This window comes from Silurus meridionalis, chromosome 1 (genome assembly GCF_014805685.1).
Source record: "Silurus meridionalis isolate SWU-2019-XX chromosome 1, ASM1480568v1, whole genome shotgun sequence".
Lineage (NCBI taxonomy): Eukaryota > Metazoa > Chordata > Actinopteri > Siluriformes > Siluridae > Silurus > Silurus meridionalis.
Window position 1 is genome coordinate 8,838,796 of NC_060884.1, and position 68,605 is coordinate 8,907,400.

Consider the following 68,605-nt stretch of genomic DNA (forward strand, 5'->3'; position numbering starts at 1 on the left):
TGGTGGGAAAATATAATATTGGGGGTCAAGGTTATTTTTGGAAGTATCTGCAGATTAGACACTGTGTCAAGAGCAAATCTAATACGAGTGATAACCCTGTTTATACCTATCTTCAGTTGCCGCATGTAGTTCAGACTGCCTCTATGTGTTACAAATCAATGCTCAATGTAAATGCTGATACCTGTGAGAACCTGAGGACTATTTGGCAAAAGGACTTGGGGATAGATATCCATGAAAACGATTGGCTGTACATCATATCTAATGTGGGTAAGAACATAAGGGAAGCTAGAGGGAGGTTCATTCATTACAAGGTAGTACATAGATATTATTATACACCATCTAGGCTTTACAGAATGGGTATAGCGGAAAATAATCTGTGCTGGAAATGTAAGGAAGAAGAGGGTACTTATTTGCATATGATTTGGGAATGTTCCTTTGTTCACCCATTTTGGTGTAAAATTCTGGGCATAATGCAAGAGTGGATGGGATCTAACATACCTGTGGAACCACGACTATGACTTCTGGGAGATAAATCGGTGGTAAGATAAGATCAGATAAACCTTTATTCATCCCACCGTGGGGAAATTTCTTTGTTACAGCAGTATGAAGAAAAATAAAAAATAAAAAATAAATGCAAATATATAAAGAATAGACAAATAAGACATACTATATTATTACAAGTATATACACAACACAATATATAAATACAGATGAGGGAAAGTATGTATTGCAGGTTGTATTGCACACAGGTGGTATTGCACGTATTGCAGGTAATATTGCACGTATTTCAGGTGATATTGCACATATTGCAGGTAATATTGCACGTATTGCAGGTAATATTGCACACAGTAGTATTATTAAATAGTAAAACAGTAAAAACAGTAACTATTACACCACTGAACAGTAATAGCAGTGAGTATTTTGGTTAATGGTTCACTGGGAGCAGCTTTTATTGTACAGTCTAATAGCAGCAGGGAGAAAAGACCTTCTGTATCGCTCCTTCAGACACTTAGGATGTAACAGTCTGTCACTGAAGGAGCTGCTCAACGAGGTAACAGTTTCATACAGGGAGTAGGAGGCGTTCTGCAGTAAGGATGATAGTTTTGCTACCATCCTCCTTTCTCCCACCTCCTGTACAGTGTCCAGGGGAATCCCCAGGACTGAGCTGGCCTTCCTGATCAGCTTGTCTAGTCTCTTCCTGTCTGCAGTAGAGATGCTGCTGCCCCAGCAGACCACTCCATAGAATATGGCTGATGCCACAACAGAGTCAAAAAAGGTCTTCAGTAGCTCTCCCTGCACTCCAAAAGACCTTAGTCTCCTCAGCAGAAAGAGTCTGCTCTGCCCTTTCTTGTAGATTGCCTCAGTGCTGTCTGTCCAGTCCAGTTTGTTGTTTAGGTGAACACCCAGGTATTTGTAAGAGTCCACTCTCACAATGTCATTTCCCTGAATGTTTACCAATGGAAGTGATGAAGTGTGTTTGTGCCTACGGAAATCCACCACCAGTTCTTTGGTTTTCCCCGCGTTTATCTGGAGGCAGCTCCGTTGGCACCAGTCCACAAAGTTCTGTATAAGTCCTCTGTACTCTCTGTCATCATCATTCGTGATCAGACCGACAATGGCAGAGTCATCAGAGAACTTCTGTAGGTGACAGGTTGCTAAACTAAACATGAAGTCTGCAGTGTAGATGGTGAAGAGAAACGGGGCAAGAACCGTTCCCTGCGGGGCTCTAGTGTTGCAGACAATCATGTCAGACTCACAGTCACGAGTCCTCACATACTGTGGTCGGTCTGTAAGGTAGTCCAGTATCCAGGCTGGCAGATGATGGTCCACTCCCATGTACACCATCTTATCCCTCAGGAGCACAGGTTGGATGGTGTTAAAAGCACTAGAGAAGTCAAAAAACATGACTCTTACAGTGCTCCCAGCCTTTTCCAGGTGTTAAGTAGCCCGATTTAGGAGAAAGATGACTGCGTCTTCCACTCCAATGCCAGGTTGGTAGGCAAACTGACGTGGATCCATTGATGGGATCACCAGATGAGTGAGCACCAACCTTTCCAATGTCTTTATCAGATGGGAGGTCAGTGCTACTGGTCGGTAGTCCCCAAAGTCTTTTGGGCACGACGTCTTTGGAACAGGCACCACGCAGGATGTTTTCCATAGCTGTGGCACCTTCCCTAGCTTCAGGCTCAGGTCAAACATGTACAGCAATATGCCGCACAGCTGGTCTGCACAGGTCTTTAGTAGCCTGGAACTGATGCCATCTGGGCCCATAGCCTTCCTCGCTTTGATCTTCCTGAGCTTCATTCTCACCTGGGCTTTTGTAAGGGGCAGTGTGTATTGGATGGAGTGTTGGCTAGAGGGAATCGGCAGGGGGGGAAGTTAGGTGTGTTGTGAGATGACTGTGAGCTGATAGCTGTGAAGAGAGAGGTGGGGCTGGAGCTGCTTGCTGTGGAAGCAGAGAAAAGGGATTGCAGCAGGGGGGACTGGATGGGGGCAGGGGAGGGTAGCTGATCAAATCTGTTAAAGTATAGATTAAGATCATTCACCCACTGCTGGTCACCCTCAGCCTGAGAGCTGGACTCCTTATGACCAGTGATGGTTTTGAGCCCCTTCCACACACCGCTGACGTTGTTCTGCTGCAGCTGATCCTCCATCTTCCTCCTGTAGCATGCTTTTCCTTTCCTGATCTTCTTTCTAAGTTCTCTCTGGGCAGTTTTCAGCTCTTCCTTGTTTCCCGATTTAAAAACCCTCTTCTTCTCTTTAAGGAGAGTCTTTATATCAGGGTTAATCCACGGTTTGTTGTTGGGAAAACACCGTACAGTCCTGGTGGGTACAGTATTCTCCACACAGAAATTAATGTAGTCCGTAATACAGTCTGTTAAACTGTCAATATTCTCCCCATGTGGACTACACAATTCCTCCCACATAGTTGTTTCAAAACAGTCTTTCAGAGCCTCATCGGTCTCATCAGACCATGTCGTCACTGTGCGGGAGGTAGCTGGTTGCCTGCATACAAGGGGTTTGTACACAGGTAGGAGATGAACCAGGTTGGGATCTGAGCTTCCCAAGGGGGGGAGGGCTGCTGATGTATAAGCCTCCTTTGAGTTTGCATAAAATAAATCCATTGTTTTATTGTCTCTGGTGTGGCATGAAACATACTGAGTGAATGTGGGCAGAGTGGAGGATGGAGGGGCATGATTAAAATCTCCAGAGATAATGAGAAGGGCATTTGGACTCTGTGTTAACAGAGTCCAAATCTTACAATCTTACAATCTAACAATCTTACATTTCCCATAACGATGGACGGGAGAGTTGGTCTGTAGCGTCTCTTTTTATTCCGACACATAGCTCCAGCACGGTTCCCCCGTCTTCTCCTTCTTAGCTCGCGGGGAATATCCGGTTTTTCTTCTAGTAGCATCGGCTTGTTGCGGAATGCTAACAGCTGATCCCTGGTGTAAACAATAGGACCGTGGCTGTGAACAGAGTTTCCAGATGCGACTGTGAACAAAGTCGAAAAAAGCAGAAAAAGTAGAGCAAACTCGGTGGCTTTGTTTATGTCCATTGTGCGGCTTCCAAGTTTACACGCATACACTTGAAAATAAAAAACACAAAGTGCCGGAACACTATAAAAGAAATAAAAAAAGCACAAACTTAACGGGAGCTGCTGCAACAGGCTGCCACTTGGGCGGGGGCCTAAGTTACCCACCTATGTGGTACCCAACATAGCAATGAATGTGTTTACTCTAGTTAAGATTGGTTGTATTACAGTTGCCAGGATGATTCTACGCAATTGGAAATGCCCAAAAACCCAAGACTTGAAAGATTGGATTGATGGGATGATTGAAATTGCTTCGTACGAGAGCATGTTGGGGAGATTGCATAGTGAGGGAGGCATGAAGAAAACGTGGGATCATTTCTGGCAACATATAAAAATGGTTTGAATAAGTGGGACTGATCAACAGCTGTTTAATTTCCATGTGCTTATAATTCTAATTGTAATTAACTACAATTGTATTCCACTGATAGTGACTAGTGGCTGAATGTGTAATAGCAAGGAGGATTATTGAATGGCGTGTTGATGTGAAGTTTGGACTGTTGAACAATAAAAAAGTTGAATTATGAAAAAAAAAAATAAATGTATGTATGTATGTATATATATATATATATATATATATATATATATATATATATATATATATATATATATATATTAGATGGGGCTATAACTGGTGACAAAATTGAGTATACCCTAAGGCAGGGGTGTCAAAATCTGGCCTAATTAATTATATTTGGCCCGTGAGATCATATCAAATGTGTATTAGAGCTGCCCGCCAGTATATAGCGCATACACCGAAAATACTACAAATCCCAGAATGCTTTCTTACCGCTGAAAAACTCAGCGTACTCAGCGCTGAATTTACTCCACGATTTACCGACTTTAAAGACCAGAAATGCAAATTTGATCTGCTCAATAATCTGTTTGCGGTTGACGTGGAAAGCGCACCAACCAACCTCTAAATGGAGCCGAATGAACTCCAGTGTAGAGACACGCTCAAGTTAAAGTACGACTCTGTGTGTGCTGCACAGTTTCCATGTTTCTTCCACGACACACTGCACCAACTCCGTGCCCAAGCTGCTCAAACACTCTCTATGATCGGCAGCACATTTCTATGTGATCAACTGTTCTTTTTCATGAAGATGAACAAAACACTACTCAGGAGTCTCACTGATGAACACCTTCACTCAATCCTCAGCTCAGAGCCTAAACCCAGACATTGATGCACGTGCATATAAGAAGAGATGCAGGTATCTGACTTCAACCAATGTGCAAATCAGAAAATCAGTAAATCAGAGTGTAGTAAACTGATCTTGAATGAATGTTGTGTTAATGCACTTTTTCTACTCCAAGGCATGAACTGTTAATGGTTGAAAGATTGTTTATTATTATTATTATTATTATTTTTGGTTTTGTTGTCGGCCTGTGAAAAAAGATTTACATTAAAAAGTAATTTGAAAGGCTATAGATAGAGACATAATAATAAAAGAATACCACTGATGTGTGTTTTATTTCAAATTTAATTTCTCATGTGCTTATAATATTAAACATTGGTTGTTCCAGATTCAATGTTTATGCAAAACTAAAGTTTGAAATAAGAAATGGTTCAAAATTACACATATGGAGAGATGGAAAACATGCATTAAAGCAGTAAATTGTTCAATAAATATTGAGTTTGGCCTGTGACTTCGTCCCAGATTTTGGCCCACTGTGAATTAGAGTTTGACACCCCTGCCCTAAGGGAACATGTCAAAACTTGGTCCAAAGAGTCAATATTTTGTGTGAGCACTATTGTTCTCTAGCACTCCCTAAATCCTCCTGGGCATGGAATTCAGCAGAGTCAAGTCAAGTTTATTTCTATAGCGCTTTTCACAACAGACATTGTGTCAAAGCAGCTTTACAGAATTTAACACTTAAGGCGAACGATGTGTTATTATCGCTGACTGTGGCAAGAAAAAAAATCTCAATTAGATGTTATGAGAAAGAAACCTTGAGAGGAACCAGACTCAAAAGGGGAACAGATCCTCAATTGGATGATATCAGGAGTGTGATTATAAATATTTAAACAATACAGAACACTGGAGAGTGAGAGCTAATTTCATGAGCACTGGAATGTGTGATTATCCTTCCTACAGTCTTATACAGTCATTTGAGATTATGGAACCAGGTGCTACTGAGCAACTCATAAAATATCTTAACATTTGTGATCATCATAAATTCAACACCAGCTTCTCCATGCCAGAGCCTTTAAACACTCAAAGAGGTCCAATGTCTAAACTCCACATGAAGTGGGATCCAAATGGCACTGGTAATTTGTCAGATGGTTTGCTCTGCTTTATACCACAACAAACTTTATACCACACCGCACATGGTCACTTTAAGTACAATTACATCAACCAGCTTATGTGACTAGTGTTTACTGTACATACCTTGTATCCATAAGCATACCTTGTATATACACTTATCCTTATATATATATATATTTATATATTTTAGATTTTACATAGTTTATACTCTTTATTTATCTGCCTTCTTTTTCTTTGTTTTATTTTTCTCCCCATCCTATTCCCTCATGCCAGACAGTCGTATAAAGCATTTCACTGCATGTCGTACTCTGTATATATGTGTATGTGACAAATAAAATTTGATTTGATTTGAGATGGTTCAGGATGTTTGCGGGGTCAGCATCTACTTCTTTAAATGTCCACAATCTTCATGAGGTGGGACGTGACTGGAGCTGGAGCAACCTCAGGATGCCTCAGGATGGGTAAAGAAAGAGAAGCAGACCCCAGGGCCCTACTGTGATTTTCTTCAAGAGTTTTTGCTCGTTGTCTTTCAAACCTCTTGATCAATTTTGATAAAGTGCTGCTTGTAGGAGATTTTAATATTCATGTAGATGATGCAAACGACGCCCGAGGACTATCATTTGTGGACTCTTTCTGGGTTAAACAAAACATCACCAGACCAATTTATCATTTTAAGCACACACTAGACTTAATATCCCATAAAGCAGCTGTCAATGATATAGATATTTTACCTCAGAGTGATGACATCACAGACCATTACCTCATATTGTACACACTACCGGTAGAGCAGATTAGCCGTGTTTCACCACTTCACTTGACTTAGTAGGACAAATTTTCCGACCACTAAGGACAGATTCAGAAATAACCTGCCTGATTTATCTCAATTTCTCACTAAACCCATAAATGCTAACAACCTTGATGAAATGGCTAACAACATAGACCTTATCCTCACTAGCACATTAGACACTGTTTCCCAATTGGGTTAAAAATGGTAAAAGAAACCTGCACTATGGTATAATAGTCATACACATGCCCTCAAGAGAACAGCCTGTAATCTGGAAAGAAATGGAGGAAAACTAAATTGGAGTTGTTTGGAATTAAAGACTCTAAATGCTGCTAGAGCTGAGCACCTGAGCAAACTCATAGAAAACAACAAAAACAATCCCAGTTTCCTTTTCAGTACAGTGGCTAAATTAACAACAAATCAGGTATCTGAAAAATGTATTCCATCAAAGTTTAGTAGTGAGGACTTCATGAATTTCTTCACTGAGAAAATTGATAGAAGAAAACCAGTTGTGGATGTCCAACCTCTGACAGCATCTCCTGATTCAATCTCACCTAAAACTCCACAACTACACTGCTTTACATGTATAGGACAGAAAGAGCTGTATGATGTTATTACTAAAGCTAAATCAACAACATGTCAATGAAGTGTTACATACAGCTGGTGAGCCTCTTCTGATCATTATTAACTCCTGTTACAACCCGCAGTATTTTGAGGGTTATATTGTATTTGTATGCGGTGTGTAGTTGTGTGCAGGTGCTATTCCAGTGAACTAAAGCCACACCCTCTTCCTTTTTTGATGACATCAGCAGGAGGCGACCTATAAATTCGAGGGGAAGCTGGGATTCAGGAGCTCGCTTTGCTAACGCTCGCTTCAGCGTGTTATTCTGTCCCAAGTTTTTGTGATATCCTGTTACTGACCTATGCCCGTTCTGACTCTTCTGACCTCACTGTATTATACCTGTAAAATATATGTACAATTTTGTTGTTTTGTTCACCGGTAGTAGGGGTGTGGCTGCCATTTATTTTGGGTGTGAGTTTGTTCCGTGTTTTTGGGAGTTATGGAAGTGTTTGGTCTTTCTTTTGGGTTTTATTTGTAGGTAGTTAGTGTTTGTTAGAAGTGCATTTTGTCTTATTATTTTGGCCTTAGTCCATCCTGAAGTCTGTCCCGGTGCTGTATTGTACATACTTCAATATACCTTCCGTTTTACGATACCCCGGTGTTTGTGTTTCTATTCCCCATCACACTTTTATCAAATACACTTCCATCCACCTATATATACCCCGTGCCTTTAATCACGCTGTGGATGTAACACAATTGGGGGCTCGCCTGGGATATTGCTCGTATTTGGTATTCTTTTTTTTTTATCTCTTGTGCAGTGAGCCTATTGTGTTTCAGTCTGTTTTGAGGATGGCAGCATTTGATTTAACTTTGTTTACGCTTTGTCCTACATTAGAGGAATTCGACAAGTGCAGGAAGGACGGTTTGCTGTTAATAGTGGATTTCTTTGATTATTCTGTTTCACGCTCGCTCCGATCCAGTCCTCCCCGGTAAGCCAGCCTGCTTTTATGTGAGCTGAAATGTAACGCTTGTGCCCGTGTTTAGAGAGGATGAAGTAGACGCATATTTCTTAGTTTTTGAAAGAATCGCCACTACCTTGCACTGGCCTTAGAGTTTGTGGACACTGTTGTTACAGTGTAGACTGTCTGGGAAAGCACAGGAGGCATGTTCAGCTCGCACATTAAAACATTAGATTATGAGACTGTTAAAGCTGCTGTTCTAAGTGCATATGAGCGCGTGCTCAAGGCGTACCGGGAGAGTTTCAGAAATTCCGTTAAAAATGAAAGTGTGACATATGTAGAGTTTGCATGTGAGATTGCTACGTTATTTGAGAAGTGGTTCTCGGTGAGTGGTGTGCAGAGTTTTGAGCAACTTAAGGAACTCATTGTGGTTAAGAATGAACCGTTTGAGCGTATTATTGTTGATTGTGTTGGCCCTCTGCCTAAGACCAGTTCCGGCAATTGTTATTTGTTAACCCTCATGTGTGCCGCTACCCAGTTTCCAGAAGCTATTCCATTGCTCACCCTAAAGTCCGGGACTGTTGTCAAAGCACTTGTAAAATGTACTACGTTTGGTATGTCTAACTGTATACAAACTGATCGTGGGTCCAACTTTATGTCCCAGTTATTTTCTCGTAGTTAATGAGTTGCAAATTAATCATCAGGTTTCCAGCAACTATCACCCACAGTTTATTTCCATTTAATTTTTATTTGTATAGCGCTTTTAACAATGAACATTATCTCAAAGGTGCCAAGGTCTCAAGGTGCTCTTGAACGTTTCCACCAGACGTTTAAAAATATGCTGTGTTTGTATTGCATGGAAACTGGGAAAGACTGGGATGATGGCATTCCGCTGTTGTTGTTTGCTGTGTGTGATGCTGTGCAGGAGTCACTCGGTTTTACCCCTCTGAACTGGTGTTTGGTCACATAGTACAGGGCCCATGGAAGGTCCTACAGGAACAGTGGTTGTCCACTGTACCCACCCTGCAAAATAAAACTAACCTAAAGTATGTTCATACCCTTCGGGATCACTTAAAGCTGGCCAGGGAAACTGCTCTTAAAGCTTTAAATTTCTCTCAGGCCAATATGAAGAAGCGATATGACCGTAAGGCAGTTTCCCGCTCATTCTGTGTTGCCACTGCCAGGATCCTCACTCCGGACACAATTGGTTGGGCCATATGAGGTTAAACAGAAACTTAGCCCCACAGACTATGTAGTGAGCACTCCTAAAACCCATATCGGTTATATTAAATTGCTGAAAAAATATCTTGCTCAAATAGCGTCCCCCAAGTTGAAGTCTGATTCCTGTTTGGTTCCAGTTGTTGCACTGTCAGCAGAGGGTAGTGTGACACTTTCTGAATATTCTCCTGAGGTGGATGGTCTTCATCTTGGTAGGAATTGTGTGCCTTCTGTTCATTTGTCTAATTCAGATGTGTTACAACAATTGCCTAAAAAGCTGGGAACATTTCATTTACATTTTTACATTTACATTTGAGGCATTTAGCAGACGCCCTTATCCAGGGCGACGTACAAAAGTGCTTTGAGTCTCTAGTAATGAATAAATCTACACTGGTATGCAAGATTACAAACTTAATATAATATAACCCTTGGAAAAAACAAACTTGGAAAGGGCTAATTTAAGTATTTCAGGAAGAGGTAGGTCTTCAGTCATCGCTTGAAGATAGTCAGGGACTCTGCTGTATGGACATCTAGGGGAAGTTCATTCCACCACCTCGGTGCCAGAACAGAGAAAAGCCTTGAAGTGTACTTACCTCTCATTCTGAGAGAAGGTGGTACCAGTGCTGGAGGATCTCAGACAGTGCGAGATGTGATGAGGTCACTGAGGTAAGATGGTGCTGGTCCATTTTTGGCCTTGTAGGCAAGCATCAGTGTTTTGAATCTGATACGTGCAGCTACTGGAAGCCAGTGAAGGGAGCGCAGCAGTGGGGTGGTGCGGGAGAACTTGGGCAGATTAAACACAAATCTTGCAGCTGCATTTTGGATCATTTGCAGTGGACGAATAGCGTTCAGGGGAAGACCTGCCAGCAGAGAGTTGCAGTAGTCAAGTCTTGAAATGACAAGAGACTGAACTTTACCTCAAAAAAATGAAATTTAACTCATGTTAAATCTTTAAAATGATCAGTGTCTTCACATAGATCAGGGGTGTCAAACTTAAATCCGGCCCGATGTACAATTATATCTGGTCCGCGAGATGATTTTATATAGATCTATTATTATTGTTATTAATGTCCCGGCGATATGAAGCGCTGATAACACAAACTACAGATCCCATAATGCAGCGCTTCAGCTGCCTTACCGAACGCTAGACTACCTGGGAACATTCCAGCGTCAATCAAGTAGAGCTTCTGTTGATGTATTGAACCCTAATGTAAAGTTATTGTGAAATGGATTCTGAAAACAGAGCCTTTCAAAACCGATGGGATTCTGAGTATATGTTTACTGACACTGCCAGTAAACCCGTGTGTCTTATATGTGGAGCGAATGTGGCTGTAATTAAGGAATTGAATCTAAAACGGAACTATGAGACAAAACATCAGGAGAAGCTGAAAAACCTGAATGCAGAGCAGACGATACAGATAGTAGAAGAGTTAAAGAAGAATCTGACATTTCAGCAGAAGTTTTTCACCTGAGCAAAATCACAAAGTGAAGCTGGTGTGAAAGCAGAGGAGAAATCAGTCACATCAGCCGGTTATTTACCAAGGGAGAGTTTCTGAAGAGCTGCATGATGAAGCTGTGAGTTATTTGAAGTTTAAGATTATTTTTTATAAAATGGCATAAGAGCAAAGAAATCTGATTGTTTTTATTTGTTTTTATTTTAAGGTTTATCAATAAAGAAAAAGTTTTTTGATTTGTTCAGGGTTTTTTCACAGCATGTTCAAATTTGTAACTTGTATAATTTTGACAGGAGATATTTGTATGGAGAGCTATATATTTAAAGTTTAGGTTTATTTATTAATAATATTCCTGTCTGTTTTTATTCATATTTATGTTCAAAAAACATTGTTTTAGTGTGTTCAATAAATGTTTATCCTGTTTGGGCCACAACCTAAAGTGTGCTTTTAGTTTTGGCCCCTTGTGCAATTGAGTTTGACACCCCTGAAATAGATAAATATCATTAATTATTAATAATAACATATAATTAGAGGTGAATTGAGCAAATTTGTTATTTCAGAATTTTGTATCAAACTGGTAGCCCTTCACACGCTAACTGAACCTCACATTATATCAATGTATTAATACAAAAACTGATTGTAACCAGGCTGAACAACCACAATATAGAATACAGGCAGAGAAAAGATTAAGATGACATAAAAAATAAATGTGGAGTGTGCTTATAGATATTTGTGTTCATCAGCCACAGGGGTGTTATGAAAGGCAGGTACTGATGTAGGTGAGGTGAGGAGGGCTGGGGTGCATTCAGCATTCAGCATTCCAATTCATCCCAAAGGTGTTCAGTAGGGATGAGATCAGAGCTATATAGCAGGCCACTCAATCTTCCTCTCCAAAGCATGTAAACCAGATCTTCAAAGAGCTCACTTTATCCAGAGAGGCATTGCCATGCTGAAACAGGTTTGGGTTTCCAAGTTCAAGTGAATGCAATTGTATTATACCGTATCTAATGACACCTTGTACTATTGAGTTCCTCCAGATTTGTGGTAACAGTTTGGAAAACAACCACATATAGCAGAAAAGTACAGGTGTCCCAATAATTATATATATATATATATATATATATATATATATATATATATATATATATATATATATATTATAAACATCAGAATAAAGTTGTTTCCAAAGACAGCTGGAATAACCCTACAATCTGGGATATGGCCTGGTGATGGCAAATAAAAAAAAAAAAATATATATATATATATATATATATATATATATATATATATATATATATATATATATATATATATATGCCTAATTGCCCAATTTTAAGCTCAGTATATAATTACAAATCAAAAATTTGTAACACCAAATTTCTCTGCCAAAGCTAAAGGCAAATGGCTAGAAGAAAATGCCATAAAACTAAATATAATCTCAAAATAATTTATACTTTAGCTTGTTTGGTTAATCAAATAATAGCTGTCCTGATATAAAGGCCTACAAAGTAGGGGCCTACAAGTAACTTCCTTTCAACGTTTTGATGTTTAAAATACCAAAATGCATATTTGCACAAGTTATGTTTCGTTGAGCAAAGGTAATGGTCTTGGCTGTTTTTCAGGGTCCAATGAAGGTTAATCTTAATGCTGCAGCATATAGAGATATTCTAGTCAATTTTATTGTTTACTGTTTGAGGCAACAGTTCATGAAGGGCCCATTTCTTTTCCAGCATATTAGTACCACTCGGTATAAAATAGTTCATAATGTTTATCTACTTATGGAACTTAAGGTGTGTAGGAACTTCAGTGGCCTGCACAGAGCACAATGAATAATGTGTTGCAGGCCTCCGTGTCTGTGTTTGACCTCACAAATGCTTCTTTCCAACAAGTACTAAAATGTTCTATAAAGTGTCCGAGCCTAAATTTGCCATGGCAATAGCTGTCTTCTGGTACCAATAATGTCTCAAAAAATAATTATTCTTAAAAAAGTCTCCAAGAAAAGTGGATGAGAAAAAGCAAAACAGAATTCTTCTCCTTCTTTCGGCTTCTCCCATTAGGGGTCGCCACAGCGGATCATCCGTCTCCATACCCCCTGTCCTTTACATCTGCCTCTTTCAACCCAACTACCTGCATTTCTTCCCCTTACCACATCCATAAACCTCCTCCTTGGCCTTCCTCTTTTCCTCCTTCTGGGTGGCTCCATCCTCAGCATTCTCCTACCGATATACCCCATGTCCCTCCTCTGCACATGTCCAAACCATCTCAATCTGGTCTCCCTCACCTTGTCTCCAAAATGTCCTACATGTGCTGTCCCTCTAATAAACTCATTTCTAATCCTGTCCATCCTCGTCACTCCCAACGAAAACCTCAACATCTTCAGCTCTGCTACCGCCAGCTCCACCTCCTGTCTTTTACTCAATGCCACTGTCTCTAAACCATACAACATCGCTGGTCTCACTACAGTCCTATTAACTTGCAGATACCCTTTTATCACAAATCACTCCTGCTACTCTTCTCATTTACATTTACATTTACATTTAGCAGATGCCCTTATCCAGAGCGACGTACAAAAGTGCTTTAAGACCCTAGTAATGAATAAATCTACACTGGTACGCAAGATTACGAACTTAATATAAATATAACTCTTGAATTCTACAAAGCAAACTTAAAAAGTGCTAATTTAAGTATTTCAGGAAGAGGAAGGTAGTCAAGTATTGGTTCTGAGCTCTTTCCTGTTTGCAGTGGTGATGGGAAGGTTGACAGACGAGGTCAGACAGGAGTCTTTGTAGACTCCTGTCTGACCTCGTCTGTCAACCTTCCCATCACCACTGCAAACAGGAAAACGCTCAGAGCCAATACTTGATGCAATCTCACCTTCACCTTGAACCAGACTGTCATTCCTACTGAACACCTCACTGCAGTCACACTGTCCTCATACATGTCCTGCACCAACCTCACATACTTCTCTCACACACCTGACTTCCTCATACAATACCACAACTCCTCTCTCGGCACCCTGTCATATGCATTTTCTAGATCCACAAAAACACAATGGAACTCCTTCTGACCTTCTCTATACTTCTCCATACCATTCTCAAAGCAAATATTACATACTGTATTTAGTTCCTTGGCATGGAACCATACTGTTGCTCACAGATATTCACCTCTTTCCTCAGCCTGGCTTCCACTACTCTTTCCCATAACTTCATGGTATGACTGATCTGATTTTATGCCCCTCCTAAACATCTCCACGCTTCTACTGGTATGTCATCTGGGCCAACCGTCTTTCCACTGTTCATCCTCTTAATTGTTACTCTCACTTCTTCCTTACTAATCCTGCTTCACCTCTCCACATCATACAACCTTCTCTCTTGCTCTAATTTTTCTCATTCATCAGCTACTTAAAATACTCCCTTCATCTTCTCAACACACTCTTCTCACTAGTCAATACATTTCCATCTGCATCCTTTATTTCCCTAACTCGCAGCACATCCTTCCCTGCTTGGTCCATGATGCATAGCAACAACAAAGTAGAAAACTAGGATGAAATATACATAAAAACTGTGTTAAAGTAGCAGTGGTGGTTGCCTAATCAGTGTACTTATGCATGCAATTTAACCGCCCACATACTGTATATTGCATATATGTTCATGTTTGGATTTCACTAATATAGAAATATATGTCTGATACTTGTACATATAGTGGGGCAAAAAAGTATTTAGTCAGCCACCAATTGTGCAAGTTCTCCCACTTAAAAAGATGAGAGAGGCCTGTAATTTTCATCATAGGTACACTTTAACTATGTGAGACAAAATGAGAAAAAAAATCTTTTAAAGAATTTATTTGCAAATTATGGTGGAAAATGGGTATTTGGTCACCTACAAAAAAGCAAGATTTCTGGCTTTTATTTCAAAATATAAAATATTTTCATACACGTAAAATATACATATTTTTTCCCAAATACACATATATATGGCACATATATGTACAGTATATACAATATACATACACAATATAATATATATATAGTATCTCACAAAAGTGAGTACATACCTCACATTTCAACAACCATTTTAGTATATCTTCTCAAGTTTTGATACTATAGAAATGAAACTTTGATATTTTATGGTCATCAATGTGCAGCTTGTATCGCAGTACAGATTTACTGTCCTCTGAAAATAACTCATCATACAGCCATTATTGTCAAAATAACTGCCAACAAAAGTAAGTACTTCCTACGTGATACCAGCTGTGCCGTTTATCCATGCAAAGCCTCATGTACAATTCATCATGTTCATGTTTTTGTCTGCTTAACAATTTGTGTATCTTGTAGCAGTAAAAATTTAGTTATTTCAGTACAATTTTCTTCATACTGGCCATTGGGTGTATTAACATGGCACTAATGGCAAATAACTCTCTGAGGATTCGAAAATAGAATTGTTGCCCTCCACAAAGTTGGCCTAGGTCATAAGAAGATCAGTAACACACTAAAACTTAGTTATAGTACAGTGGCCAGGGTACAGTACAGTGGCCAGGGTTTTCCAAGGCCTCGTAGGGATCAGAATGAAACTCTGTGGACATGTTCCTAATGTTTTTTTATGAGCTTCACTCAAAACTGTGGAGATGATAATGGACTTTAGGAAACACATTTCAACACTACTCCCCCTCACAAGATCCAACAGCCATGTGTCATCTGTGGAGAACTTCAAGTTTCTGGGCACTACCATTTCCCAAGACCTGAAATGGGAATCCAACATAAACTCCATTCTGAAAAAGGCCCAGCAGAGGATGTACTTTCTACGCCAATTAAGGAACTATAATCTGCCACAGGAGCTGTTGATACAGTTCTACACTGCAGTCATTAAATCTGTCCTGTGCTCATCAATCACCATTTGGTTTGGAGCAGCAACAAAACAGGACAGAAACAGATTTCAGAAAACAGTTAAAAAACTTTTTATCAGCTTCTCCCATTAGGGGTCGCCACAGCAGATCATCTGCATGTTTTTACGCTGGTTCCCCTTTCCAACGCAACCCTACCCCATTTATCCGGGCTTGGGACCGGCACTAAGAGTGGCTGGAGTCGGTTCCCTGACCGGGGATCGAACCCGGGCCGCAGCGGTGAGAGCACCGCATCCTAACCTCTAGACCACCAGAGGACTGCAGAAATAGTTAAAACAGCAAAAAAAAATCAAATCATTGGTGCTCCCCTGCCCACTCTCCAAGACTTGTACCATACAGGAACCAGAAACCGGGCAGGAAAAATCACTACAGAACTTTGTTAACCAAAACTGCCAGACACAGGAACAGTTTCTTTCCCCAAGCAATTACCCTAATTAACAACTGACTATAATTATATTCCCTGCTTCAAATCATATCTATAAGTACTACACAGAACTGTCAGTCATCACATTATCTGTATATGTTACACACAACACTGTTATTTGCACTACCATGCACTCCCACTTTACAGTACATCACATTACTGATCTGTCATATGACCTGTATCCCTATTTAATACTCACATTGTCTGTATTGTTATGTATAGTTTGTACTTTGAGAGTCACTAACAGCTGGAACCAAATTCTTTGTGTGTGTCAACACACTTGGCCATAAAAACCTGATAAACCTGATTCTGATTATTTTTGTTTTTCAGCCTACATACAGGTGCATCTCAATAAATTTGAATATCATTAAAAAGTGTATTTTTTCTTAGTAATTCAATACATAAAAGTAAACTCATTATATAGGTTCAGCACACACAGACTGAGATATATATATGATATATATCTCAAGTGTTAATTTTTTTAAATTTAGATGATTTTGGCTCACAATTAACAAAAACCCACCAATTCACTCCAAAGATTTAAATACTTCACAAGACCAATCAAAAAAATTTTTTTGTTAATTGTTGGCCATCTGGAAAGCATGTATATTTAATGTATGTGTACACTTTTGCTTTCAATACTGCCTCAATTTGGCATGGCATGGAGGTGATCTGTCTGTGGAACTGCTGAGGTGGTATGGAAACCCAGGTTTCTTTGACAATGGCCTTCAGCTCATTTGCATTTTTTGTCTCTTGTTAATCATTTCCTCTTGAATGAACCCCATAGATTCTCTCTTCTGGACAGTCAAGCACACCAACACCATGGTGATTTAACCAACTTTTGGTGCTTTTGGCAGTGTGGACAGGTGTCATATCCTGCTGGAAAATTAAATCAGCATCTCCATAAAGCTGGTCAGCAGAGGGAAGCATGAAGTGCTCTAAAACTTCCTGGTAGATGGCTGTGCTGACCTTGGACTTGATAAAACACAGTGGACCAACACCAGCAGATTAAATGACTCCACAGATCACCACTGACTGTGCAAACTTTACACTGGACCTCAAAATACTTGGATTCTGTGCCTCTCCTCTCTTTTTCCAGACTATGGGACCTTGATTTCCAAATTAAATGCAAAAGTTTTTTTCCTTTCATCTGAAAAGATGACTTTGGCCCACTGAGCAACAGTCTAGTCCTTTTTGTTCTTTCCAGGTAAGAAACCTCTGACGTTGTCTCTGGTTCAGGAGTGGCTTGACACAAGGAATGTGTCAGTTGTAGCCCATGGATACGTCTGTGCGTTGTGGCTTTTGAAGCACTGACTCCAGCTGCAGTCCACTCTTTGTGAATCTCCAACAAATTCTTGAATGGGCTTTTTCCAGACTATGGGACCTTGATTTCCAAATTAAATGCAAAAGTTTTTTTCCTTTCATCTGAAAAGATGACTTTGGCCCACTGAGCAACAGTCTAGTCCTTTTTGTTCTTTCCAGGTAAGAAACCTCTGACGTTGTCTCTGGTTCAGGAGTGGCTTGACACAAGGAATGTGTCAGTTGTAGCCCATGGATACGTCTGTGCGTGGTGGCTTTTGAAGCACTGACTCCAGCTGCAGTCCACTCTTTGTGAATCTCCAACAAATTCTTGAATGGGCTTCATTTCACCTTCTTTTACGACATTTTTTCCCTCCGTTCAATTTCCATTAATGTGCTTGGATCCAGCATTTTGTAAACAGCAGCTTCTTTAGCGATGACCTTTTGTGTCTTACCCTCCATGTGCAGGTTGTCAATGGTCATCTTCTGGACAACTATCAAGTCAGTAGTCTTCCCCATGATTGTGTAGCCTGGACCAGACAGAGACACCATTTAAAGGCTCAGGAAACCTTTGCAGGTGTTTGGATTTAATTAGCTGATTAGAGTATGACACCACGAGTCTCCAATATTTAACTTTTTTACAAAATTTTATGAAATCACAATTAAAAGAAATAAACACTTGAAATATATCGGTCTGTGTGTGATGAATCTATATAATAAGCAAGTTTCACTTTCTGTATTAAATTACTAAAATAAATAAACTTTTTAATGATATTCTAATTTATTAAGATGCGCCTGTATATCTGTGCTGCTAAACTGATCGAAAGAAAAAAATGTAATCAGAAAGTCTATTTTGTTATTGTTTATTAATAATAATAACGATGATGATGTTAATGATTATAATAATAACAACAAAAATTTACAGGAGCTGAATCTATGCTTTGTCTAGATCAGCTGATCCTTATAGCCCAGTTTATCGATATAGACGGTGTGCCATATCATATTTGTGTTGCGCTGATAATATTAAAGGCTAAATATAATATAATATAATATAATATAATATAATATAATATAATATAATATAATATAATATAATATGATATAATATAATATGATTATTATAATATAATACAATACAATACAATACAATACAATACAATACAATACAATATACAGAGAAATCACTGCCCTTATAAAATAGCTTACTGGTGACGTCATTTGAATGCGACACTCCTGGCTACATAGAAAAATTAAAGAGAAACTAAATGGAAACAATACAACAAAGGTAAATGTGTCCCTTGCATTTTATTTAAATTTGTGTTATTTTCATCATTTTTTATTTACCATTAAATACTTTCCGATCAATACTTAACCAGTTAAGCAGTGAATTGGTGTCCACGCTGGCCGGTGCACTGGTCCCCTCCCACCACTGTCGTCAAAGAAGGAATTGTTAGCATGCTAGCTTTCTGCATTCATCCACCAACGGGCGACTGAATATCATAGGAAAGAGAATGATGCAGCAAACCTTCAGTTGAAACAGTTGCAACATGGCTTGAACAGTCCGACAACCATTCGAAGAGGACTGGACCAGAACAAGGATCGGAATGCAGAGGATTTTCTTGTTGCGTTTTTTTTAATCGACAAACTATCCAATAGGATAATAAACGCTCCAGTTCTCCAACGTTTTGCCCCAGTCGGATGGAGGTAATATCGTATGACAGCAGCGTGTATGAGATTATCTAGCCAACTACTGTTATGATAACGGAAGTCAGTCTCATACCCGAATCTGGGACATAGAAACATGTGTTTAGATAACGTAGCTGAACTGTTCTTAACACGCACATGCAGTTGTGCATGTATTTCAGCGTGTCAGTTCGCAGGCATTCTAGAGACTGCTAGCCTGGGAAAGTATTTTAGCACTGTAATCAGCTTGTAGGCACTTACTTGCCTAGTTAGCGCCAAATTATTGTTTTGTTAAGCAGTGTGGTTTTATTGTAGCTGATCATTGTCATGCGTCTCATAATAACCGGACCATTTTATTTTGGTTTTGGAGCCAGTCCTTAATCCAGATCTCAGGCGCCAGCTGACACTTTGCCCTGAAGTACATTTACAGTGGCCTCATTCTCCTTGAAGACGCAGTTTTATGAAATGCATCACTCGGAATCAACCGGGGATTCTCCTGGGACCAAAAGAAGGCCGCACGCATCAGCTTTTACCAGTCGTAGGGGTAGTAACACGCTAAGTGGTGGTACGTCTGCCTCGTTGAACGGAGTCAACATGAACTGTAATGCCCTCCCGACGGATGACCATCAGCCATCACTATTAATCCACCAAATACCATCTGCTGGATCACCAGGTCCCCATCACCCTGCCACCAGCCTGAACATACACACACAGTCTCAATCTCACCAAAGTGCTGGGGCTCAAATAAAAAAGAAGAGTGGCTTTCAAATTACAAGTGTCATGCCAGCACAGGTTAGTGCTAGCACTAACAACAGTATAGCAGACGATACAGAAAGCTATGATGATATCGATGAGTCGCATACTGAGGACCTGTCATATTCAGACACTCTTGATGTGTCTGTGTCACGGGCCACTGACACTGGAATACCTGAGAGAAGTTCTTCAGAAGAAACACTAAATAGTATACATGGAGGAGAGACTCCTGGAGTTGTATCACCTAATGAAGCAGTGAATCCTCACCTCCACTCTGGTCAGACAGGATATATGGTGAATGGGACTGTTCATCATAACCACCATCCTCCTGAACACCATAAGGACCAGGGGGTGGCCTCCATGGCTATTCCACAGCCAATCCATGGGGAACCTTTGTGCTCTGCATCACTGAACAGCAGTGCTCCATCTGGAGACGCCATTGTGCAATCTGATGCTTCTGCTGAGAGTAGAACCCAAAGATCCACCTCAGTTCAAGCTGCTGATGTTGATATTAGTGCCACTGGAATAGTGAACCAGACCTTATTTTCAGCATCAGACTCTACAAATGGTGTCAGTGGATTAGAGATGCCAGGGAGTGTGATTGGGTCAAATAGAACAAGCCTTCTTGGTACAGTCGAGCCTGTAGATAACACCATGATGGCAATTACAATGACAGGTTCTCACCCTCTGCCAGTATCCAGCACCACTCAAATTCAGGCTTCCACCGCCATTGCGTCCCGTTTCAGAGTAGTGAAGCTGGATTCCACAGAACCCTTTAGAAAGGGACGGTGGATGTGCACAGAGTATTTTGTGAAAGAAGCTCCTACTGCAGCCCCTTTTACAGATGTAACACCTACTTATCGAGCTGTTGACAACTTGATCAATTCCGAGAGTGAAAGCACAAGTGAAAGTTCTTGTACTATGATGAGTGGTGCAGGAGATAAAAGAACACTACCAACCCAGCAGACATTTGTACAGCCTGCTGTTCCTGTTCTTCAACCAAATCTTTCCCAAACCTCTGCCCAACATTCCCAAGATACTGGAATTCACACTAGTGCATTTCCACCTGTAGCACCCCCTGAAAACATGCAAGTTGTTCCAGTCCCAGGAACTGACTGCCAGGCTCCCACTTCCAGGATCCAAGAGCAGATACCTTACATGGTTAAGGGCCACACAGGCCAGCTGCAAAATGGCTACCCTGTAAATCAACAGCCTTCTATGCTCATGACCCAGGCTTTGCAATCAGTAGATTATGCTCAGATTTCACTGGGCATCCAAGCTCCAGCTCAGTCTCATGAAATACCATCAGTTCAGAGCACTCTAACATCTAAGGCTACCCCTGGGAGTGTCCCACAGTCCGTATTTACAAGGCCCCAAGTTGCAATTCCACACATGGTGCTGGCACAAGAAAGCATAAGAAGTCAGGTCCAGCAACAACAACAGACTAATCAGCCACCCAAACCAAACTCCTCAGCTACAGGCCAAACTCCACCTAGTATGACTTCCTCTTTTCTGCAGAGCAATATTCAGTCTGGCATTCCTCTAGCCCACCCTCATGGAGTTCCTGTTGGCGGTCACTCTGGTGGGCTAGAATTGACCTTGCATCAACGGGAAGGTCAGTCCACCCAGCTTTCCCTAGCAAGAGGACATTATAGTGGTAAACCTCTGCCTGCCTCCCAGCTTGAAGATGCTGGGCGCCTACTTTTGCAACATCAGTGTCTATTTTCTCTGCCTCGGCTGGCAACTGGCAGTGTATCTTTACTTTCTGAACAAAGCAACTCTGAGGGCAGTGCTAGTGGAGATGCTAGTGCTTTTGTCACATCTACAGGCACAGATGAGGACAGGTAAGAGTTATTTTGAGTTATTCATGTGACTGAAACACTAACGTTTTTATAACTGTCTCATTTAAACACCATGTTTTAACTTGTTTGTTTTACACAAACACTAAACTTTAAAGCATTGCTTTACTAAAGATAAGTCACCTATTTTTGGTCTGTATAGCATAATTATCTTTCCTGAATTATTTTCTGATTCGGGTTTGCACATAAATTTTCAGTGAAGTGTTGTTCTGTGTTTGCTGTTTCTAAATATAACGCCACCTCTTTTCAGAGTTGGGATTATTGATTTATATCTTATAACTCTCTTTCAGTGACTATTACTTGCTAATGAAATTGCTTGTGATCAAAATAGAACATAATCTCTTTCCTTTCATTCAGGGCAATAGTGAATGTTATTTTCCAATGTCAGGGACCAACCTAGGACTTAATTCATCATCTTGCATGTCTTTTAAGGCCATCATGATTTGTTTTTCTATATCTAAAATTAGACTTACTATTTACACTTTCAGAATGGGAACAAATGAGAACACTGTTGCAAGTGTTTAATTCCTACATATAGGATATTGACTTCAATACAAGTCAGCTTTAGTATGTGTTAAATTCTGGTGTTGTCTCTCCACATTTAATGTAGAAAAGCAGTTTTCTTTTTTAATTTTTTTTATTAATGAATTTTTTTATAAGCTTTCTCTCTTTCTCTCTTTCACACTCTATTTTATCCCTCAACCTGTTTTCTTATTCAGGAGAAACTGGAAACCAAATGTACAGTTGCCAATATCACTCATCACTTATTCCATTACTTTGACATTACCTTGTGGCTATTTAGGAAATTTTGTATTAAGCTTTTTATAAGGTAGTCAAGTGTATCTGCATATTCATGCAGTTAATCATGTGGAAGCAGCACAATGAAAAACAGTGCGCATATTAGGGTTGTGTGTTTACTGAAAATATCGAAATGCCACACGTACGTATGACTAGAGCTTTAGAGGTAGCATTGCTTTTTTTTTTGGCTCTTTATAAATATTGTGTTAGTGCTCCATAATTAATTGTATCGCAGTCGCAATGTCAGCTTATATGGTATATGCTATATGACTGCAGACATTGCAGTAATAAAATAAATAAGTGCATGTGTGGACATACTTTGTGAAGATGGATGCTGAGCAGACTGACACTGAACTGGTAGCCGAACCAGCGCACGCCCACTCATGGTAACGCACATCTTTCCTTGACACCAATGCATAACCCGCGTACACCCGTGGATTGGCGTGCCTTCACCTGGCAACCTTTAAAAACCCACCCACACATCCCCTTACTTGCCATCAGCTCTGCTTGGTATCTCCCCCTCTCCCCAGTGTTTGTTACATTCTGCGTAAACAGGGCCATTTCTAGCCTTTCGGAACACTAGGCTTCTATGGTCACCCCTTTTTTCCCAAATCGTGCAGCCCTATTTTGTGTTTATCATTTTTAAACAATATTTAAGCAATTAAAGACATATTACTTCTTTGGTGTGGTTGTTTGTGCTAGAAGGACTGGTTAAAGTAAAAAAAAAAAAATGTATATGAAACTTTTCTACTCATGACAGACACTAAAGTTTAAACAGAATGCTGCAAAAAGATCAAGAGGATTGTCTCCTGGCTAAAAAAAAACTTGTTTTAATGGGAGAGTTCAGAAGAGAATGACCTCACTAGTTTGAGCTCAAGTCTATTTCTTCACCACTTTTCCCAAATGTGATAAGCAAAAAGGTGTCCTAGAATGTACTTTGCATCAAATACGGAAGCAGTTGGGTTACAACAGCAAAAGACCAGTTTCTCTGACTTGTTCTCTTGCTTGCTTTTTTGTTTTTTAACATTTGGAAAAATTGTTTAAGAAATACTAAAACCCAGTTTTTCTGTACCAACATTTATACCATGACTTCACAGACACCTGTTTTCTTTATTTTGATGGTATTATTTGCATTGTGGTACTGCAGCTACATGATGTGCCTGATTAGACAGCATACATTTGTTGTTAATAAATAGTTTCTAAACATCTTGAATATAGGTTAAATGTAAATAAAATCTCTTGTGACTACAGCTTGATGTGCCAACTGAACCATGGCATGTTTCATTGGCATGTCATGTTGGCATATTTTGTTTTTAATCAACTTGCCATGGTTGGCTCTGTTAAGCATGTATTGAAACATGTTGTTTAACATGCTTGTTCAGTAAGCATACATAATCTTTAGGCTTTGATGATTGCTGATTTATGTGATTGCAGAGAGAGAGAGAGATAGAGAGAGATAGAGAGAGATATGTTCCCAGAAACATTTCTTTATTTCTGAATGTCACTACAGAATTAGAGGAAAATGTCCAAAGTACTAGATAAAGCATATTAATTTTGGGAAGCTATAAATACATACAGTGGTGCCCTGATTCATTTTTTTTTTGCATGTTTGTCACACTTTAATGTTTTAGATAATCAAACTAATTTGAATATTAAATATAAACACAACATCCAGTTTTTAAATGAAGGTTTTTATTATTGAGGGGAAAAAAAATCCAAAACTACATGACCCTGTGTGAAAAGGTGTTTGCCCCCTAAGCCTAATAACTGGTTGGGCCACCTTTAGCAGCAACAACTGCAATCAAGCGTTTGTGATAACTTGCAATGAGTCTGTTACAGCACTGTTGAGGAATTTTGGTCCACTCATCTATGCTGAGTTGTTGTACTTCAGCCACATTGGAGGGTTTTCGAGCATTAACCTCACCTTTTAAGGTCATGCCACAGCATCTCAATAGAATTCAGGTCAGGACTTTGACTAGGCCACTCCAAAGTCTTCATTCTATTTTTGTTCTGCCATTCAGAGGTGGACTTCATGGTTCCATTTATCACAGCAAGTCTTCCAGGTCCTGAAGCAGCAAAACAGCCCCAGACCAACACACTACCACCACCATATTTTATTGTTGGTATGGTGTTCTTTTTCTGAAATGCGCTGTTACTTTTACGCCAGACATAATGGGACACACGACTTCCAAAAAGTGAAACTTTTGTCTTTTTAGTCCACAGAGTATTTTCCCAAAAGTCTTGGGGATCATCAAGATGTTTTCTGACAAAACTGAAATAAGCCTTTATGTTCTTTTTGCCCAGCGGCGGTTTTCGTCTTGGAACTTGGACCATTTTTGCCCAGACTCTTTCTCTTTCTGGAGTCATTAACACTGACCTTAACCGATGGTTCTTTGGATGTTGTTGTGGGGTCTTATGTGACCTCTTGGATGAGTCGACGCTGTGCTCTATGGTTAAAAATTGTTTCTACACTTTTTCACACAGGGCCATGTAGTTTTGGATTTAGTTATCCCTTAATAATAAAAACCCTTATTTAAAAAGTTCATGTTGTGTTTACTTGTGTTTTCTTTTACTAATATTTTAGTGTTTCAGATTATCAAACTAATTTAAGTGTGACAAACATGCAAAAAAAAAAAAAAAAAAAGAAATCAGGAAGGGGCAAACACTTTTTCACACCACTGTAGATCAGCTCTCAAGTAAGGATAGCTTTTTTTGTAAAACTATTGTCACCTATTAGAAACCTGATCAAAGTTACTCATATTGCTGTAGTTTTTGTTTATTGTTAACACTAATAACACATTTTAATCATTCAAACAGACATGGTGGATAATAGACTGTGTTTTCCTAGGTACTTTAGACCAATCAGTGCTTTTTTTTTTTTTTGCTCATGATTTTGTGATTAGCTGATTTAATAATTGAGCAAATTTGCAGTTGTTTCTATTAAAGTGGCATAGAGAGTTTGTATCTAATGGTAAAATAGTATCTTAAAATAAGCAGGCCTAAATGTGATCTGTTTAAACATTGATGTGTGCCACTTTTTTGTGTTTTTTTTTGTTTTATTTATTTATTTATTTTTTATGACTAAAATATCCACAGCTTAGCATTTGTGGGGCTTAAACAACGAAGCGGCTAGTATATGGATTTTTCCTGCGTTTTTCCCTGTTTTACAAGCTTCATGACAAACTGAGCCCCATAATATTAGACCAATGAAATTGCCGAACGGTTTCAGGTCAACCAATGAAACTCTATATTAAATCAGATGCGCTCCCACTGAATCGGGCCGCACCACATCATAAATATGGACAAGGTTCCTCTGAAGTTTGACCTGCCACTCACTCAGACTGTCAACAGGAAATGCGAATCATTGGTCACGCTGAAAACAACCGGGCATAAAAAAACGCACTTCACCTGTGTTCTGAGCTGCACGGCATCGGGAGAAAAACTTTACCGATGGTGATTTTTAAACGCACAACGATGCCAAAAGAAAAACTCAGAGAGAAATAGTTGTGAAAGGAAGAAGGAAGACAGTGAACAATGACTTTCTTGGTAGGCTACTGTTTAGATACAAGCCGTGTAACAGTCACTGTCTTTCATTAAAGCCTGTGTAAAGTTCATTAGTTTCAGTGTAGACACCTGCGGATTATAGACAGGTGCGGCAAATTTATGTTCAAAATTAAAATCTTTGTCAAATTCAGTGGGAGCGGCTTATATTTGGGTGTGCTTAATAGTCTGGAAATGATGGTGTATATATTAGGGATGCACCGAATATTCGGCCGCCGAAAATGGCCCAAAAGTGCATTTTCGTTTTTCGGCCAAAAGACTTTGATCACCGAAAAAACAAGAAACAGAAACCGCGGCCTGCACATGCTTGTCTGAAGCAACATGTCTGTATATCTTCAGTATATCTGAGAAAGACCCACGGATAGCGATTTGCAAAACATGTAATGCCGAAATTTCAAGAGGGGGTGCGTCTGCAAAGACTTTCTCCACGTCGGGTTTAATTTATCACTTAAAATCTAAACATCCCGATCGCTATGCTGAATATGAGAGGAACAGCAGCACAGAAAAGCAAAACCCCTCCGAGCACGCGCACTCCGTCTGTGGCGGACGTTTTTGAAAAGGCAAGGAAGTTACCCAGTGATAGTGTCAAGGCGCTTTCCTGACCTGGCATAGTTGGCACGCAAGTACTTGTCTGCTCCATGCACAAGCACTGACAGCGAGAGACCCATGTTCTTGATGAGAAGAGGAACAGACTTCACTGTGATAAAGCAGAGAAGCTACTCTTCATCAAGGAAAAACCTGCCACTTTACCTCAAGAAGTAGAATGGGCTTGTCTAGTGTTAAAATTTGTATTATCCACTTTGCACATCTGCAATTCTTGGTGCATTTGTTGTTAATGTTCTACAGTTAACATATGGGCTATGGCAGTCTTTGTTTTGATACACTATTATGTTGTAGGCCTACAGTGAAAATATTATCTTTAAGCAGTTGCACTTGTTCTGAATGCACTTTGTTCTTATGAAAGAACATATTCAATTTTACAACCTTTCAGCAGGCCAGAGGGCCTGTACATTATTATTTAATGTACACATGAGTGCATTTAAGTTTGAATTTTTATTTATTTTATCCTGTGCATTATTGCAATGTGCTATAAATAAATATTTTCATAATTTTTAATTGATTTATTCTTTGAAATTTTAATATTAATTTATGCAATTGAAATGCCTTGATTTTAGTAAGGTTAGTACACAGTCATAGCCATAAATGCAATGGTAATAATAATTGCCATAATTTGTTTCGGTTTTCGGCCTTGCTTTCCTCTTTTTCGGTTTCGGCCAAGAATTTTCTTGTAATAAGAAATTTTAATAAATTTCTAATAAATATATACAGTCGAACCCACTTATCTCGACCTCGGTTAACTCGCCAACCCTATTAAGTCGACGTTTTTGAAGTGGAACCGCCAAATTCTCGCTTTGTCTTAGCATTTTTTATTCGGTTATGTCGATTCTTTTATGCCGACGAACCCTAATATCTCGAGCACAAGGGGGGAAAATTTGCCACTTAATGTCGGTTATCTCGATCTGCATGACCAATCGCCGGCTTTTGCCACGTCACCATCTCACTACCGTATTTTCGCCTATATATGACGCGTCTTATAGAAAGTTTTACATACCCCTCACCCAGGGTGCGTCTTATATACGCGAAAATACGGTAGTGAGACGGCGCAGAAAAACTCGCGGAAGTAGCGGAAAAATCAAGCCTTACAGATGCTACAGGTGTAGGATACTTTTCAGAGCTGTGTCAGAGTGAAATGACTTGAGAATTTAATGTTGACACTGGTTTGTTTTGAGAATCGATGGTGGTTTGTATTGTATACTGTTAAATCTCTGCTGTTAGTTGGTGTACATATGCCTTGTGTTGTTAACAAACATGTATGTAAATTTTTATAGCATGCCTTCATCAAACAAATCGTGGCAACGCTGTTGTGTAAAAAAACCCTCCAAAAACACGTGCATGTACATTCTCATTTAATAACGCACATCATGTACATAAAGAAATTTCAAGCACTTTAATATATTGCCGCCATATTGATTTTCGTTTATCTCGATCATCGGTTATCTCGACGCTTTTTGGCGACCCCCTACGCCGGCAAATTTTAAGCCTCCAGTTTTTTAAGCTTTCAGCTTTCAATTTGATGATTATTCAGATGAGTAATTTATTATTTAAGCTCTATTCAAAGTCTCATCTTGGGTATATATTCTAAAGAATTTGGCTTTGGTAAATACATATGTTCTCAAATTCAAAGACACAGCAGCCTCAATAGTTGGATACATCTTACAGTTGAATCCTACATCTTATGGTAGATTCTCCAAGTATTCAAGCCAGGGGTTGGAAAGGGTTGCAAACTTTCTGTAGTCAGTGACTTTTTTAGGTGAAATTCTGTGGACACATTTTCTGTGGATGTCATCATTTTTGATGACTTTTAATGAAAATCAAGTAGACAGAATTTATTAATTTATTATTGACTCAAAAAATATTAATAAAATAACCCAGCCATTAGGATTAAACAAGCCAGTGCACTCTTAGTGAAGGTCCCAAGACCGAATAAATTGGGGGATTGCGTTAGGAAGGGCATCCAGCGTAAAACATGCGAAATCAATTATGCGGATCACAAATCAGAATTTCATACTGGCTCAGTCGAGGCCCGGGTTACCAACGACCTTCACAGGTTTTGTTAGCCAACAGCGTACTGGTGGATATTGGGCTACTGTTATTACTAGCAACGGAGGAGAAGGAGAGGAGGAAGGAGACAGGGAAAGGAAAAGTGTAGGAGAGTGGAGGTTGGGATGGGTACTTTTAAATGTTGGTACTATGACTGGTAAAGGGAACATTGGAGGTGGGTTTAAACTGTTCTATCATGGTGTGGATAGAAAGAGAAATGGTATAGGTGAAATCCTGAATGAAGAGTACAGTAAGAGTGTAGTGGAGGTAAAGAGAGATTCTGATAGGTTGATGAACGTGAAGCTGGAAGTTGAAGGGGTAAAGATAAATGTCATCAGTGCCTATGCTCCACAAATGAGTTATGGCTGGAGAAAAAAAGAGAAATTCTGGAGTGAGTTAGATGAAGTGGTGAAGAGTGAACCTAGGAAAGAAAGATTAGTGATTGGCCCAGACTTCAATGCTGGTGAAGGGGGCAGAGGTGATGAGTAGGTATTGCTTTAAGGAGATAAATGTGGACAGGGCAGATGTTGGTAGATTTTGTTAAGAGAATGGAAATGGCAGTGGTAGAAACTTATTTTAAGAAGAAGGAGGAGCATATGGTGACGTATAAGAGTGGAGGAAGGTGCACACAGGTGGACTATGTTCTATGCAGGAGATGGAACCTGAAGAAGATTGGGGACTGTAAGGTGTTGGCAGGGGACAGTGTAGCTAGACAGCATCGGATGGTAGTCTGTAGGATGGCTTTGGAGGTGAAGAGAAAGAGGCGGAGAGTGAAGAATATGAAGGATAAGATGGTGGAAACTGAAGGAGGAAGACTGTAGTGTGAGATTTAGGGACGAGGTCAGACAGGGGCTCAGTGGTGCAAAGAGGTGCTGGATGATTGGGCAACTACTGCAGAAGTGATTAGGGAGACAGCCAGGAAGGTACTTGGTGTGATTTCTCTAAAGAAAAAAGGAAGACAAAGAGACGTGGTGGTGGTTATCTTTTACATAAAAAAAAATGATTAGTATGTGCTGCTAATGGTTTACACAACACTGCCATTACTAAGATAGTTATTTTTTATTCATGATTATAGACACATTTAGTGAAAATGTACTGAAAGACAATTTTATATAAAATTCAGCATACAGCATGACTTTAAAAAACATACAAACAAGTATATCAACAGAACATTGTATTTAACATCCCGCTGACTCAGTTGAATTTATACAGATCAAGTTCTTTTTTTTTCCTCATCAAAGTAACTAATAGATTCTGTTTATGAAAATTGAATTGAGTTAGGGTATTCATTTAAAATAGTACTCTGGTAAAGCACAGTTTGCAAAAATGCTATGGATAGGATGCATAGCAATTAAACTCCGTTGTACTGATTATAGGAATTATTTAGTTTTTGTTTTGTGTTTTCATAATACATGTGATTTTCCCATGATATTAGAAAAATCACAGATGTTAAAACATGGTCACAAATTTGCCGTACAGTGTTATAATGTAGTTATAAGAGAATGTGCGTCTGTTCATATTGATCGTACAGTGGCAAATATAAAACAAAACACAGGCATATTCCCACAGAACAAGTAGGCTTATAATATACTTTAAACTAGTGGTGTAGTCCTTACTCTTAGCTAGGGATTATGATGCAATAACATTTTTTATTGATTATTGCAGTTGTCCTTGTCAGACATTTCTCCAGATTCTTTAAATCTTTTGATAATATATTGATTATATGATAATATGCATTGTAGAAGATGATATATGCCCAGTTTTTGCTATTTTATGTCAAACATTTTAAATACTCTTTTACAGGTTCCCTGGTGGTCTAGTGGTTAGGATGCGGTGCTCTCACCGCTGCGGTCCGAGTTCGATCCCTAGTCAGGGAACCAACCCCAGTCACTCTTAGTGATGGTCCCAAGCCCGGATAAATGGGGAGGGTTGTGTTAGAAAGGGCATCCAGCGTAAAAACGTGCCAAATCATACATGCGGAGGATCCACTGTGGCGACATCTAATGGGAGAAGCCGAAAGAAAGATTTTAAATACTCTTTTATCCATGTAACTAATATGTTGCCAATTAACCCAATGAATTGCTAAGTGTTTCTCTAGCTGTTTCTGTATAGTAACTTACTTTTCCAGCCTTTTGCTTAAACCATCTAAAAAAAAAAATCAAGAAATCACAATATATGATTTTTTAACTATTTATTTGTATGATACAGCCGCAAAAAAGTATTTGAACACCTGTCAACTAGAATCAGCTAGAATTCTGACCCTCAAAGACCTGTTAGTCTGCTTTTAAAATGTCCACCTCCACTACATTTATTATCCTAAATCAGATGCACCTGTTTGAGGTCGTTAGCTGCATAAAGACACCTGTCCACCCCATACAATCAGTAAGAATCCAACTACTAACATGGCCAAGACCAAAGAGCTGTCCAAAGACACTAGAGACAAAATTGTACACCTCCACAAGGCTGGTAAGGGCTACGGGGAAATTGCCAAGCAGCTTGGTGAAAAAAGGTCCACTGTTGGAGCAATCATTAAAAAATGGAAGAAGCTAAACATGACTGTCAGTCTCCTTTGGACTGGGGCTCCATGCAAGATCTCACCTCGTGGGGTCTCAATGATCCTAAGGAAGGTGAGAAATCAGCCCAGAACTACACGGGAGGAGCTGGTCAATGACCTGAAAAGAGCTGGGACCACCGTTTCCAAGGTTACTGTTGGTAATACACTAAGACGTCATGGTTTAAAATCATGCATGGCACGGAAGGTTCCCCTGCTTAAACCAGCACATCTCCAGGCACGTCATAAGTTTGCCAATGACCATTTGGATGATCCAGAGGAGTCATGTGGTCAGATGAGACCAAAATAGAACTTTTGGGTCATAATTTCACTATACGTGTTTGGAGGAAGAAAAATGATGAGTACCATCCCAAGAACACCATCCCTACTGTGAAGCATGGAGGTGGAAGCATCATGCTTTGGGGGTGTTTTTCTGCACATGGGACAGGGCGACTGCACTGTATTAAGGAGAGGATGACCGGGGCCATGTATTGCGAGATTTTGGGGAACAAACTCCTTCCCTCAGTTAGAGCATTGAAGATGGGTCGAGGCTGGGTCTTCCAACATGACAATGACCTGAAGCACACAGCCAGGATAACCAAGGAGTGGCTCAGTAAGAAGCATATCAAGGTTCTGGCATGGCCTAGCCAGTCTCCAGACCTAAACCCAATAGAGAATCTTTGGAGGGAGCTCAAACTCCGTGTTTCTCAGCGACAGGCCAGAAACCTGACTGATCGAGAGAAGATCTGTGTGGAGGAGTGGGTTAAAATCCCTCCTGCAGTGTGTGCAAACCTGGTGAAAAACTACAGGAAACGTTTGACCTCTGTAATTGCAAACAAAGGCTACTGTACCAAATATTAACATTGACTTTCTCAGGTGTTCAAATACTTATTTGCAGCTGTATCATACAAATAAATAGTTAAAAAAATCATACATTGTGATTTCTGGATTTTTTTTTTTTTTTAGAATATGTCTCTCACAGTGGACATGCACCTACGATGACAATTTCAGACCCCTCCATGATTTCTAAGTGGGAGAACTTGCAAAATGGCAGGGTGTTCAAATACTTATTTTCCTCACTGTATGTGTATGTATATATATACATATATTACATATTACAGTACAGACCAAAAGTTTGGACACACCTTCTCATTCAAAGAGTTTTCTTTAAATGTAAAATTGTAGATTCACACTGAAGGCATCAAAACTATGAATTAACACATGTGGAATTATATACATAACAAAAAAGTGTGAAACAACTGAAAAATGTCATATTCTAGGTTTTTCAAAGGAGCCACCTTTTGCTTTGATTACTGCTTTGCACACTCTTGGCATTCTCTTGATGAGCTTCAAGAAGTAGTCACCTGAAATGGTCTTCCAACAGGAAGGAGTTCCCCGAGAGATGCTTGGCACTTTTTGGCCCTTTTGCCTTCACTCTGCGGTCCAGCTCATATATATGTATATATATATATATATATATGTATATGTGTGTGTGTGTGTGTGTGTGTGTGTGTGTGTGTGTGTGTGTGTGTATAAAAATTCTCAGTTAATTTTGGAATTTTGCAACCCTAGTTACTATACATGCACAGTGTTTGCTTAAATCATTTTTATTTATTTATTTTTTTAACCATAATAAATAATATCTTGAGGAGGGTATTAACAACATTAGAATGATCAAAGATGTTAGCTGATTATCTCAAATCAGCTAAAATTTGCTAATCTGCTAGAACATTACAAAGAGTCACTCATGCGTGCAACTGTAAAAGTAGTAGGTTTAATTCAAAATAGTTTCCTTTGTGTACGTGGTTTTCCACTTTACACCTTGAGCATCTAGATGCTGGATTTGAATGCAGTGCCTTGCAAAACCAATTATCTCATATTGCTAATACAAATGTTGCATTTATTTATTTTTTTAATGTCACAGAATGCCGTACACACTGCCTTTGCATTAATGCTTTTTCTGTTGTGAAAAGATTATTGATCTATTCTTTTTTTAATGGTTGTTTGTCTTTGTACAGCTTTTCAGGTGTCGGTGTTGTGGCCATAGATAACAAGATTGAGCAAGCAATGGTGAGAATTGTAATTTATTTACTTACTTTAATTAAATTTGCTCTGTTCATTAAAAAAAAAATCATGATTACTTTATTCATGTATTTTAAATAAACCTGAGGGTAAATAGTGGAATATATAGTCATGATACAGTGTCTGTGAAGTGTAAAATAACAGATCTTAAACCAAAATAACAAGTCAAATAACACAATGACAATTTAGAAACCAAGATAACAAATTAGAAAATGCAATGACAATTCAGACAAACCGGAGAAGGTAGGTATAGTTTGTAAATGCAATACACTGATTGGATGAGACAAGCTATTAATCAATTGATATAAAACAAGTGGAAAAATTGTGTCTCTTACCTTCTTTGTTGTATATGTGTGGAGATCTGTGTTTGTTTAACCATTTATTTCAGTATGCGACACTATCATGACTTGTAGACCAGGACATTCAGCTAACCCCAGACAGTGCAATAGGTTTGCAGTGCAGTCACTAATTTAAAAATGTATTGTAGATGATGCTAAAAAAGGCTATCCTTTTTTTTCTTTTTTTTTTTTGTGATATAAAATTATTCAAAATTATAATAGTGACTCTGCATTGACTGTTAATAATTTACTTGCTTTGTAAATGAACATTCAAAACACAGTAAAAAAAAAATTAAACATTATAACATTTTCCATTATTATTTAGACATATATAGAGAGGAAAATATTTTATTTGCATAAAAATAAACTACTATTTTTTTTATCAGGGCCAAAGTAACTGTCAGACATGGACAGTGTTTAATAAAAATAATAGAATGCATTTCTACTGCTGAAAACCTTACCTGCCAGGATTGGGGCTATTATTAATTAATAATTAATCATAAAGTAATTAATAATAAAGTAAAAACAAATGTGAAACAATTTTACTCACCATGTACTTATATTTATTCCATTGACTGTTGGTGTTGTTTATCTTAGTATGGCTGCATATATTTTAAAGCATTTTTTGCATGTTTTTGTTATGTTAAATTACTCAACTGTGTAACGGTGCAAAAGAATTCAGTTCAGTGGGTACCTCGGTTTTTTTTTTTATTTACTTACACTTATGTTCAATTTCAGTGCAGTGGGAAGAAAGGCTAAACATCAAATTGCTTGTTGTTTTTTAATTATTTTATTATTAACATTGATTAACAACAGTTTATATTTTTAAAACAATTTTATTTAAAATACCTGCTTGGTTAAATTGTATATAATATAATATTTTATAATATTGAATAAAAATAATATACAAATACAATCGAATAAATCAAATTAATGTAAAACATTATTTTATTATATTCATTAAATTAATTAATTAAATTGGCCAACATTAAATGTATTAAATAAAATGAAATAAATGGTTTTTATACATTTAATACAATTTTATTTTTACTTTTACTATTTTACTACATTTTCAAGAAAAAGTTCTACTTATTATAGCTTACTTTAACAAATGTCTTCATGCCTTCCATCCTTTATTCATTTACTCCCTCGATATCCAGAATTGTCAGGATTTTCTCCATTTAAGAGATTCTTTAATCTTTACATGAAATGCAAAAGAATCCATACCGCTAGACTGTCGTAAATCATTGGTGATGGCAGGAAGTTTACAACGCACTACAAATCGTATTTAGGTGTATTACAAATCATATTTTTGGTATGGAGTAAGTAGCCACAGTGACGCTGCACTAACTCCTAGTTTATTTTTTAAACCCCTGTCATTAGCCCTATTCGGACGGGACTAGTTTTCCAAACGACGTTTGAGTTAGAATTTTTTCAGCCAACGTCTGTCATTTCATGTATGGATTAGGACGGGACTAACATCTCCGTGTTTATTACGGAGGTAGGAATGTCTGTTTTTTACATGTGGGCGTTGCACAAGACCACATGTCCAGGCAGAAACTTGAATACCGGCGCGCTAGGGTTAGTACGGTAGTTCACGTTGACCAAAACACACAAGAAAACACGTTTTTGAAAAAACATTTTCGGCAATCACAGACATTTGCATTTGGACGGGATTAGATTTCTCAGAGGAGCGCCGAGTTTGCTGAAAAACAGTAGGTAATTTGCTCTGGAATTTTTACAGAGGTTGTGTGAGAGAAAGACAGACATGGCAGATTCGGATGGGATTAAAATCACAAAGTACCTCTGTGAAACAGAAATTTCTCTCCAAAGACCCTCTGTAAAACTAGTCCGGTCCGAATAGGGCGATTGTTTTGCATGTTTACTAATACTAAATAAAAAAAAAAAAAAGGCAGTGACACTGCTCCCAAAGTGAAAGGTGGAGACTAAACAAAGGGGTCCGCTGCTTAATACGTTTGTGAGGGAACTCAGATTTTATTTATGTCCCACTCGTAAAAAGGATTACATTTAGTACACGTGTACTGAACAGAAAGCCCTGAACTGAAATGGTTTGGTACATTTGGTTTGTGTACTGGTATTGTAATAACAATGACCATTTTCTGTGTTAAACAGATTTTTCATTCTCATGTTCTCTCACTCTCTATCTTTCAGGACTTGGTTAAAAGCCACCTAATGTACGCAGTACGTGAAGAAGTGGAGGTGCTGAAAGAACAAATAAAAGAGCTGATTGAAAGAAATTCCCAGCTGGAGCAGGAAAACCACTTATTAAAGAACTTGGCGAGTCCTGAACAGCTAGCTCAGTTCAAGGCTCAGGTGCACAGCACCTCCCCCACCTTGGGCACCCAAACAGGAATTGTGTCAGGTCTGCCAACCTCACAGACCCAGGGTTCGGGGCCTCCAGTGTAACTACCTCATAATAGTGTAATGGAGGGCTACTGACCTGAAGTCTCTCCAAAATATAACAGAAGTTAAATAATACTGTGAACACTTTGATGAATGGCAACACGATTAAACACACCACAGTTGCTGAGCCTTGAGGATGTACTTCAAAATGTTAATCATTTGCACATGGTAAACTGTCATGTGACATCAATGCGCTGCTTGCTAAGAGCCAACCCCTTGAGATGCTTTACATGCTTCAGACAATCAAAACGGAGAAAAAATGATGAAGTGGACTGTATCGAAAGCCAATCATGGGAAAGTAGGATAAAGGTCTTTGTAATTTGGGTCTAATAAATTGCACCTTTGCATGCTCAAGAATATATTTTGTATTGTTCATATCAGCAGTGAATATAACTGTAAATGATACATGATCCTTCCTTTGTCACCAATGCTTTGCTTTTGGTTTAATTTGTCTTTTTCATTTTTAAAGTGATTTCATGTATAGTTTGAAAAAAGAAAAAAGGGGGACCATTCCCAATTCTAAATCCATAACGCAATATTACCATTTCTACTCTTGTGACTGATTTGTTCTTAAGCTGAGATACAAACTGTTTCAATAGTTGCATGTTAGTTGCTGCAAACTGAGGGGTGAAAAAGCGTTAGTAGTTGTACTGTTGTAAATATTTATGTTTGCAAAACAAGCGTTTATGTATGGAAAATTACTGTATTATACATAGCAGGGAAAATTTAAATAAAACGTATTGTTAACGCTGCACTTTGCACATTAAGGTCAAACTGCATATACTACAATTTGGACTGAGCTCACCGGTTTTGCCTCCAAAAAGGAACAGTGCACATTATGATTAAAAAAATTTAGTTCCACAGGTTAAGAAACCTGATAACAGATCTTTTATTTCACTGAAAATTATTAATTGAGATTTTGTTCTACCTTACAGTAATTGACCTCTAGATGTAATAGACAGTTTCATCACAATTGTTATTGACCTTTGTCTCAAATCACAGTGTCAAAGTGTCAATTTTGCCTTAGATTCCAAGCTTGTTTCCTTGAAAAACACGATATAAAAAAATGACAACAGAATTTCTCTAAACAGCTGCACCTTAGGTTTAATAAAAAGAAGGAGAAAAACTACTTTTGCATGTAACATGCCATTGCATTCATCACTATTACATGTATTATGGATATCTAAATAGTGTGATCTGGAATCACTCTTTAAAAAAAAAAAATTATAAACCCACTTGACACAGTATGCCCCTTTTAATATGCACAGATTTTTATTTTTTTTTATGGGAAAGAGTTCATATCTCTTTCTAAGTAGGGGTATAGTGGCTGGGCAGCGGTTGCCTAGTAATTAAGAAAAGTAAGGTGACTAGATTAAGAACTTTGCTGCATTAAAACCTTATAGTGTTTTATATTTGGAAGCAGCTTCTAAAATTTGTTTGATAATGAAAATGGGGACAGTAAATCAGAAATTCCATTCAATAAGAAACTAGTCACTTTGTCATTTCTTTTTGCACTTCTTGATATGTTTGTTGGTCGTCATCTATATTATGTATATGTAATCTAATTGCTCACATATTGGGATAATTAATTATTTAAACATGTACTTAAATATTCAGGTTATTGTATTATTTGCTGTAGAATAAAGGCCATATTTTACATTTCCTATAGGCCTTAATTATTTTTTTCACCCAAATAAAGTTTTGATTAAAGCTTTGCGATACTGTTGACAAAGTGAAACAGGCTAATAACTATAAGAATGAAAATGCAAAAGGTTATAATTATAAATATGCTATGGGTTCTTCTTCTTTTGGCTTCTCCCATTAGGGGTTGCCATAGCGGATCATCCAACTCCATACCCTCCTGTCCTTTACATCTGCCTCTTTCAAACTAACTACCTGCATGTCTTCCCTCACCATATCCATAAACCTCCTCCTTGGTCTTCCTCTTTTCATCTTTTCTGGCGGCTCCATCCTTAGCATTCTTCTACCGATATACCCCATGTCCCTCTGCATGTGTCCAAACCATCTCAATCTCGCCTCCCTCACCTTGTCTTCTAAACATCCTACATGCATAGTCTCTCTACTAAACTCATTTCTAATCCTGTCCATCGTCGTCACTCCCAACGAAAACCTCAACATCTTCAGCTCTGCTACCGCCAGCGCCACCTTCTGTTTTTTACTCAATGCCACTGTCTCTAAACCATACAACATTGCAGGTCTCACCACAGTCCTATAAACCTTCCCTTTCACTCTTGTAGATACTCTTATCATGTTGGGCAGTAACATGTTACTGTAACAAAGTTACTTTAGACAGTAACTAATACTGTAATGCATTACTTTTTTTAAATAAAGTAACTCCGTTACCGTTACTATATAGTGCGTTACCCGTTACTTTTTTAAATGAATTAATTTCAGCTGAAGTGTAGCCTACAGTCTGACCTGTTTACAGCAAAGACACATTGTAGGATTGGAGGATGAACCACTGTACGAAGAAGACGCACTGTGGGCGTGTCTCTGTTTATTCAGGTCTGTGCGGCAGTAATGGCGAATGCTCATTATTTCACTTTAGTTGAGTATAAAGACAAAAACTTTTTAGTCAAATCTAAGCTGTGTCTTTCTGGTTCGAAGGTCGTATCTAGCAGCACCTCCAGAAACTCCATGCCTTGACGAAGCTAGAAGCTAACCCGGTGTTGTACATTGTTGATAGTTTTCATATTTAAGCTGTGAAAGGAACATTTTTAAGAGCACAACACAACAGCTTTTATGATGCAGAAGCCAATTTAGTTTTTGATTCTGAATATATTATTCAGCTTGTTTTGTTATTTATTTCAGAAATTGTGATATATTTAGTTTGTGCTGGTCTGACTTGAATAAAAGTGTTTAAAATGACTTTGTGTTTAAGTCATTTTTGTGTTTGTATAAACCATAACGCATTAAAGGGCACATAATAGAAATGTGAACATTAAAGAACGTTCTTTAAAAAAGTAACTAAAAAGTTACTTTTAACAGTAACGCATTACTTTTTGGTGTGAGTAATCAACAAAGTAATTGAAGTACTTTTTGAATGAAGTAACGAGTAACTGTAACTAGTAACTATTTTTTAGTAACTAGCCCAACACTGATTATCACAAATCACTCCTTTCACTCTTCTTCACCCACACCACCCTGCCTGCAATCTTTTCTTCACTTCTCTAACACACACTCCATTACTTTGCACTTTTGACCCCAGGTACCTAAACTCATCCACCTTACCCACATCTTCTCCCTAAAACCATATCTCTCTACTGCCCTCCCTCTCATTCACATACATGTACTCCAGCGGTCCCCAACCTTTTTTGCGCCTCGGACCGGATTAATGTTTCATGCCTTTAAGGTGTGGCGGATAAATACAACAAAAAAAAAATGATACGTCCGGCATAAACTGTTATTTTCTAAATAATATAATAAACGTGAGTCCACTGTGGTGTTTTTTGTTCATATTGCTATCTTAGGGGTTTTAGCGGTAATGTATTATGTGTTACCAGCTGGAGCAGTGGCCGAGGCTAACATAATGATATGCATAAAAAGTGAGTCATAGACAGATGTGGAACATAGATTTTTCCAAAACAAAACTTCGTTCAGAATCAGATAATAAATAAAACTGAAATAATGTAAGTTATGTATTTTTTCTGTCCGGCCGGTATCAATTCACGGACCGGTGCCGTGATGTACTGCCTTATTGCTACTGACTTTCATTTCCCTTCTCTCCAGCACGTACCTCCACCTCTCCAGGCTCTTCTCGACCTGCTCCCTACACTCACCACAAATAACAATATCATCCGCAAACATCCTAGTCCACAGAGACTCCTGTCTGACCTCGTTTGTCAACCTGTCCATCACCACTGCAAACAGGAAAGGGCTCAGGGCTGATCCTTGATGCAGTCCAACCTCCACCTTAAACCAGTCTGTCGTTCCTACTGCACACTTCACTGCTGTCACACTGTCCTCATACATGTCCTGCACCTACCTTAACATCTCTACACTTCTACTGGAATGTCATCAGGTCCAACCGACTTTCCACTCTTCATCCTCTTAATCGCTGCTCTCACTTCCTGCTTACTAACTCTATCCACTTCCTGCTTGACCATCTCCACACAGTATTTTGAACACAGTATTTTGAATGAGGAAAATAAGAGAGAGAGAGAGAAGGTTGGATGGTGATCCATATAATATAGTATATTATCCATATCCATAAAATATAGTATATTATGTAGATTATTTTACATTTACATTGTTATATGTACACACCCACATATTTCCTTTAAGGTTATCTACCCAAACTTACTAGATATGAAAATATCAAACTTGGTAATAAAAAAATACTTTTATATGATAAAATGCTGTATTCAAGAGGAAATAGGAAACAACACAGTACTCGGAAGGTAATGAATACACCCAAAGTTCTCAAATCCAAGATAATGTGATACAACAATTAATCTCAGTGGAAACCTAACCAAATGCTTGCTAAAAACTAGTTAGCTGATGGTGACCATATTAGTAATTAGGTTATAACGAAAGTCTACTTAACACACATAACCTTAAAAAATTGTTCTGTGTATCCGGTCATGATTTTCAGCTGTTTTAACAAATTAGGATTGTTTTCGAAGATACACATTTGTGAAGATGTCAAAAAATGCCTGGACACACTTTTAGATTCACAGTCATTAAAAGTATAATAAAATGGACAAGATTAGTAATAATTAAGGAGTGCGACTAGCATGTAGTGATGGAAAAAAATGCACCAGAGAAGTAAAAGTGTTATACAAATAAAATGTAATTGAATTGAACATGCAATCCCTTGTACGATTATTATAATTATTTTGATTACAATATGTGATGATGGACATTTATCCTAATTGTACAATTCTTTCCCCTTTCTGTGACAATGGGAATTATTGCACCATGTTCCTATTTAAATTAAATTCTATTTAAATTCTTAGCTATCTAGGTAGCAAACAGCACTATTAACTTGCTAGTTTTCTTTGGCAGGCTGAAACTGTCTTGCACTCAAAACAGATTTAATGTACACTGCATTCAGAAAGTTTCACTTTTTACAAATTTATGTTGCAGGCAACAGTAGTCATTAAAATTTATTTTTCCCCCCTCATTAATCAAAACTTAGTATCCCATAAGCAAAAAGTGAAAATGGAATTCTAGAAAATGTCTGTACATTTTTTAACATTAAAAAATCTTAAATAAAAAATGTACATGTGCAATGAAATGTAAGTAACTGTTGCACAAACTAGCTGTTTTAGGGCTGAAACTAAGAGGCAGATGTAGAGGACAGGAGGTATTTAGACAGATGATGTTTATAGGACTGTGGTGAGACCTGCGATGTTGTATGGTTTAGAGACAGTGGCATTGAATAGAAGGCAGGAGGTGGAGCTGGGGGTAGCAGAGTTGAAGATGTTAAGGTTTTTGTTGGGAGTGACAAGGATAGACAGGATTAGAAATTAGTTTATTAGAGGGACAGCGCATGTAGGACGTTTTGGAAACAAAGTGAGGGAGGTGAGTTTGAGATGGTTTGGACATGTGCAGAGGAGGGACATGGGGTATATCGGTAGGAGAATGCTGAGGATAGAGCTACCAGGAAGGAGGAAAAGAGGAAGACCAAGGAGGAGGTTTATGGATGTGGTGAAGGAAGACATGCAGGTAGTTGGTGTGACAGAGGCAGATGTAGAGGACAGGGGGTGTGGAGACAGATGATCCGCTGTGGTGACCCCAGATGCCGAAAGAAGAAGAAGAAGAAAAAGATAAAAGTAATCAACCCACCAAAAAGACACAAAGCTAAAAGAGCTTGCACAGAAGACATTTATACTTACACACAGACATGCCTTGATTGTAAGTGTTGGTTAACTGTACCAAAGTAAAAGCCCAAAAATATTGTTTTATTTAGTTTTTCCCAGTTTATTTGTTAAAGGAGTCAATGAAAGTCCTCCTGCCTCAAAAGAAATTTTATTAATATCACATTTTAATATCTTTCATGGAGAAAAACCCCAAATAAATATCATAAACAAACATTTGTTAAAGAACACAAATCATGTTGTGATAAAGTACAATATACTGTATGGACAAGCTTAATTTATATCTGAGAATATGTTTACACATTGTCTGTTTCTACACTGTATGAGCTACCAAGTTGCGTCTTGAGATGTTCTACCTCTTTCTCTATATGGATGATGTCACTGCTTAGCTGACCATGACTGGAATGAGCCTTGTTCAGCTGGCAACAAAGCCGTTTCACAATGGCCTCACATCTTCTGTTGTGAATCTATACAGAAAAAGGGATTTGTGCCTAAAATTAAAATTTTATATAAGACTTTTTATCCTTATTGATATAACTAGAACCTTTTCAGAATTAATGTGCTTGATTTGTTAATGTTAATAAAGTAATAAAAACATAAAAAGCAAGCATAGAAAAAAAAGTGTTACAATGTTACAAATTCTATTGATTTATCATGTTTACTTTTTAATATAAATATGCAATATTAATATAATTAGTGGAAGGCATGAGAATAACATACTAGAGTGTGTTTAATGGTTTTTTAATTGTGTAAAAGCAATTGGATTTTATTTGTCTCCACATAATACAAACTTAATACGACTGTATTCCATCAAGTTGTCAGTATGTCTTAGTACTATGATTGCAAATGCATTGCAAAAGAATAATGATATTTTGGACTTAGTATTTATACCAAGATACCAAATCTTGTCAATGTTCTAGCTAGCTCCAGAAGCTTACAATTTTATTTTCTAAATTCTTTCTACAAGCCTTGAACATATTTTAACAACTTTTACTATACAATGTGGCACTGAAATGCAATTATGTTATTCTTTACATGATCATGGTGTTTTTTATTATGACAACAAAATAGGTATTTGTTATTCAGCTATGATATCTCCAGAAATAATTTATTTGAACATTACTTTATTTGATTTAAAAGATAATAAAATTGATTTCAGCTTACTGCTATATCCTTATTGAGTTGTGACTGGTTAGTTTTTTCTTTCTCCAGTAGTATCCCTTTTCTTCTTACAAGTTCTTTAGTGTTATGTATCACAGCTTTAAAGTTGTCCACTTGTTTCTAAACAAAAAAAAAGTTTATTATGTATAATAAATAATATCATACTTAACATAGTGCAAACATTGAGACTTATATCTTCTTCTTCTTTCGGCTTTTCCCATTAGGGTTCGCCACAGCGGATCATCCGTTTCCATATCCCCTGTCCTCTACATCTGCCTTGGCCTTCCTCTTTTCCTCCTTCCTGGCGGCTTTATCCTCAGCATTCTCCTACCGATATACCGCATGTCCCTCCTCTGCACATGTCCAAACCATCTCAATCTCGCCTCCCTCACCTTGTCTCCAAAACGTCCTACATACGCTGTCCCTCTAATAAACTAATTTCTAATCCTGTCCATCCTCATCACTCCCAACGAAAATCTCAACATCTTTAGCTCTGCTACCTCCAGCTCCACCTCTTGTCTTTTACTCAATGCCACTGTTTCTAACCATACAACCTTGCAGGTTTCAATACACTCCTATAAACTTTCCCTTTCACTGTTGCAGATACCCTTCTATCATAAATCACTCCTGCTATCGCTCGTCTCCTCCCACACCACCCTGCCCGCACTCTCTTCTTCACTTCTCTAACACACTCTCCATTACTTTGCACTGTTGACCCCAGGTACCTGAACCCATCTACCTTCACCACCTCTTCTCCCTGTAACCGCACCACTCCACTGTCCTCTCTATAATTCCTACACATGTACTCTGACTTACTCCTACTGACTTCCATTCCCCTTATCTCCAGCATGTACCTTCACCTCTCCAGGCTCTTCTCAACCTGCTCCCTACACTCACTACAATTCACAATATCATCCGCAAACATCATAGTCCAAGGAGATTCCTGTCTGACCGCGTCTGTTAACCTGTCCATCACCACTCTTAACAGGAAAGGGCTCAGAGTCAATCTGAGTTGATGTAGTCCAACCTCCACCTTGAACCAGTCTGTCGTTCCTACTGCACACTTCACTGCTGTCACACTGTCCTCATACATGTCCTGCACCACCTTCACATACTTCTCTGACACACCTGACTTCCTCATACAATACCATAACTCCTCTACATACATAAAGAAAGTCAGCTGACATAAAGAATGGCTACCACAAACTAGCTCTGACTCCCTTAGCAATGGGCATGTGCTGAGACAGATAAACAACTACACCACAGGCACTCTGGGCCCAATATCCATTGCATTACACACCAAACTATTATATATATTATATATATATATATGTTTGGGGTGTTCAAATCCTCACCGTATATATATATATATATATATATATATATATATATATATATATATATATATATATATATATATATACAGTAATCCGCAGTTAAAAATCTTGTGCCCCCGGTTTATCGGGGAATTGTTTATTTATTGAATTGTTTAGCTGATTTTCCCAGTCTCTCACGGATAGCACGATAGACTTTCAAAAGGGAATAGTTTTTTTGGAGTTTTATGTTGAAATAATTAAATTTACATATAAAAATATAATTATTGATTATAAAATTAAGTAAAATGTTAATACAGTACACAACCACGGGCCGTTTTGGAACTTAGTACTTTTATAAAAATATAAAAATACAATTTATAAATTGTATAGAGGCCTTCTCATTTTCATTCATGAATTAACAGTAGGCCTACTGTACAACAAAGAAAAACTGGTCACATATCAAACAGAGGCTGCAAAATTGTATTGTATTGCATAGTACAATGACAGCATTGTCAAAATATCACATTATGTTGTCGAATCCATACACAGCTTTCCAAAGTATCAAAAACTAAAAGATATATGCTTTTAATCCTTTTTTATATTTTATTGACCCACAAAAACAGCATTATGTATTGTAATTTAGTGTACCTGAGCCCGTTGCATAGCATTTCCCTCTGGATTCTGTAAGTCCACCTTCAATTCCTCTCTGTGCTCTTTAAGTCTCTTTACCTCTTCCCTTCTTTCCTTTAACTCTTTATGAATAGCTGCTTGGCTCTTCATTCCAGAGAAAGACATTTTATAGCTCTCCATTTTATTATGGTAAGTGTTGTACTGCGTCAGATAGAAATGTGATCTCTCTAACTGCTCTTCTATCCTGTACTTAAGTTCCATGTTTTCCATCTGGATCACTTGTATCTCTGTTTGTTGTCTCTCATTTTGCCTTTGTACTTGTTTAATCTCATTAGTGATGCAGCGGATTTGTTGCTCCTTCAGTTTTATGTTACTGGAAACAGTGTCGTAGCTCTTTACTATCTTTGATAGGGTATCCTGGAGAGTAGGATATATATATTAACCATTAATATTACCCACAATGAAACACAAAAAAAACAAGAATGAAAGGAAGGGATTAAAAAAAATACTTGTAATTTGTGATATTGTGATAAAGCTCTGAGATTTTTCTTTAATCAATAACTAGCACTTGCTAATAAAAAATATTGTCATACAGGAAATTCATGGAAGTATTTTAACTATTCTAGTCTAATATAAACCAATCTGTAAAACATGGAGTGTTGGATGGATGGATGTATTGAAAACAGAACAAATACTTGTAAGGATTTAAGTTAAGAACAGTTAAGACAAGAACCAAATTGTTATTGAACAGAACATTTCCAAAATAGCAAGTTTTGTGAAATGTTTCCAGTATGTAAAGCTTAGTGCCTAAGAAAAATGAAACAATAAAGATCTGGTGACAAGGTCATGTATTCCCAAGAGTCACTGGTTCTTGTAGGGAAAAAGGTTTTGGCCATCTTTTATATTATGGCGCGTTAGGCTTTTCCAAATCCAGGTGTGGCAAAGTTGAAGTATCCTATTTAAAAATATTTTTATGCTGTAATCATTGCCAATTGATTTTAAGATTGAAATATGATGAGTTAAAGTAAACACAAATACAAAACAAGAAACCATATCTTTATAGTTTTTGCAGACTGATGAGATGGCTATAAACAACATAAATCTCAAAGTTAACAAAAAAAAATTTTAAAAATCCTGTTAGACAGTTCAGAAACAATCTTTCTCCAGCTCCAATAAATAGCCAGTACATTACTGTAGATATATTTAAATAGTTGGGGTCCATGAAATTTACCCTAGAGTACACAAAACATTTTACTGAAGAAAACAAAAATAACAGTGCTATGACACTTAAATACCAAGTAAAAGGTAAAAAGAGAAATGACTAAAACCTGAACTGAGTTTAGGATCTGCTGTTGCTCCTGGAGCTCTGTAGCTTGAATCTCCCCCTGTTGTGAAACCTCTAGAAGTGCACTACACAATTCCTGCTCACTATTACAGAGGAAAAACAAACTGATAATTGATGGCAGAATAAGCATAACATGTTTAGAAGTTGAACAGCATATTTGGGTTATTTTTTAAGCATTAACAAACTGGAATATTATACACTACTTAACTAATGGCTAACAAGTATTACCTTTCCGAAGATTCAGCTAACTTAAGTTAGCTAGGGTAAAACACTTCTGGTACATTTAATACATACAGTTATGATTATTTTGATAATTAAATTCATACCTTTAATATTTGTTTCTGTATATGCTTATAGAAAGTTTTGATGTGTACCTGAATAATCTTTCTTCACTTGACATAGTTAGCTGCCTGGTTGTTTGGTTTTCTGTTCTTTTGAACAGACCCCAGAAAGTGTGCTTTATTGGTTCCTCTCAGTAGCTCTGTAAATAATATAAACATTTCATATTCCTCATGTTGGAATGAAGATAACAGAACGTATGCAGATAATAAAGATGCATTTTATTAAAAGGTTCTAAAATTGGTAAATAAATAAAAAACACGTACTTTAAAAAAAACCCACTTAACCAGATATTGTTTAATTAAAATACATCAGCTACAGCTGACAAAATGTAGGCTATAAAGCTAGACCTAGCGAGATGCTTAGTTTAACTCGTAACACTTATAATGGAAAAATTACAACAGAACACTAGAAGACGGCATCGAGGCTTTTATTTTGAAGCATCTTACATAACACGACCATTATCGGGGAAGGTAACGGCATTGCATTAGTGACATGTTGATCGCGAATAATTCGGCTCTATGAGTCGGCTCTTTAAGTCGGCTCTATGAGTCGGTTCCCGTCTGAATGATATAAATACAGTGGCGACAATACTTTTAATGCAACCACTATCACGTCGCAATTATAGAAACCATTAATACTATACAAAAACGCAATATAACAACACGTGGCTTTACAGAGAGAGAAATTTCACATATGAATATAAATACCATTTTACTAAAGCAAGCTCCAAACCTCTACACTACACTAACTGTGCCACCTACATCATCTGGAGCAGTTCAGAATCACTATTTGTCTAATAACATGAGTCTAATAATTTGAGTTGAATTACTGAACTGCCAAATCAAATATTTGGATCACAGACCTAAATTCCATACCTGGTCGGTCGAGGCCCGGGTTACCAACAACCACCACAGATATTGTTAGCCAACAGGGTACCGGTGGAACTTGGGCAACAGTTGGCCAAAGGAGAAGAAGGAGAGGAGGAAGATGTCTTGGTACTTTAAATGCTGGTACTATGACTGTTAAAGGGAGTTATTTTAAAAAGAAGGAGGAGCATAGGGTGAAGTATAAGAGAGGAGAAAGGTGTACACAGATGGAATACATTCTATGCAGAAAATGCAACCTGAAAGAGAATGGAGACTGTAAGTTGTTGCCAGGAGACAGTGTAGTTAGACAGCATTGAATGGTGGTCTGTAGGATGGCTTTGGAGGTTCTGAATAAGAGGAGGAGAGTGTGAACACTGAAAAAAATTATAAGATGGTGGAAACTGAAGAATGCAGACTGTAGTGTGTGATTCAGGGATGAGGTCAGGCATGGGCTTGGTGGTGCGAAGAGGAGATGGATGATTGGGCAACTACTGTAGGTGATAAGGAAGACAGCTAGGAAGGCAGAGTCACCAAGATGGGAAGGATGTGCTGTAAGTTAGAGCAATAAAGGATGCAGATAGAAATGTGTTAACGAATGACGAGAGTGTGTTGGGATGAGTTTGTGTTAAGTATAAAATACTAGTTTAAGTATAAAATACTAGTACACAGCTCATAGCAAAATTCGATCTTGGTGCATCGGTCCAACCCTTGGGTGTGCGCAGTCTTTGAGCAAAACAAAATGCAAAATGAACATTACATGCTCATCTCATTTCAACATTAAAACATTTGTTGTCATACTATTTAAGCTTCCTAGAGAGATACACATTAAATAGTATTCTGAGAAACTGATAAATTAGGAAAATAAGAGAGCGAGAAGGTTGGATGATGTGGAGATGGTGCAGGAAGTGGAAAGAATTAGTAAGGAGAAAGTAAGAGCAGCTATTAGGAGGATGAAGAGTGAAAAGTCAGTAGGACCAGATGGCATACCAGTAGAAGCATGAAGATGTGTATGAGAGATGGCTGGAGTTTTTAAAACAACTGTTTAACAAGATTCTGGAAGGTGAGAGGATGCCTGCGGAATGGAGAAAGAAGTGTGCTGGTACCGATCTTTAAGAATAAGGGAGATACAGGGGAATAAAGTTGATCATTATGATCATTATGAAGTTGTGGGAAAGAATAGTGGAAGCCAGGCTGAGAGGTGACCATCTTTGAGCAACAGTATGGTTTTATTTCAAGGAAGAGCACTACAGATGCAATATTTGCTTTGAGAATGTTAATGGAGAAGTAGAGAGAACGTTAGGAGTTGCACTGTAGGTTTGTGGATCTAGAAAAGTGTACAACAAGGTGGAGAGAGGAATTGCGGTATTGTATGAGGAAGTCTGTTGTGGCAGAGAAGTGTGAGGGTATGTGCAGGACATGTACGAGGACAGTGTGAGGGCAGTAAGATGGATGAGTTTAAGCACCTGGGTTCAACAGTGCAAAGTAATAAAGTGTTTAAAAGAATGGAAGAGTGCAGGCAGGGTGGAGTGGGGGGAGAAGAGTGACGAGAGTGATTTGTGATAGAAAGGTGTCTGCAAGAGTGAAAGGAAAAGTTTATAGGATGGTGGTGAGATCTGCTGTGTTGTATGGTTTAGAGACAGTGGCACTGACTAAAAGACAGGAGGCGGAGCTGGAGGTAGCAGAGTTAAAGATACTGAGATTTTCACTAGGAGTGATGAAGATTCCTCCAGATCCACATGTAGGACGTTTTGGCGGCAAGGTGAGGGAGGCTAGATTGAGATGGTTATGTGCAGAGGAGGGACATGTGATATATTGATAGAAGAATGCTGAGGATGGAGCCCCCAGGCAGGTGGCAAAGAGGAATCAAGGAGGAAGTTTAGGGATGTGGTGAGGGAACACATGGAGGTGGTTAACTTGAAAGAGGCAGATGTACAGTAGAGGGTAGTATGGTGATCCATGAGCAGGAAAAAAATAATAAAAAGAATTTCATTACTACAAGTGTAATGACAAACAATTTAACATTATTTTATAATAAGTGTTATTACAATAGCAGTGGTTAACAGCTTTATTAATACACAAACACCATCTCATACAAACAGCATACTTCCAAACAAAAAGGATACATTTTTTAAATGCATCCCTGTCCAAGATATTTGTGATAATTGCCAGTTAAATTGTAAAATCCTATGTGGCAGTTGTAAAAGCAGTTCATGAGAATATGAGTATAGTAAAGAATTATGAAAGAATATACAAATATTCATAAAGAGATTTGTCAAGTACACACCATCAACAGATAACAAATAAAAAAGGATTTCTGCAATTTATGAAAGTAAAGAAGTCTAAATTGATAGTTGTCTATTCAAATATTTGTAGGATTACTGATGCCAAGAAATTAAACTCTCAATCCTCCATTTCCCTTTGCCGAAGGCTTCTGGATTTTCCGTTATCTGTTTTTCTCTTTTTGAATATTACTCCCAAGCAACTTTCATCTCCTAGAGAGGTGATGGTGCGTTCCTTAAACTTCGTTTTGGGTTTTGGAAGAACATCAGAGGATGTGGATGTTGAACCTGCACTTTCTTTCTGTGGCAGTTGCAAATCCACATTTTCGCTGCAGAGAGAGAAAACAAGTTAAATAGAACAAATAAGGTTATGGTTAGAAGCTACCGAGATATTTCTTGTACTGTATTTCAAGAACAGTGCAAGTTATATCCTTTTTTCAACTAGACAATAAAACGAATATGTGTACAAATATATTTTAATATTACAATGCTGTAGCATACAGAACATCAGGGTGAAATAAGAAAACAAAGTACTTACTATGGGTCCTCATCCTCCTGAATCTGTTCCCAGATCCCATATGGATTTGTTGGTCTGGGTTTCTTTACAAGTGTTTTTTCCTTTTCTATGGGTGCAGATGATTCTATGTTGACTTTATCCTTTTCTTCTTTTTGCAAATCCACTTCCACTGTAGTTTCTTGTTCATCATTCTCTGGTTGATCTGTGACTTTTTCCTTTCGTTTCTGTAGAGAGTGTACCCATTATTATACAGTGTAGACACATACATACACACATTTTATATATATATATATATATATATATATATATATATATATATATATATATATATATATATATATATATATATATATGGATTCACTAATAATAAACAGATTTGCATAAAGCATCTATATTTGTCCATGCCCATGTTGATTAGAGTATTTAAAACTTTAAATGTTTTAACTTGAGGTACATTTAGAACAGATAAAATGTGTGATCGAGTTGTGAAAGTTAAACAGTGTCACTCATGACAGTCATGCGATTACTCAGGATTAAATACTTTAATCGATTGACAGCCCCCAGTCTCTAATACAGTGTGTATATATATAAAGAGAGGTGAGAGAGAGAGCGAGAGAGAAAGCGAGAGAGAGAGAGAGAGAGAGAGAGAGAGAGAGAGAGAGAGAGAGAGAGAGAACTTAAGAGTCCCTTTATAATCTCTTACCCTGAAGCTAATTTTGGGAGCACATGACTGTTTGTAATTTATGCTGGAGGGGGATTCTGGATTAGTCATACGCTGGACCTTAGGTTCGACATGTGTTTTAGATGGGCTTCCCTCCTTAGTGGAAAATGCAGATGGCTTTTCCCATGTAGACTCTGAAAACAGAAAGAAATCTCTCTGTATCTTCTGACAAACAGTAATGTAAAGAAAGTATATTATTACAATTGTTTTGTAAAATTACATTTGATTATACAGTGCCGTGAATAGGAAACAAGCTGTTTGCAAGGTGATATCTTTTGTTCATGTGTAAATGGGGTCTATGTGAGGTCTATATCTTGTGTAAACTGGAACTCACCACCAGTCTTTGTATTATAGTAGTACATATATCCCTCTGGGCTCAGAGCTTCCAACCATACACTGCCAGTCTGTTTAAAAAATAAGTGGCCAAATAAACACCTTGGTACATACTTTAAAAGAAGAAATGCACTGGAGAGCTCAGCAACAAGAAAAGGCCTGGAGGACCATGGAAGACAACCTATGTAGATGATTGCAGCATTTTTTCAGTGGCGAAGTAGAACTACTCAGGACAAAAGGGTAAAAAGTATACAAAAGGGTAAAATGTAAAAGCAACCCAAAAGCTTTTTAAGGGAAGGAAAAGGTATGTTCTTAAATGGCCAAATCAGTCACCTTGACCCACCTAAAAATTATTTTTATATATACTGAAGGAAAAATGAAGAAAGAAAGACCCATAAACAAGCAATAACTGCAGTGAAGGCCTGGCAGAATATTTCAAGAGTGGAACCTCTTGCATTTTGTGATATGCATGAGTTCCAGAATAGTCATTAACTGAATGCATCAAAGTAGTACAAATAAGCCATATACATTTATAATTATCTTAGTTTGTTTAATTTTGAAACAGTGAAAAATGGAGGAACTATGCAAAAATGGCTGCAATTATTAAATAGTTAATGCAATATTTTTATAACCACTTGAATTAAAGCTAAAACTTCAATCCCTTTATTACTGCTTAATTTCTAGCTCACTGGGATGGTTTTCAGAGGCTTATATATGTTGTCCAAGATTATATATATTTTACACTTAGATTCAATATTTAATAAAATCCTAAATATTCACCTCAGTTTGTTCTGTAGCTGATGATTCACTTTCATCTTGAAACCCTTCTGGTTTCTCCCACTGAGACTCTAAAATCATTAACATAGTTAAGTAATTTGTGTGTAATGCAGATGTAAATTTTACATCAAATAATCTGAACAACTGTTTGTTACTTTTGGCAGCACTATATGCAGTAAAATGTTGAGAAACTGACCTCCTGTTCTTGTGTTGTAGTAGTAAATTTGACCGGTGTCAGTTGTTCCCAACACCCAGCGATCAGATTCACTCTTCTTGTCAGGTTCTGCAATGTCTTGAGCCTCACATTTTTTTATGTTTCTTCGAGCCGGAACAGATGTTTCTAAGTTTACAAAAATAAGACTGCGTTCTTTGGAGAAACTGCATTTCCCTTCTGTCATAACTTTCACAACTCAAAGAAATTGACATCATGATTATACAATTATTCACAATTATACATAAAACTTAAAACGTAAAACTTTCATGTTACCTTCTTCTGCTTGTAATCTTTTCATGTCTTCTTCATATGCTTTCAAGGCAGCCTCTTCCATTACTGCAAACTCCTTGGACATTTTCTTAACCTTCTTTGCTTTGTCAGTGCTGTTCTTTTTAATCTGTAATGAAACATGAGAAATATTTGGTCATATGGTCCATCACCACACAGCCACCTCTTATCTCTACAAAAATTAAACACAGCTTATGATGATACCAATTTTTTTTTTGGCCAACTTTTTTTTTTCTTTATCATTTTATAGCAGTCCCAGCTGGTCATTACATGCAGCGAAGAGTTAAGGTAACCAGCGATAACAGACAGAAGAGGAAAATGTTGTCCTTTTTAATGGTTTATTGCTTTCAAGAGCCCATTTAGGGTTTTTTTTTTATGGTAAAAGGCTTTAACTTACCTCTTCAATTTTGGCAGTAACATTTTGTTTGTGGTTTTTTCCTCTCTCGTGAAATTCCACACTCTGTTTCGATACAACATAAAGAAACAAACGTATTAAATATGTCGAGGCATAACAACAACCCTTATAAATCTATTAGACTTGTGTCATTGGCATCAATATTATGGACTACTCACAGGCTTGTTGTCTGCAATCCAGCACTTACAGTACTGACAGAATTTTTTGGGTTGGGATTTCCAGTAGTCAGCCCTTTATTTAATACAAAGACAACACGCATGCATAAGCTTTTGTACGTACTTGATTTCATTCACATTTGCACATTTGACATAAACAGAATTCCTATAGGCGATACATTAAAGTTTTTTTTTTAAGTTATGCAATTCAGCATTTAAATTACTGTTACTTACATTACTTCCGTAATTTATTGTATATTTAGTGTGTCGATTAGACACTTTATCTTATCTAGCTATTTTAGCGAAATAACATTTGGCGCATGGTGTTGACGTTTCAGATTGTGCGACACTCTGGGTGGAAACAAGAGTGTGGCTACTCGATCCGTATCGGACACCCTATTTGTACTGCGCATGTGCGGAAATGCGTATACTTTATTTATATCAAGAGAATCTGTAGTAAACAAAAAAAATAAATAAATAAATAAAGAATCACTAGCAACAAACTATTTACGGTACGGATCGGGTAATATCAACCAGTACAGTATTATAAATACCCGAATCTGCCATAAATTGTTTCGACATACTCCAGACATTAAAAGTAGACGCTCTTGCGCACATGCGCAGTACAAATAGTGTTTAACATCGAAGTCAGTACGCAAATTTGGCAGAGACGCAGTTTAGGTAGCGACGAGCTTGCCCAATCTTTACCACGCATGTGTTACTGGTTTGAGTCAATCCGCCGCGCGTGCGTTTAAACGTCACTGGCTTTACTGCTTCGTTGAAATAAATGGGGGATGCTTTCATAATTTATAAAAAAATATATATCAGTGTTAACTATATATCCATTTAAAATTAATGAGCTGAAAATAAATGTTCTGATTTTGTGGAATAATTCTATAAAAAAGTAAACTCTGAACACAACAGTTAGAATTTTCTTTCTTATTTTAAAAATATTTCGCAAGGTATTGACGAAGGTTATGATCAAGATATATTGCTGGAAGAATAAAAAAACAGCATTAGTAAGCTAAAAGATAATAAATCTCCAGGGGAATGATGTTATATAAGTTATTCTTATATTACATTTCTGAATTTTTATTATTGCTTTTAAGAAAGCTATAGAAGCTTATTGGCTCCCGATCTATGTGTCAAGGCCAAGACACTGGTACCTAAACCCAATGAGGATAGCTTGCTTCTTGACAACTGGAGGCCTATAACAATAAAAATTATGCTAATCTGTTGGCTAAAATTCTTTTACACAAAGAATAATGCTGTAACGATTCCTAGATTAACTCAAGTAATCCGATTATAAATTAATTGAGGCAAATACATTATTCTAGGTGCTTCGTTTAGTCTATTTAACTAAACACTGAGCACTGTGTTTTCCACAAACCATTATTACTGATGCACCACCCGCTAAACCTTGGAGCGCTCTGGACAGGGAACACAGAAGATGCTACAGAATGAAAAATGGAGGTACAGGGATAAAACAGCAAGGGGTGAGGAACATTCAGGCCAAAGAAAATGGCAGAAAGTGACATTAGTGACATTTTAGTGACTGCCTAAATATATTTTCTGAAGTGTCAGGTTTATTTTTTATAAAAATTGTTTTTAAAAAAAATATTTAAAAAAATTATCCTTTTTCCACTTAAAGACAATGATATTCCTTTCCTTAAATTCTTAAATTAAGTATTCAAATTAAGAAGGAAGTAACTTATCTTGGTAGCAATATTTGTGAAGATCAGTCAAACAGAGTACAATCTACTTGCCAACGACTTATGTTGAAAATGAAAAAGAAATTTTATATGTTGTTAATGAGATTCTGAGTTCTCACTCAGAGATTGGATTTTTTTGTCCAAAACCATGGCTCTACCTCGCCTAGTATATCCTGAAATTCGATTAACCAAAATTTTTCCTTTCAAAATTGTATTCAACTCTATTCAATTTCATATGAAAAAACAAGCCTCATTAAGAGGTTAAATAGAAATATTTTATGTAATTCTAATTATCATGGGGGTTTGAATGGGCTTGATTTTGTTACTTCTGACCCAATTTTCAAGTTGAATTGGATTAAACATGATATTAAACATAAGATAAGGTACATAATTCCAAATCTTATTTTTGAAAAAGTTGGAGGTATAGAATTCCTTTTGAAAATGTTTTTGACTTCAACAAACTCTCAAATCAATTCGCATCCAGACGTCGTCTCTTTCAGGAAAGACCTTGCATTTTCCTACATGGCAATGCCAGACCACATACTGCATCAATTACATCATGGCTGCATAGAAGAAGGATCCAGGTACTGAAATGGCCAGCCTGCAGTCCAGATCTCTCACCCATAAAAAACATTTGGCGCATTATAAAGACAAAGATGAGACAAAGAAGACCTAAGACAGTTGAGCATCTAGAAGCCTGTATTAGACAAGAATGGGACAACATTCCTATTCCTAAACTTGAGCAACTTTCTCCTCAGTCCCCAGACGTGTGCAGACTGTTATTAAAAGAAGAGGGGATGCCACACAGTGGTAAACATGGCCTTGTCCCAATTTTTTTGAGATGTGTTGATGCCATGACATTTAAAATCAACTTATTTTTCCCTTAAAATTATACATTTTCTCAGTTTTAACATTTGATATGTCATCTAAGTTGTATTCTAAATAAAATATTGAAATTTGAAACTTCCACATCATTGCATTCTGTTTTTATTTACAATTTGTACAGTGTCCCAACTTTTTTGGAATCGGGTTTGTATATTTGCACAAATTGATTCACCTTGCATACTCAAATGCTGTATTCAAATTTTTTTTTAACCAAACATGAGTGCATTTGTTCAAGGAGAAATCCCCCATGCACTCCTCAATAAGCAGCTACTATAAGCTTTATAAAATGTAAAAATTAAATAGATAAACTCTTAGACAGTTAAACTCAATATGTGGCTTTTGCAATTTTTATACATAAATACCCTGAATTAGGGTTTTATATCGTTATAGTAAGCAAAACCTTTAATAAAATGTTATTTATTTTTTATTATCCAATCAATCAATTAAATACATATATAAATATTTTATTTTGATCTTTTGATCTCTACAACTTTTCTGTTGTTCATTTTACAAGGAAATTAAATCAATAAAAAATATACAGTTGTGTTACAAAAGGTACACCCTCTTTGAATTCTATGGTATTATGTAGGACATAAAGATCTTCTGATTTTTTAAGGTCTTGAAATTAGATAAATACATCCACAGGTGACCAATACATGATATTACATGGTGTGTTTATTAAGGATTTTTTTTTTGTACAAAAATCAAACCAAACTGGAGAAACCTTGTGTGGAAAAACCAAGTACACCCTTAATGCTTACATAGGAAGTAAAAGAATTAGTAGCCAAGTGCTGCTAATCAAATGCCCTTGATTAAATCATCAACAGCAAATGTGACAACCTCTATAAAAGCCCACGTTTTGCAGTTTGCTGGTCTGAAGCTTTCATATACAGTGGGGAAAATAAGTATTTGACACATCAGCATTTTTATCAGTAAGGGGATTTCTAAGTGGACTATTGACACAAAATTTCCACCAGATGTAGCCATCAAGCCAAATATTGAATTCATAAAAAGAAATCAGAACATTTAAGTATACAAGTTAAGTCATAATAAATAAAGTGAAATGACACAGGGAATAAGTATTGAACACATGAAGATAACAAGGTGCAAAATGGTATCGGTACTAATTGATATCAGCTGCTTTAGTCCTAATTGATGGCATATAAAGAATTCTCATTACCAAGGAGGCACACAGGAAAGACTTCATGATGGGTAAAAGCAAAGCACTCGCTCAAGATCTTCGTAATCTTATCGTTGAAAAGCATTTTGATGGGAATGATTATAGGCGCATTTCCAGAATGCTGAATGTTCCTGTGAGCATTGTGGGGGCCATTATCTGGAAATGGAAGAGCATCAGTTCACCATAAACCGGCCATGATCAGGTGCACCACGTAAGATCACTGTCAGAGGAGTCCAAAGAATAATCAGGAGAGTTCGCCAAGAACCATTCAGGCAGAACTTTAGGAAGACCTTGCATCAGCAGGTACTTTTGTTTCAAAGAAAACTATAAGCAATGCACTGAACCGCCATGGCATCCATGCACACTCACCACACAAGACTCCATTGCTGAACAAAAAGCATGTTGAGGCTCGGTTAAAGTTTGTGAAAGAGCATTTGGAGAAGCCTGTCGATTATTGGGAGACTATGGTATGGTCAGATGAAAGCAAAATTGAACTTTTTGGCAGTCATTCTACACACCATTTTTGGAGAAGAAATGGCACTGCCCACCACCCCAAGAACACCATACCAACAGGGGGTTGGGGTTGGAAGCATCATGGTTTGTGGCTGCTTTTCAGCAAGGGGTACTGGCAGACTTCATATTATTGAATGCAGGATGAATGGAGAAATGTACCGGGACATTCTGGATAAAAATCTGCTGCCATCTACTAGAAAGCTGAAAATGAAAAGAGGGTGGACATGTCAGCAAGACAATGATCCCAAACACAAGGCCAAGGAAACAATGAAGTGGTTTCAAAGAAAGAAAATCAAGTTGCTTTAATGGCCAAGCCAATCACCTGACCTAAATCCCATAGAAAATCTATGGAGAGAACTGAAGATCAAATAATAAGTGGCAAAAAATTCTTCCACAACAATGTAGAAGACCAATAAAGCAGAGGTGGGAAGTACTTGTAGAAATACTTTGTTATTGTACTAAAGTAGATTTTTCTGGTATCAGTACTTCACGTCACTATTTATTTTTACTTTTTACTTTCACTCATTACATTTTTACACAAATATCTGTACTCTCTACTTTTTACATTTGCTAACCAGATTACTTTACTGATTACTCGTTACTTTAGTTTTAATTTATTTGTTGAAATGTTGATATTTTTTCTTCTCATTGCTCACAGTTTTCAGCCCATCAACCTATTTCCTGTCATTGCGTGGCTTTTCCAATCTACCACTAGTGTATCATTTTCTGGCTATCACCCTCCACAGATATAGGCTAGTTTACAAAACTAATAATAAGCATGGCAGAAAGCAACAAGAAGTATGGGGTTAAGGACAGTGGGAGTCAGTGATATAAACATGACTGAAAACAGAGACATTCCTGATGATCTGTTCATCATCATCATCTTTTCTCTATTTGTGTTCTATATGGTGAATGTTCAGCCTGGATACATTCATTAAGTAACAAAATGTAAAATTTGTTTTGTGTTAATATATTAATTAGGGCTGTCAAAATTAACACGTTATTAACTCATTAACGCAAATACATTTTAACGGCACTAATTTTATTAACAACATACATTTATTTATGCCGTCTTTTCTTTAATCAGATATAAAAAAAAAAAAAGAAAAGACTTTTAATCAGAAAACATTTGTTATACTTATCTCAAAGTATACTTATCACCCAGTCTCAAATCAGCACCAAAATCTGCCATGATGCACACATCAAGCAATTAACCCTCTGGGGTTGATAAACACGATGACGCTGTTTGTGTCATTTTTGTCAGTATTTTAACATACAGATAAGAGCAATACATCATCTGCAAATAGTCTACTTTTATTCGTATACACTTATAACAACAACAAAATGCTGTGCTTTTGTAAAATAAAGAAAACATATAGTGCGCTCTCTGCTGTCTTGGTCTCTGTCATGTTTCTTCACAAACACATACATCAAACATAATACTTGCCTCACAGGCCTAACACATGTATGTATTGAAAGCTTGAAATTTATACATTTATAAATAAACCAGCTCACATCAAAAACAAATATTCTCTGGTTATGTAACTTGTATAAAAATAAGAAGAGGTACAGTTTCTCCGGTATCACCCCATTAACCGTAACTGTGTAAAAACATAGCAAAAGATCGAATTGGTGTTCTGATGATTTATGAATTTAAAACATCATAATAACTTTAAAACATTTACAGGGATCATTTTTCTTCATGCCATATGTTGAGTATAGTTTCACTTATAATAAACATACATATGCATAAAGCACTAATATTTGTCCATGCCCATGATGATTAAAGTATTAAAACCTGAAAAGTATTAATTTGATGTACATTTAGAACAGATAAAAATGTGCAATTAAGTTGCGATTAATTGTGAGCTAACTCATGACAATTATGAGATTAATCATGATTAAATATTTTAATTGATTGACAGCCCAAATATTAATATGACGTGAGGTCCAGTAACCAGCGTGACACTAAAACAGGTGGTACTTTTTTTGGTAACAGGTATATATATATATGTTGTTCATCTGAGGTTGTATTTACCTAATTCTAAAACTTTCTAAAGACCAGATGATTTTAATCTTGTCCAAATATGTAAAACCATAGAATTAATTGAAGGTGTATTTTTTTTAGTTTTTCACGTCTGTAATCTTCTCTGGTGTCTGATCAGGTTTTTATCTAAGTTATCTTTAATGAATGGTGTTGCCATATTGCATTTATCTCTATTTTTTCATAGACATTAATACAAAACTACTTTTTTGGTATTTAACTCGAAAAAGTTTTCTTTTACTTTGACATAGCATATAACCATGAAATACTGCACATCCCATTCTGCAATCATATGACAAGGTTATCATGGGAGGGCCTTTAAGCAAACTACTTAAGAGAAAAAAACTGAAACACTATCTGGGATATTTATGTCTTTTAAAAATATATATTTTTAGAAATTATGAGTATTATAAATGGTACAAATATAATTGTTGCCATACAGCAACTACATGCAATAGTGGGGTTGTGGTATGCTGTGGCCATTTGGCAAGAATAACATTTATTCTTCAAGAATAAAAGAATTAAAAGGGATACTTTACACAAACATGTTTGGATTGAATTTAAATAAATAAACCCATCTACGTACTATACTGCACTGAACTTAGGCTGTGGGCCGACCACCTATAACATTAAAACCACCTTTCTAAAATTGTGTAGTTCATTCTTGCACTTCCGTAACAGCTCAGATCCATCAAGGCCTGGACTCTAAAAAACCTTCAAAGATATCCAATGGTATGTGGCACCAAGGCATAAGCAGCAGATACTTTAAAATAAAAACTACAGTAGCAGCTTAAGCTAGGCCAAAACTGTGTCATGCAACAGTACAATGATCCCAAATACATTAGCAAATCAATATCTGATTTGCTTAAGAAGAAAAAATTATGAATTGGCCGAATCAATGTTTAGAACTTCTGCCCTCTACTGACTTAGGTCTTATTTGATCATTATCAATTTACTCATTAGTGATCAATTTATAGGGATTAATTTATGACAATAAAATGTATATTTGTAATCTATTTCTTTAAAGCTGCTTTGGGACAATGTCCATTGTCAAAAGCATTATACAAATAAAATTTCATTTAAATGAAATCCAAATAAATATTGTGACAGAATGTTAAGAGAGTTTGCTCATAAACAAACACGCTCACACATCAGTGAACTTAACAATTCAGAGAAGATAAATAAATATTGCATCCCTTAAAGAAAACCTCTAAGGGATGCAATATTTCTCCAAAACAATGTTATAAATGGTAGACATCAAGAAAAAAAGGGTTTTTTTTTAAGTTCATGTTGCTAAAGATGATTTTACATGTTACTGAAATATTGGATGTACTTATTTCAAACCTGTTGCTAAATGTTGGTGTTTCTTTTTAACTATATTTAACCATACAGTTTTTATGTTCTTTTTCTGATTGTGCTGCCATGTGCAAAACACTTTGCTGATGAGTAAATAGACAAAAAAGAGATATCTTGTGTAAATCTGACATGCCCACATTAGTGGGATTGATGTGGTAGTTGCATGTGGGTTTGGTGCTGGCAGTGAGGGCCTGAGAAGCAGATAAATATTCAGGCAATTGTCTAAACATAAACTAAAATTGTCTGAGGCAACTTTGTCATAACATTAAAAAAATGTTTGCTGATAATGTTTTCTTTTTGATATGTTTTCCGTGTTTAGTTAATGGTATAGGTGGATCATGATGCTCTATAAGGTCTGGGTGACCAGGTACAGGTATAATGTTCCTCTCACAATTCTGCAACTTCAGCTGTTTCAGATGGTAGCCTTCAAGCAGGATCTTGAAGGACTATGCTGTTTTGAGCTGTATACATCCTATGTCAGCTCCTCCTTGAAACTTTACAAGTAATTTAGAGATTGACATCAGTAGCAAAGTGTGTACATATTTTCCCAGTGCAAATACCTATAGCCAAGTACACCTGTTATACAGCCAGGATCAATGTTTTTATGCCTATAGCAAAACTCATGTTAATTGGTCCAGATTTTATTCTTAAGTCAAGAGTACAATGATTATGTTTTTGCTAAAAAAATATCCCGCTTTAGAATTTTTCAAAATTTCAAATGTCATTAGATGTCTAAGATGTCTGCCAAGTGTTCTTTCAAGATCCTAAAATGAGAGAGTGTGCCTGCAACATTACAAGCTGTGATATCAAAGTCAATGTTTCTGGATAATCTTTTAAAGCTGTGGTGTAATGTATGGGATGCTGCAAAACAGCTACAATCCATGCTTTCTTCATCTTCTATTTTTTGAAAAGGCCACACAATGATGTATAATTTCCCTATTGGTCACTCTTCTTTACATGATATAAATAAGGAGGTCGGTGTTCCCCAAACTTCTGAAAATACAAACATGTCAAAAATAAAATCAAATTTTATTTTATTTTTTTACATGTGAGACTTGCATTGAGCTTGTGTTTCTGATGTCCACTATATACATGTGTTGATTGGAGTCAATGAAGCATTAAGTGTAGTGTGACCATGGCTTTAGGCTAAATTAGTCAATACAGCATACACTGTATACATTCTATACTATGCCTTGTTACTGCAGGACTTATCCACAAATATTAAAAATTTGGTCATTTGTACAGATAACAGGTAGAATGGCAAGGCAAGTATTAACCACTGCCTTAAATAATACTTTATGTAATATTCTATTGTGGGTAATATTGCTAAAGGAATTTGCAAACGAAATGACAAATGATGTCTCTTTATTACTTGCATTATATCAGTTTTAAATAATCAGCTGTAAACCAGATTTGCGACAATGTACATTGTCTAAAACACTATACAAGTAAAACTGAGATGACTTGTTCTATCACCAGCCTTACTGTACTGCTCTCTTGAAATTATTAAGCCAAACAATTGCTACTAAGTAAGTTTCTGAGAAACCAGAATCTGCAAAGTCTTATGCCCTGAAAACTTAATGAATTGTCACAATGTCACACGCCGAACAAGCATTACATAAATGTTGAATAAATGATTTTAAATAATAATTTAACAAGGCCCCGCCTTGTTGATTCATACTTATGGAAATAAATCAAATACTTTTCCTCAAGAATGTCTTAAAGTGTATTTAAGTATTATTTAATACAGAGCAGAAATAGTTTACTGAACTGTGTAGTGTAGTAAACTTTGCAATCAAGAACATTATTTATTTATGAATTAGTATGAGTATTTTATACATACTGTAAATATTTCCATTATTTTCAAAATAGCTGTCAAAAAAGTGAGTACACCCTAAGTAATAACATCTGTAACATGTTGCTTAACTATGCAAAGACACCTAAGTCACTGCCTCCGCCTGCCTTTCGTTACCGATCTGCACACCAATGTGTCTATCTTGGAATAATTCTTATTCAACCCACCTCTTCAGCTCCAATGTCACCTTCTACATCAATGAAGTAGGTTTCTTTTCTACAACAGCCGAAGGATTCGACCATTTCTGTCCACACAGGCTCCCCAGGTGCTTGTTCAGTCTCTTGTCATTTCAAGACTGGACTACTGCAACTCTCTGCTGGCAGGTCTTCCCCTGAATGCTATTTGTCCACTGCAAATGATCCAAACGCAGCTGCACGACTTGTGTTTAATCTGTCTAAGTTCTCCCACACCACCCCACTGCTGTGCTTCCTTCACTGGTTTCCAGTAGCTGCACGTATGGACCAGCACCATCTTATCTCATCACATCTTGCACTGCACCACGCTGTCTGAGCTCCTCCAGCACTGCTTCACTGGTACCACCTTCTCTCAGAATGAGAGGTAAGTATACTTTAAGGCTCTTCTCTGTTCTGGCACCGAGCTGGTGGAATTAACTTCCCATAGATGTCCATACAGAGGAGTCCCTGGCTATCTTCAAGCGACGGTTGAAGTCTAACCTCTTCTTGAAATACTTCAATTAGCACTTTCCAAGTTTGCTTTGTAGAATTCAAGAGTTATATTCATATTAAGTTTGTAATCTAATGTACCAGTGTAGATTCATTCATTACTAGAGACTCAAAGCACTTTTGTACGTCGCTCTGGATAAGGGCGTCTGCTAAATGCTGCAAATGTAAATGTAAATGTAAATGAAGTGGGACTGAAGAAGTGTGATTATGGGACGATTTCCTGGGTCGAAGAGGTGCTTGTGAGCTATCTCTCCCTTAAGGCCCTGGTTTTGCCTACCATGCCCCTTCGGCCATCCTCGGCTTTGGTGGGCAAAGCGTACATGGCAGTGGGAAGAAAGTACACTTTTCTTAGTGTTTAAGTATTAACTTCAACTCTTTCATGTGAGCAAGAACAACATCTCGATGCCGAATCCCCAACTGCTCCGATTGAGCTAGTATCAACCAATCGTTAATATAATTCAGTATGTGGATGCTGTACACATACCTATGTGTACATATCATAGACTATGATAGTAAACTGTGTCAACCAGGACCAGAAGTGTCTGGATACTAAGAGGTCGTGAAGCAATTCGAAAATCCCAACAAAACTGCATGGAGTGTCGAAAGTGGAAGGCTAAACATGAGAACCCTAAAATGGCTGATCTTCCTCCAGCACGCTTGAGACTTCACAAACCACCCTTCTACAGTACTGGTATGGATTGTTTTGTACCTTTCCAAATCTCAAATTCCAAGTCTTAAATGAGTAATTTGGTGGCTCGATGATGAGGGTCTAGGACAATAGGGTGAACTGTGTGGAGTTCTAAGCCTCCTACCCGTATAAGCTGATTGGCATCGTCGAATTCTGGGGCTAAAGTGAGTAATCTACTTGTAGTGGATACGGGCTTACCAGAGTTTAATTGTTCGTATTCTACTGGAAAACTGTGTGGTTGAATGTTGGGAGATGAAAAAGGAGATGTTCTGCTGTCACATAGTCCTTAGCTGTAGGTATACTAGGTTGATCCAAATCACTTTGACTTTCTTTCCAAGAATTGTACTCACTGGGATTTAAAGGCTTTGATTGGCCAATCCTGCCATCCCTTAAAACTCCTGGCAGGATTGGCCAATCTGATTAATCTTGAAGTAAAAAGGGTGGGCCTTGACTCCACCTGTTTGGTGTAGCAAGCTCTACTAAGCTGCGCCCCGAAACTTAACAGGAAGCCAGTGCAGAGATGATAAGATTGGGGTTATATGGTCATATTTTCTTGACCTTGTAAGAACTCTTGCTGCCTCATTCTGAACTAACTGAAGCTTATTTATTAATGATGCAGGACATCCACCTAGTAATGCATTACAATAGTCTATTCTGGAGGTCATGAACGCATGGACAAGCTTCTCTGCATCAGAAATAGATAACGTTTCTTAACTTAGAAATATTTCTAAGGTGAAAGAAGGCTGCTTTTGTAACTTGGTTGATATGATTATTGAAAGACAAGTTGCTGTCTAAAATAACTCCCAGGTCTTTTACCGTTGAAGTTACAGAACATCCATTTAAATGCAGGTTAAGATGCTGGAGCTTCTGTATACTGGTTTTTGGGCCGATGAGCAAAATCTCCGTCTTATCAGAATTTAGTAGTAGAAAGTTATGGGTCATCCAATCTCTTATTTCTTTAACAAACTCAGTTATGCGAGCTAATTGAGCTGTATTGCCCGGTTTTGTTGAGATATATAGCTGGGTATCATCAGCATAACAATGGAAGCTAATTTCATGCCTTCTAATAATATTTCCTAAGGGAAGCATGTATATTGTGAAAAGCAGGGGTCCTAGAACTGAACCTTGTGACACGCTATAATTTACTAGCAATTGCCTGGATAACTATCCATTTGAGTCTACGAAATGGTAACGATCGGATAGGTAGGATTTAAACCAGCTTAATGCCTGTCCCTGAATGCTGATGTAATTCTGTAAGCGTTCTAGGAGGAGATCATGGTCGAATGCAGCACTAAGATCTAGTAAAACCAACAGCGAGATAAAGCCTTGGTCTGACGCTAAAAACAGGTCATTAGTGATTTTAACTAGGGCAGTTTTAGTGCTATGATGGGGCCTAAAACCTGACTGAAACTCTTCAAAGATATTGTTCTCTTGCAAGTGGGAACATAACTGGGCAGCGACAATCTTTTCCAAAATCTTATGAGTGAGCGGTTCAGCATGCTGCAGATCTAAAATGGGACCTGACCTGAAGGCCATCAATTGCTGATCTATAAGGACAATACATCCATGGAATGCTGCTTTAAATGAGGGCAGCCAGGGTGCCCAAAACAGGCAGCAGATGCCATTTTGAAGCAAGGGCCAAGGCTCTGGTAATGGAGGCTCCACCCAGAAGGGATGGAGTCTGCCACCTTCTGGTAACCCCTTGCTGGCCTGGCCAATCATGATTTGCAGACCCATTAGCCCTTCTCGAACACCCTATCTGGGAGATTCCTCTCAGGTGGGATCTTCTCTCTCAGGCAGGGGGCACTCTATTTTATCCCTGCCCAGAGTTGTGGAGGCTGTGGCTGTGGCCCCTGAGGGGGCATAGCTTTTAGCCTCTGGCCTTTGCCGAGGTTGTAGAGACCAGTCTCCAATCCAGAGCTCCAATCCCTCCATGGGATATGGTATGATTTGGTATCAGAACAATCCAGTTAACTGCCCAGTTGGTCTAGTTCACCAAAGGGTTGTCTTACTACAGGTTAACATGTCTGCTATTGTGACATATAATGCTGTGCTTGCTAAATGATCGCTGGGAAAAACCCGTTAGTGACACATTTGCTCTGAGGCTGAGGCCTTCAGAGTGCCTTCATGGGATCTGCCCGTGTTTTGGGGGCCCTGTCAAAGCCTTCCTTTGAGCCCTTGCACGAGGTGGCCTTGAGGTTTCTCGCAGTCAAGACGGCTTTTCCTCTGGTTGTCTCTTCTCTAAAGAGAGTTATGTACCTTCAGGTCCTTTCCGTGGCCCCCTCTCTTCTGGAGTTTACCCCAGGCATGGCCAGTGCCTTTCTCTACTCCAGGCTGGGGAATGTTCCCAAGGTGCCCTCTGTTGCCCCATGGCCAGTCATGTTCCAGGAATTCTATCCTCCTCACTTTCTGGACCCCAACCAGGAGAAACTTAGCAGTGCTCGCATGTTCACAGAACTGCCTTGTGGAGGAAGTTGGACCAGCTGGTTGTCTGCTACAGTCCTTATAAGAGAGGTTTTCCTGCAAGCAGACCCCCAGCAGGTGGATTGTGGGTGCTATCTCCTCTTCTTATAAGTCCTATTGTCTCCTTGCTCCTTTTGGGCTCACTCAACCCAAAGTATGGCGGACTCTAAGGCCTTTTTCTCTGGTGTTTCATTTCCATTTGCAATGCTGCGGACTGGTCTACCCCTCTGACCTTCATTAGGTCTTACCCTTGACCTTAGTGCCACTTCTGGCCCCTCAGTCCTTCGATCTAGCTGTCCTAACTAAGCAGCAGAGGTGGAAAGTAACGGAGTACAAATACTTTGTTACTGTACTTAAGTAGATTTTTCTGGTATCAGTACTTTACTCCACTATTTATTTTTCAGACAACTTTTTACTTTTACTCATTACATTTTTACACAAATATCTGTACTTTTTACTTCTTACATTTTCAAAACAGGCTCGTTACTTTAGTTTAAATCCATTGATTTGGTGAAATATAAATGTTTTATTTTCACTGTGCGCCGATTTCAGCCGAACAACTGATTTCCTGTTACTGCGCGTCTTTTTCAATCCGCTGGTGTATAAAGTCCTGACTCTCACTCTTTACGAAGATAAGAATCAGCAGGGCAGAAGGCAGTAAGAAGTTTGGGGGTAACGTGGCTGAGACAGAGGGAGTCAGTGATGTAAACATAACTGAGAACAGACACATTCCTGATCATCATATTTTCTTTGCTTGTGTTCTATATGTGGATATTCAGCCTGGATACATTCATTAGGTAACAACATTTTTAATTAGTGAATATATATATATATATATATATATATATATATATATATATATATATATATATATATATATATATTCGGCTGTCAAAATTAAAATTTTTGTAAACAGCACTAAATGTTATTAACACGCTATTAATTCAGTGCGCATTTCTGTTTTTACAATTTTTATTAAAAAAAAATGTAAATACATAAATAAATAACTAAATTTAAAAGAGGCAAAATTATACAACAAATACAACATACAACAAATTAAGCAAAACATACACTTATTCACGACGTCCCTTCTTTACTTAGATATAAAATAAATAAATAAACTCCACCGAAAAATATTTTAAATCAGTAAACGTTTGTTTAATTTTTGCGCCATGTCTCAACTCAAACACCAAATCCGCCATGTTTTACACAATTTACCCTCTAGGTGGCGTTTTGTGGGTTTTTCCCTCATAATTGCGACACGAAATTAAATTACTGTCTTTATTGATCGTACAGATAAAAACAATACATCATTCAAATCTGTAAAATGTCTATAATTATATATAAAAGCTTCTTGATTTGACTTGAAGAGGTGCACTTTCTCCGGTATCACCTCATTAACTACCCGTGTGGAAACATAGCAAAGACTCTTAATGATGTTCACATGTCTCTGCACTGCTATAGCCTTTATATTTAATCACTGTACATATGCTTACACATATATCACATGCTGTACATATGATACATATTTATCTGCACTATTTGCACGATTGCTACTCTTTGCACTTCTGGTAGATGCCAAACTGCATTTCGTTGCTGTGTACCTGTACAATGCAATGACAATGTTCTTTCTTTCTTTCTTTCTTTCTTTCTTTCTTTCTTTCTATCTATCTATCTATCTATCTATCTATCTATCTATCTATCTATCTATCTATCTATCTATCTATCTATCTATCTATCTATCTAATATTAATATGATGTGAGGTCCAGTTAACAGCTAAAACAGGTAGAAGTAATAACTACTTTTTACTTAAGTACATGTCAGAGCCAATACTTCTTTACTTTCACTTAAG

General features: G+C 37.6%; 3 protein-coding genes across 7 annotated transcripts; 1 reads left to right on the top strand and 2 right to left on the bottom strand.

The window, feature by feature from the left end:
• The first annotated feature begins 18,678 nt into the window (after window positions 1–18,678).
• LOC124389376 (TSC22 domain family protein 1-like) lies at window positions 18,679–37,835 on the top strand. Of its 3 annotated transcripts, none has more exons than XM_046854772.1 (4): window positions 18,679–18,746; window positions 18,838–21,741; window positions 33,346–33,397; window positions 35,920–37,835. In XM_046854772.1, exons 2-4 carry the CDS (start codon window positions 19,610–19,612, stop codon window positions 36,172–36,174), a joined length of 2,439 nt encoding a protein of 812 aa, XP_046710728.1. In that variant the 5' UTR covers window positions 18,679–18,746; window positions 18,838–19,609; the 3' UTR covers window positions 36,175–37,835. The 3 variants fall into 3 exon arrangements, with proteins under 3 accessions (XP_046710728.1, XP_046710719.1, XP_046710711.1); XM_046854763.1 differs by having other exon boundaries at window positions 18,705–19,165; window positions 19,519–21,741; XM_046854755.1 differs by having other exon boundaries at window positions 18,705–21,741.
• A 4,124-nt stretch (window positions 37,836–41,959) lies between these two features.
• Window positions 41,960–49,611, bottom strand: LOC124391806 (coiled-coil domain-containing protein 122-like). 3 transcript variants are annotated; one of them, XM_046858541.1, is made up of 7 exons: window positions 47,671–49,611; window positions 46,841–46,947; window positions 46,450–46,549; window positions 45,140–45,538; window positions 43,179–43,295; window positions 42,371–42,481; window positions 41,960–42,066 (listed from the first exon to the last, which is right to left on the bottom strand). In XM_046858541.1, the coding sequence occupies exons 2-7, from the start codon at window positions 46,864–46,866 to the stop codon at window positions 41,998–42,000; spliced, it is 822 nt and encodes a 273-aa protein (XP_046714497.1). In that variant the 5' UTR covers window positions 46,867–46,947; window positions 47,671–49,611; the 3' UTR covers window positions 41,960–41,997. The 3 variants fall into 3 exon arrangements, with proteins under 3 accessions (XP_046714497.1, XP_046714498.1, XP_046714496.1); XM_046858542.1 differs by having other exon boundaries at window positions 47,684–47,739; XM_046858540.1 differs by having other exon boundaries at window positions 46,450–46,947; window positions 47,684–47,705.
• Window positions 49,612–49,725: 114 nt separating this feature from the next.
• Window positions 49,726–53,775, bottom strand: wbp4 (WW domain binding protein 4). Its single transcript, XM_046858539.1, has 10 exons — window positions 53,608–53,775; window positions 53,377–53,449; window positions 53,201–53,263; window positions 52,789–52,912; window positions 52,498–52,641; window positions 52,305–52,372; window positions 51,526–51,595; window positions 51,174–51,325; window positions 50,492–50,694; window positions 49,726–50,282 (listed from the first exon to the last, which is right to left on the bottom strand). Coding segments are annotated over exons 1-10 (1,107 nt in total). The 5' UTR covers window positions 53,610–53,775; the 3' UTR covers window positions 49,726–50,074.
• Between the last annotated feature and the right edge of the window lie 14,830 nt (window positions 53,776–68,605).

Excerpts from the sequence above, each read along its gene's own strand:
- wbp4 (XM_046858539.1), bottom strand. Across the intron at positions 53,264-53,376 it reads GGATTGCAGACAACAAGCCT|AGTGTGGAATTTCACGAGAG; the intron begins GTGAGTAGTCCA and ends GTATCGAAACAG. Across the intron at positions 51,326-51,525 it reads CTATAATACAAAGACTGGTG|AGTCTACATGGGAAAAGCCA; the intron begins GTGAGTTCCAGT and ends TTCTGTTTTCAG.
- LOC124389376 (XM_046854772.1), top strand. The coding sequence starts at position 19,610 with ATGCATCACTCGGAATCAACCGGGGATTCTCCTGGGACCAAAAGAAGG. Across the intron at positions 21,742-33,345 it reads ACAGGCACAGATGAGGACAG|CTTTTCAGGTGTCGGTGTTG; the intron begins GTAAGAGTTATT and ends GTCTTTGTACAG. Across the intron at positions 33,398-35,919 it reads ACAAGATTGAGCAAGCAATG|GACTTGGTTAAAAGCCACCT; the intron begins GTGAGAATTGTA and ends TCTATCTTTCAG.
- LOC124391806 (XM_046858540.1), bottom strand. The coding sequence starts at position 46,596 with ATGCTTATTCTGCCATCAATTATCAGTTTGTTTTTCCTCTGTAATAGT. Across the intron at positions 45,539-46,449 it reads AGATCCTAAACTCAGTTCAG|GATACCCTATCAAAGATAGT; the intron begins GTTTTAGTCATT and ends CCTACTCTCCAG. Across the intron at positions 42,482-43,178 it reads AACTCAATAAGGATATAGCA|ATTCACAACAGAAGATGTGA; the intron begins GTAAGCTGAAAT and ends TTTTCTGTATAG.